Source organism: Daktulosphaira vitifoliae, unplaced genomic scaffold, assembly GCF_025091365.1.
Source record: "Daktulosphaira vitifoliae isolate Bord-2020 unplaced genomic scaffold, ASM2509136v1 Scaffold_5, whole genome shotgun sequence".
In the NCBI taxonomy this organism is placed as follows: domain Eukaryota; kingdom Metazoa; phylum Arthropoda; class Insecta; order Hemiptera; family Phylloxeridae; genus Daktulosphaira; species Daktulosphaira vitifoliae.
In genome coordinates, this window is record NW_026099576.1 from 17,761,999 (window position 1) to 17,827,750 (window position 65,752).

Consider the following 65,752-nt stretch of genomic DNA (forward strand, 5'->3'; position numbering starts at 1 on the left):
CTTTGTATAAATAATAATTATATTTTTCTACTCAAACTAAATTTTTAACGGTTTAATCTTAAAAATATACATCAAGATATTGAAAGTTTTATTATATCCTCAAAGAAGTAATGCAGGCGAAAAACTATAATTATTAACAATAAAAAAATAGGAAAATTCTAGGGGTTCTGGGAGGTTTGATTTATTTTATTTAAAGCATATATATGTACTCTTCCAAATATTGCATTAATAATTTCCCCAACTTACCTTACTTAAAATACTTACTAACTTAAAATTATAATAACTTTTGTGAAAAAAGTAATATTGAGAAAAAATTTACTTATCTGAAATCTTTAAATATTATATTTGTGTTTTACAATTATACTCCAAGTGAATAACAAAATATTTAAATTCTTTGCATAAAAAATAGATTAAGTAATTTATAGTTTTATTTTAAAATTAATTTAATTATTACTCTTTAGTGATTAGTAGTGTTTCCGTGAAATATTCGTTTATTTATGAGAGTTTACCTTATGTATTAATACATTTGTTGTGAATGTATATATACAGTGAGTTAATTAAATATTTGAATTTGGTTTAAAAAATATAATTTTTCTCTCGAATTTCCATCGTCTTACAAACCTTTAAGTGCGATCTAAGCTATTAGAAAAATATTTGAACGAGTGATAAAACTATACTTAAAGGTCTGTAAGACTATGGCTATTTGAGAAGCAAATTATTTTTTCTAGACAATGTTCGAATATTTACTAGACTCGCTGTATATNATAAGACTATGGCTTTTTGAGAAGCAAATTATTTTTTCTAGACAATGTTCGAATATTTACTAGACTCGCTGTATATGCGTGTAAGCGTATACAGTGAATTTATGTAAATACGTATAAGTCACATAGTCTCCAATATTATATTCCTCTGGTGAATCAGCATTGCTTATGATAATGTAAATGTATCATTAATGATTATAAAAATTAAGTCTGGAGCAGATAAGTTTTATAAAAACATTCAAATTATTGAATTTAATAAAGAGCACACAGTAACGCATACTTTACATTTAAAAACTTGTACTTTAAAATTAATTAAAATTGTGAAAAAATGTTTGTACAATATATAATTAAATAAAAGAATGTGTTTTGAGTAAAAACTTTATTTATGTTATTGTAATANTGGCGGTCGAATATTCTAGAATGTCCGGCCACCGCCGCCTCTAGAAGATTCGTCGCTCTACATAAGCGTGTGGCGGTCGAACATCTAGAGAGTTCCGACGCCGCCTCTAGAAGATTTCTCTGACTATTTAAGGGCAAGATCGTCGCTCCAGTCAGTCAGTCAATCACTTACGCATTCTGTCTTACACGCGCTTCGTTTCTCGCTGTTATTTATTAGTTCGTTGTAATACAGTTCGTCTCTCGCTGTTATTTGTTATTTGTTAGTTCGTTGTAATATAGTATAGTTGTTATTAAATCGTAAAAGTGTTTATTACTTCTATATATTACACCTCGCTACANATAAAAAATTAAACTTCTAGAATCTTTTTTTTAACGAATATGCGTTTTCCAAAAAATAAAATGAAAATAAATAATTAAAAATCAACAAAATCAGTTATAACGTATTTTAAGACTTTCACATGTTTTTTACTGTATGTAGTGTTTTTGTGGGCTATTTATTGAGAAAACAACATTGAAGTTATTATTTTTGAATTTCTTGTAAAATTTCCTTTACTTGAGTTTTACTTTTATAATTCTAAGTTAAGAGAAAAAAAAGTTATGAGACATAGATCAGTTATTTCTATTAAATTTGACTCTTCGACTCAACTTAATAGGCCCGGGGGCACGGGTTAACCTTAACGGATCGGTCCCAAATTTTGCACAGCTCATTTTTTTGACCATTAAAAAAAAATTAAGGGGTAGCGTAAAAAAAAAGACATTCGATTTTTGGTGGACATATTGCCCATGCACTCAGATTTGTTGGTCCATTGTGCGCTAAGTAGGGATTTATTAATACTATCATATAGAACTAGCTTTATAGCTTTCAGGTTAACTACAACACTACCCTCAGTTGGAGTTGAACATCCAAAGAATAATCATGAAATAATTTTTAATTTAATTTAAAATTTAACTTTACTTATAAAGAAACTACTTACTTAGTATTTAGTTACTTATAAAGAAACTAGAAAATAACAAAAAAATCATTTGTAAATTTCTAAGTGAACATTTATTAATGTGTTTACATTTTTAATTAATTTTAACTTTTTTTTTTCAGCATAATGATAAATATTTACCATTATTATGGTTTGGGCCATGAGGACCATGGTGACCATGGTAGCCGTGGTGCCCGTGGTCACCATGGTAGCCGAAGTAGCAGTGGTGGCAGTAGTTTACCGAATAAAACGAATAGGCGGTTTAAGGGGAGTAAGTAATTTTTTTTAATTTCCTTAATTTTTTATTATTATTATTTAAACATAAAGCAGCAATAATATTTTAATCCAAACCTTCATTTTATTATGATTTGTAATATTATAACATTTGTATAATATTTAACAGCACAAATAAATTTTTATTAGATATACGTATTTATTATATTTAATGATAGACATAATTGAGAGAATCTCTCGAAAAATTGTTTGAAATTAAAATCGTTTATTCGTTTCATAAAAATAATCGATTTTTACTGATTTTGAGTATATATACTTTTTGGTAACATTTCTTGAAGATTTTCTTAAAAAATTGTTTATAAAAACAACTAATTACTATATAATTTGAACTCCACGAACGTCTAATTATTTAATTAAAAAAAAATTAATATGGTGATTCTTTTAATACTAGTCACTCGATTTCTTTTAAAATAATAATTATGTTAAGAAATTATTTTTAATATATTTAAGTTTCATATTTTCTCGATTTTTACTTAATAATTATTTAATTACTTGATTTATTCATCCCTTATACCTTATAAGAATATCTACTTTATTTTTTTTAACCATAAAATATATTTTTAACAAATAACTATTTTAAGAGAAATCGAGTGGCTAGTATTAATAATCACTGTGTCGTTAGGTATACATGGTGATTTTTTTATCATAACCCACTCAATTACTTACAGAATAATAATAATTTAAACATTTTTTTTTTTTATTATCTTTAGTTATACAATATTCTTGAATTATTAATTATGTAATACTTTTTAATTCTTCCCTTATACCTTGTAAAGATGTCAACTTTGTTTTTTTAAATGGGAACACATATTTTGAATTTAATAAAATGTTTGAGTTTTTAATTTAATAGTCAATGACATTTGAATTTTTAATATAACTTTGTTTATAAGATATAAACATTTAGTTTCAAATTTTTGAGTTAATATACAAGTATAATACACAAGGGATTGCAAATATAGGTATCAAATTGGTTTTTTATAACATAGCTGTCTGTCACAGTCGTGGATTGTTTATTATCAATTATGATTATCAATAGATATACTTTTTGTATTGTCAGTTAGTGCATTTATAAACTCACAACAATGTACCTTACTACCATTGATAATAACAATAGTTAGGATGTTGATGACTTTTGCATTTTTTTTCCTTTTATTCTGTGCAATGCTATCCTAGCTAAAAATTTGTTTCATGCTCTCTTAATGCAGAATATTCTAATTTTATTTTGCATTTTTAGCTATAAATGCATTTTTTTTGTTTTATAACGACATTTTTCAACATTTTTAAGTCATTTTTTCATCTTTTAGGGCATTTTTTGTACTTTTTATACAATGTGGGGCATTTTTTACAAATTATAGATTTTAGGGCAAATGTTACACCCGAGTTTGGAAACAAATTTAATTTATTTAAAATCTACCTTTGGATTTGGACTATTAGTAAAAAATTTTTTTTTTGATATTATTATTGTGGGGTTTTTGTTGTGATTACATTTATCGCGTTCCGATAATATTTACTCTTTGAGTGTTGTATATTGATGAAACAAGTGTTCTTTCAGACATACGCCGATCATACACGCTTATCGAGTATTATATTTATAAATTGTATGGAATAAATCCGATAAACAAGATTAAATTGACATAGACATTAGACCTATTGATTGACGTGCTTATAATTGCAGTAAAAGGAACTATTGTGAGTCGTGTTTCGGCATTCACCGTCATCATTTAACCGATAAGTTTCAAATTTTATATTTTAACGGTTTTAAACATGCGGAAAGCAAAATCGTCTGTAAGTAGCCGCTTACACAGTTATGTTGATGAATACGGGAAAGATATTTTTTCTAGTGATGGTGAAGTGTTATTTTGTAAAGTGTGTAGTGTTAAAGTCTCATCATTGAAACGATTTACTGTAGAACAACACATAAATCGAGAAAAACATATTCGGAGAGTTAAACGACAAAAAGAAAGCGAAAAACCAAAAACTCAATTATTGCTGACTGATACAAGTATTACATCAAAAAAATCGTCATTTAATTTGGAACTATGTCAAACATTATTATTAGCTAATATTCCGCTTAATAAATTAAACAACGAACATTTTNAGCTAATATTCCGCTTAATAAATTAAACAACGAAAATTTTTAGAAAAATATATTAAAGTTGATATCCCAGATGAGTCAACTTTACGTAAGAATTATGTTGCATTATGTTACAATGATACAATGCAAAAAATTCGAGACTACGTTGGAAATAAAAAAATTTGGGTCAGCATGGACGAAACGATACGTGGTAAATGTCATTATTGGGACTTTGGAATTAGAAAATGCTGGAAAAATATGTTTGCTGCATACTGACGTTTTGGAAAAAGCAAATACAGTGGAACCTCGATTAACCGTGCTTCGATTATCCGTGTTCGCGATTAACCGTGCTCACTCTTCCGAAAATTTAAAAATAGTTATGGATTGTACATATTATGGCGATAACAATATCAAGATAAACAATATTGTAGATTATTACAAATTGTATTTATCGTATCACCTTCAGTTTACTATAAGCGTTCGCGACGTTACCTTATCTAATAATGAGTGTTAAACGAAAACGTATCGTTCTTTCTCTTGAGAAAAAAGTGTTGATTATTAACCGAGCTGTAGATCATGGTGAAAGTATACAAAAACTTGCAGACGAGTTTGGCGTGGGTCAACAGACAGTTCGTGACTTAATCAAACAAAAAAATGAAATTTTTAAGTTCATATCTTGTCCAGAATTATCAGCTACGAGAAAAACTATGAAAAAGTCATCATTATCAGATATGGAATCTGCTCTTTTTGAATGGTTTAAACAGAAGCGTATTGAAGGACTTCCAATTTCTGGGCCAATAGTTTGTGAAAAACCAAAATGGTTTCATGAAAATTTGAAAATAGAGGAAAGTTTTAATGCTTCACAAGGTTGGTTATTTAGATTCAAAACTCGTCATGGTATAAGACAGCTGGACATTCAAGGTGAATGTCTCAGTGGAGATTTGACTGCTGCAACACTGTTTAATGACGAATTCAATTCAATGCTTTCAAAATTGAACCTGTCCCCTGATCAAGTGTACAACGCAGATGAATCAGGTCTATTCTGGAAAATGTTACCCTCAAAAACACTTGCCGCGCAATCTGAAAAATCAGCTCCTGGACATAAATCTAGCAAAGAACGACTTACTATTATGACATGTTCAAATGCAACCGGTACACATAAGATCAAATTAACTGTAATTGGAAAAGCTAAAAAACCAAGATCTTTTAAAGGAACCGAAATGAAATATTTTCCATGTGATTATTACCACCACCCNAGAAATATTTTCCATGTGATTATTTATTACCACCTCAGAAATGTTTTGTTCAGTTGAGAACGCATGAACACCAATTTTACATTACCTAAATTTAAACTAGAATGATATTGATATTAAAGCAAAATTTGTAATAATTTTTTAAATGAGCGACAATAAATTAACGTAATATAAATAAAATAACTACAAAAACATTATTCAGAATTTGTTAAATTGTGTTACTTATTCTATGATGGATTTTCCCCAATACTCTTCTTAAGAGAACATTATAAATAAAATTTTTACTATTTAATACAAAAATCATTATATCTTGTATTGCATTTATATAAATCGAACCTTATAGTATATATTAACTAAAGAGTATAAATTCTTATTATTGTGTATTAATTACTTTATTTTGCAGATTGTAATAAATGTCAAAAAAGGGGCCATAAATGGCATGAATGCAGAACGCACCCCCATAAAAAACAGCAGCAGCAGCAGCAGCAGAAACATAAGCAACATAAGCAGCATCAACAGCAGCAGCAGCAGCATGAGAAATGCTACATTTCATAATTATTTATGTTAATTATTAATTTTTAAATAAATGTTTAATAAAATAACCGATTAGTTTTTATTGATTTTCACTATTAATTCTATGGTAAATATAAAGTAATATTATTAGACAAACATAAGTTGTATGAGTTTAGTACTTAAAAATATATATCGATAAACGCTTTTGAGAATTTGATCAGCAAATTGTGAAAATTAAAGTAGAGTTTAATCTCACGTTTATGTATATACTAACATAATTTAGGAATCATAAATGATTCACTTTAAGCCTGATATTAATTTTAATTTAATGTAAATAAAAAATTGATCTTGATAGTTACTTAAAATTAAGCATATAAAATTATGTATTATTATTAATTGTAGTCCCTAATATATTTAAAATTAGCATGGTTGTAATTTCAAATGTGAAATATTGTTTTTTAGCTTAGATGCAAAGCTACTATTTTTAAAATAGAAGTTATTGGAAAATCATAAACACGATTTATAACTATAGTAAAAGCGTAAACAACATATAAATTCAAGTTTAAATCATTCAATATTTAACCTTACTTTACCATCCTTTGGTAAAATAATTATTTTTATTATTTTATTGTTATAAATAGAAATGATTAAACATTTTTTTTTAATTAATAAATTATTTCTTCAAGATACACTGATTAAAAGTTGAGAAGTTATTCATAATATAATTTTTAAATTTATTATTTTTATTTAGTACAACAATCAAGTTTAAAATACATTTTGAAAAGTGATATTTTAAGTGGAAATGATTTTAAAAAATCTATCCAGGTACTTGGTAAATTCAAATAAATTATAAGGAAGTCTAAAAGACTTTAACAATATTTATATTTAATTATGATGGTGACTACCGATCACTTTTTTTTACAATGCTGCTAGCTACAATATAATAAAAATTATAATTTTTACTGCAAATGCTTAGAAAACATACATGTAGGTATATTAATCACGACNAATTGATCTTGATAGTTACTTAAAATTAAGCATATAAAATTATGTATTATTATTAATTGTAGTCCCTAATATATTTAAAATTAGCATGGTTGTAATTTCAAATGTGAAATATTGTTTTTTAGCTTAGATGCAAAGCTACTATTTTTAAAATAGAAGTTATTGGAAAATCATAAACACGATTTATAACTATAGTAAAAGCGTAAACAACATATAAATTCAAGTTTAAATCATTCAATATTTAACCTTACTTTACCATCCTTTGGTAAAATAATTATTTTTATTATTTTATTGTTATAAATAGAAATGATTAAACATTTTTTTTTAATTAATAAATTATTTCTTCAAGATACACTGATTAAAAGTTGAGAAGTTATTCATAATATAATTTTTAAATTTATTATTTTTATTTAGTACAACAATCAAGTTTAAAATACTTTTTGAAAAGTGATATTTTAAGTGGAAATGATTTTAAAAAATCTATCCAGGTACTTGGTAAATTCAAATAAATTATAAGAAAGTCTAAAAGACTTTAACAATATTTATATTTAATTATGACTACCGATCACTTTTTTTTACAATGCTGCTAGTTACAATATAATAAAAATTATAATCTTTACTGCAAATTCTTAGAAAACATACATGTAGGTATATTANAAATGATTCACTTTACGCCTGATATTAATTTTAATTTAATGTAAATAAAAAATTGATCTTGATAGTTATTTAAAATTAAGCATATAAAATTATGTATTATTATTATTTGTTGTCCCTAATATATTTAAAATTGGCATGGTTGTAATTTCAAATGTGAAATAGTTTTTTAGTTTAGATGCAAAGCTACTATTTTAACACGCTTATATTAGTTTCACCTGTATGTATGTATGTATGTATGTATGTTTGTAACTCTCCAAACGCCACGCGTTATNACGACTATACATCTGATGTCGATTTTACAACTGATAACTGATACTTGTTTTTCCCACTCTTACGCATAGACCATGCGGAGTAATTAAAAGTTGTTTACAATAATCAAAAGACATTTCATGGCAATGATAGCACTTTGTCAGTCGTAAGTATCTATTTCACTTTAAAATTGATGTATAGTTTTCCCATATTATAACCAATAAAAAAAAATTTGTTTATTGAAATCATACATTGGTTTTTTTTGTTTTAATAATTTTANCTGGTTTTTTTTTTGTTTTAATAATTTTAGGATACAATAATTTATTACTTTTTTTAAAAAATTATTAATTATTAACAATGAACTTTTGTCTAATTATATATTACACAATAAATTAATAACTTCAGTAAAATCATGTTACTTCAAAATATCTTGAAACAGAAAATGCATATTTCAGGTTTTTAGTTGAATATACATTTGTAAAAACTGTTTAATAGTAAATCAGATAAGCAGATGATAAAATTAATTTATATAATTCTATTTACTTTGTGCATTATCAAACTGGATTTATTAATAATACAAAATTACCTTGCGTAATTTTTTTCAAATATATACTAAATATACGTAATTAAAATAATAAACAATTAAAAATTATAGAAAAAACTTTTCTTTAATTTTTTAATTCCCACAAAGTTCATAAAAATTCAAATAGTTTTTGTCGCCCTATATTGTTGTCATATTGTCGTCTCCTCCAACGCTTGAGGAAGTTATTAACTTTTTTTTTATGAAAGTCATTTATTAAGTTTTTAAAAGACGTATCTTTTCTGTTTTGTCATTTGATTTCGGAATCAATTGTTTCATAAATGCACTATTTTTTAGGGTGAGAATGGAAATAAATAAATGTGTTATAAATCAGGAAAATAATTAGCAAGAAATTACTTTAACTCTCGTTGATGATGGCAATGTGTTCATAAACATTTATTTTCAGTATTCTTAATTAATAATTTAAATACAGATTTCAACGAATATTAATTATTTTAATAATAAACAAATTAATCTTCGATTTAATGTTTCTTTTTTAAAAGTTATAACAATACAATGTAAAATTTTAGATTACTACAACAAATTTTTTTTTTTTAAATAGGTTTAGTAAAATATTTAGTTCCAAACTCTTATCTGAATCAAAAGTTATACATTTTTTTGTATGTGTTATTAACCCTGGAACACAAGCGATATCTTATAGGCGCATTTTACTAGCGATGCGTCAATTTGACTCCTTTGATAGTTTTTATTGTTCACGGTGTGAGCATAGGGTGAGCTGCGATAAAAACGAGCTATGATCATTTTTAAAAGAGTCTTTATTCAAATCACGTAAAAAATGTACAGGGGTGCTGGAGGGAAGGGTCAGAAGGGAGAGCGATCGGCGCGCGCACGATGCGTCAGTCTGACTTACACTAGCGTTCTAGGGTTAAAAATGCTTAATACGTGGCAATATTTAGATACATTTCCACAAAAATGTTTTTTTCATACAATACAATATTAACTGTCGTATTAAAAGTTATTAAAACTAAAAATTATTTTTTTATAATCGGTATCCAATTTAAAACAACAAATTTATAATATTATACACTTATGCACTGTAAAATACAGTATATGTAAATACAAATATACAGCGTGATTCCTAAGCTACCACAAAATATTTTTAGTTTCGATTTTTAAAATATAAGAGCTAATCTTTTTTTTTCAAAATAATGATACTTTATTTAAGACTTTTCTATAAGGAAAATTACCTTTCTACTATCATACTTTATGCCTTAAACTGTTATCAAATTTTACTTTACATATGACAACACTATTTTTTTTAGCTACTATGAGAATCTGAGAAGGTATGTTATGTTACTATCAGATTTGAATAAACCCAACCTAACCCATAATTCTTTGTATTAAATTTCCAGTGAGTATGTATCGAAGTTAACATTTATTAATTTAAGACACGAACGCTATATATTCGTTCAGTTTTAAATTAAATTCGGGCAATTCGTGCTATGTATACATAAATCATTACTTTTTCATTCGCCTTGAACATAAAAGATGTAATATTATTTTGATACTTACAAGGGGAGGTCACGGTGTGGTACCCACCGATTTTCATAAAATGTATATAGATCTATTCTATATTGACTATTTAATNAACCTAGGGTCATGGTAGTTCAGGCTTAAGGGATAATAGTAAAAATTTAATTTTACTCACAGATTAGCTCAACAAAAAATCATTATTGTTGCATAAAAAAAAAAAACAGGAATCAGGTATAATATTTTAGTAATATTTCATGTGACGTAGTTAAGTAATCACTCTGTAGTCTTCATAAAGTAAGGTATATAATTTTAATCTTTTTTTTTTAAAAACGTTTATGGAAATATTTAAAAAAAATTATGATTAAGTTTTACAACCAGTATAAAAATATTTAACAGTATAAATCTTTCTAAATATCATTTATTTTTTTAATAGAAAAGCCAACGAAGAAGTTATTTATTACGATAAGTAATAAATACGTTGTCGAACAGATAAAAAAAGGGAGTTTAAGTTTCTCTAAAGAATAAAGCTCCGACATTTAAGTTGTCAAAAAGTTATAAAGAGGGAGTTAGTGTTTCTTTTTAGAGTATAGTTCTGACATTTACGTTGTCGAACAGTTATAAAAAGGGATTATAAGTGTACCTTTAAAACTATAGTTCTGAAATTGTAAATCAGTTATAAAAAGTTAATTTAAGTTTACCCATAGTAATATTTTTTTAATTAAATTATGTTCCTTATAAAATAAATTATCATGAAGATTGATAATAAATTAAATGAAGTTGCAGACTACATTCGTTCTGAATATCCTGATTTAGAATATTCAAAAGTAACTGTGAAACATAATTGTGTTATACATATTTGTAATATAATTTACAATAAACCAAATGATGCTAATAAAAAAAATAAAATTGTATATTATATTAATTATAAAAACTCATGTTTAAGAAAGATACTGAATAATAATTTGAATACTAGCTTAGAATTAGGTAATATTGTTCCCATAAATTATTCTAGTATTAGTTCTAAAATTATAAAGATTTTGGAAGATTGTAATTATTCGTCTACACATTTTAAAAATATTAACACTGATATTATTGACAATATTTTAAGAAAAATGAAAATTGATAAAAATACTAGAAGATCAATATATGATGAATGTATAAAACTTTTCAACATAACTGGTAGTTGTTTTAATGATATCAGATGTTCTGAATCTGAGTCAGGTGGATTATTATTGAACTATAATTTAGAATCGCATAAAAGTGATAAAATAGTAGATATTCACACTGATACTGAAATCATAATCATGATTAACGTTGATAGTAGTTGTAAATGTAATATAATGGGCCCTTCAGGTAAAAAAAAATCTAATAGAAGGATAAAAATAGATAGAATTGTTAAAATTAATAAAAAAAAATCGTGATATTAAAAAAATTCAGCGAAAACGTGAAGATTTTAGATTAAAAGAACGTAACAATGATAGAATTACAAACAAAATGTTATGACTAGATTCTAATATAAGAAAAATTGAAAATGTAATTAATTTAAAAAATATGAGAAAACAATTGAAAGATAACATGATTAAAGAAACTAACAGAAAAGCAGCTCGTTTAAATATGGATAAGCGTTTAAATAATCCAGATATAAAAAGAGCAAATATAGAAGCTGCTAAAATTAGCATGAAGAAACGTTTGAATAATCCAAATATAAAAAGAGCAAATATAAAAGCTGCTAAAGTTAGTATGAAGAAACGTTTGAAAAATCCAAATATAAAAAAAGTGTATAATGAAGCTGCTAAAGTTAGCATGAAAAAAATACAAAAAGAATTCGAACTACGAAAAGCCTATCAAAGTGCGAACAAAGATCGAATGTTAAAGAGAAGGGCTCCTTCAAATAGTAGCATACAGTTAAGTCGTAGAATGCGTTCCTGCCATATATCTTCATACAGGTTACGTGAAAAGCAAAGATTAAATGCGAAGAGGCAGAAATGGGAAACATTACTGTCCGAGTTTAATTTAAGAAAAACCCAAGGCTTATCAGAGACTTGTGTTTCTTGTCATCGTTTAAGATTACCTAGTAGTACGATAAATTGTCGAAATGAACTACTAAGACATCTTAATATGAATATTGTTCTAAATGATAACCAAAGTGTATTCGCATGTAATAGTTGTTATAATCACTTAAAAAAATCTAAAGTTCCACCATTATACACCGGAAATGGATTTGAATTAAATCATGTGTGGAACACATGATTTAATTCAGTTAAGGAGGGAGCTAAATTAAATTGAAAGATAAATGGTTTCATTGCGATTACCATTTATGAAAGTATTTAAACTGTTCGTTGCTTTCGTCACTTCATAAAATAGTCTGACATTTTCTTTTTTCATAATAAAGTACATTACATTAGCTTTAATTTAAAATATATATAAAAGTGTCAGACTTTCCGCAACACTTTCAAAAGTTAAGTTGAAAAAGTTAATTTTTTGTGAAAAAGTTGTCATTTTAAATCCCCCCCTGTGGGCAGATAAAGGGTCAGATTTACAAAAAAAATATACCAAATGATAAGTAAAGACATCAAGCATCTATATAAAAAAAAATTATATTGATATGTTCATTTTTGAAAAAGTTACGGCACATTTTAGTAAAAAAAATTGAAAAAATTTCGAAAATAAGAGATTTTTAAATTTGTAATTTCGAAATGGGGGAAACCATTTACGGGGAACGGGGGAATTTTTTTCAATTTTTAGGGGTAATGTCTTTGACTAGATACGAATTGTGATCTTTTGACGTATCGTTGAAAGAAATCCGTCCGGGGAGAGCTGAAAAAAAGTGGTAACAGACACGAAAAAAAAAACACATCATAGTAAAACCAATACCTTCTCAGCTTCGCATCGAAGCTAATAATTACGCATCTTATAAGCCAAAAAATTGTACAAAATTCTGTATAACTGTATGATAATTTTATTTTTTAAAAAATTCTAGTAAATATTATCTATTTCGCATTAGAACATTTTTATTCACAGGCGATGCAGTATAATATTATTATTGAAATAATCATTTATATCTTATATATATAAAACGTAATAATAATTATTATTCTAAATCTTTATTTTACTTAAGACAAATATTTTCTATACCACTCCAGGCTGGCGCTCAACCGCGTCTCTCTCGATTCAGCCGTCCAACTATTAATATGACAATCGGTTTTCTCCCCGCCATTGACACCGAGATAAGGCCGCCGCCGAGTATGGATTACAGATATTGATTTCTGTTCAGTTTCCGACGTTCACCATAACTGGTTAGTCATTTTTTTTGTGTGCTGTTTGGTGTTTTCATTTTCTTTCCTTGTTTTCTGATTGCGACGAGAGTGTACACTACAGATATCACCGACATCAAAAGGGTAGCCTATCCATCGTTAAATACTTATACGTACACTGATAGAATTAACGAAAATATTTAATAATATAATAATTATCAAATATTTTCTTCTGGTGTTGTTTCTTTTTACTGTCGCGCTGAATACTATATCGCGTGTGTGGTGCTCGCTGTCAATATATACACACACACATATATATTTATATATATAAATCTCGTGTGTCCTACCATTTGGATACGTATATCTTTTGAATTAAAAATTATTTAAACAAATTATCAATGATGATGATAAGGTGACAGATTTTCCTATCCTTCTTTAAAAAGAACGTTTAAAATAAAATATTTATTGTTTAATCAAAATTCCTTGTATTACAGTTATAAATATCGAACTTTATAGTATATGTTTAATATATAGTCGAAGTACTCAATCTTATTTATTAATTATATTCAATTTTGCAGCATGTAGCTTTAGTAAAAAAAGAGAGCACGTTGCTAAATATTGTAAACTACAGAAACAGCAAACAGAAAAATGCTGCAAATCATTAATTTATAATATGCAGCATTTTTCTGTAATATATATTTTTTTTAATAAACATTTTAAAAATAACAACTTTTTTGTTTTTTATATTTATTATTTTATTATTAATTCTCAGGTGTATTATAAAGTAATCATATTGGATAAACATAGGCTGCATGAGTTTAGTACTTAAAATATACATCAGTAAACACATATCATTTGTGATCAGCAAATCATAAAAATTCAAAGTAGAGTTAAATTTTACATTTATGTATACTTTAAGATAATTTAGGAATTTAAAAATATCATACTTTAAACTTGGTCACTACAAATTCTGAAATAAATTTTAATTCAATGTAAGAAAAGAAATTCTCTATTTAGTGGTGTGTCATTACTACAACTTATTTCAATAGTTGTTATTCAATAATGGTTAATATGTGAATTTTTATTATTATTTCTTGGACTCTAACTAGTTTCATAAAAATTTTTACTACCTAAAGTTTTATTTTGAATTTAATACTTCAAAACTAATCTTTAACTTGATATCAATGATAGCAATAAAATTAAGTTATAAGATATACAATTTCATTTAATATCTACATTCATATTAATTTTTATATAATTAAGGAATTGTACCACTTTTGCTTTATTTCCTATGTATTTTAGTATGATTAATTTTATTGACTATTGTGATTGGAAGACATCAAAGAAATTTTAAATCTTCTAATGAACTTAGATTTTTAATCTCAATTGAGCCTATACATTTTTTTTTTTGAGGTACCACTGGAGCAATCTATCTTAAAAGAACTTAAAATTATTCCCCATGTACAAAAGTGAAACCCAACCCAAACCTCTATAGCATGTTAAGTTTCAGAAATATAAGAATGATTTAACTGATCATTATTTTTATACAGGTATTTAATTTTATTAAAATGGATTACTTTGAAAATAGATTCTCAGCATACCTTAGAATCACTAATCAATTAAAACACAATATTAATATATTATTAAAATTTAAAAATCTAAATTTAAAAGGGATTTAAGGAAAGCAAATGAATATATTATACCACTAGATAATATATTTTAATATATTATACTGTGAAAAATTAATTGGTACATGAGATTATGAATTAAGCCTTTAATTAATATATAAAATTCAACCTAATTAAATTAGAGTATAATATAAACTACCTATCAGTGTATTGTTTTTCAAGAGCAATTCATTAATAATAAACAAAACTTAATCATGTTAATTTTAGACTAACTTACTTCTACTTATTGACAAATTTATAATTTCTTGATTTTAGAAAACTAATAATATTTCTGAAGCGGCTCATAAAAGGTTACAAGCTCAATTGAGTATGACAAATCCAGCTATTTGGAAATTTATAATAGAGTTGAAAAAAGTTCAGACCGAACACGTAACATTTATTATGAATTTCTTGTTGTTGGTAATGAGCCACCTTCTACTAAAAGAGTTTACGTAGAAGCCCGTAATAGAATATTGTACCTGGTTCAAGATTACCGCCGCAGAACGACAATGGACTATTTAAGAAGCTTAATTTAATTTAAGAAACAATTTTGTGATTGATCATTAAAATAAATTTAGTATTCAACGTTTTTATTAATTTTTCAAAATTTCCACTTCATCAAAACTAATAACAAAATGAGAGTAATCGTTAACTGCGAAACTTAGAAAGTATATTAATAATTATGTGAAAATAGGTACTCACACATTACAAAATTAGTAAAAATCTGGAATCCTGACTGATTTATTGGACAAAAATGAAGTACAGATGTTTTTAATAAACCATCTTAAACAAACTCATATACAACAAGTCAAATAGATAATCGTCCGCCGTTTCTTGCCGTGAGAATACTCCAGAACTTTGAGAAACATCATTTTATAGAATGCCAAGCGCCCTACCAACGCGAGCTGAAAAAACGCCTCTCGTTTGCGATTGGTTGCGCACTAAATTATCATTGTTTATATGCTAGTAGGTGGAGCCATTTACTTTGTTCAATAGCAAGTACAAAATACATTCACAAATTAATTACAATAAAAGTAAGTTATTATTAATAAACAACAAGATATAAATTAAAAAAAAAAAACAACTATACAACAGCTATAGAATATATTTNAATTTTCTTTTTTCATAATAAAGTACATTACATTAGCTTTAATTTAAAATATATATAAAAGTGTCAGACTTTCTGCAACACTTTCAAAAGTTAAGTTGAAAAAGTTAATTTTTTGTGAAAAAGTTGTCATTTTAAATCCCCCCCTGTGGGCAGATAATATATTATATTTAAGAGTAGCATACATTTTACCATTACCCAAAACTCTTTTAATAGTTGGTGCCGAGTCAGATCATTTTGAATCCTGAATCATTTAAATTTTGACAAATAAACATTTATATAAATAATTTCAATATAACATAAAAGTAAATAAAACAAATTCAACTAACAATGATTTCCAGGATTTTTTGTTTATTTTTATTTGTAATAGATATGGAATCAGTAGAAGTTTCAATATGTTGCTTGTTCTAGTATCTAAATAATTAGTAATTTAAATATGATAAGTATCAAAAATTAAAATAATAATAACAACTAAATTTACAATAATTTAAAATAGATATTTGATATAGATAAACTACAGAGATTCACTTTAATTGCACTACATATGTCTCTGGTTAGATTACATTATTAACTTTAAAAATAAAGGTGCATACAATTCACAGCCTAGATAATTAATAATTATACAATATTTAACCTACATTGCCAATCATGTAAATAACTTTTTTTCTGATGATTTCATACAAAAATCTTCAAAAAATTTAAAACAAAAATTTAAATAATAAGTAGACACAACATATTGCTTCATTTTATAGTTTTAACCGTTATCATAATTAAAAATAAAAAGTAAAAAAAGTTGTTGACGAGTTGATAGAAATATGACCTAAATTTTAATTTTAATATTAAAACATGAATTGATTACTATATTACAAAAAAATGCATATAAACTAATATTATTACTAATATTTATCATTTTTTTGTTTCTTACTACATTATTACCTTTAATGACTACATAAAATAGGCTATGATTTAAAATGTTCAGACAAATTACGACCAGTAGTACTATTTAAACCTCAAATTTCAGCCTTTCTTCATAAGTTAATTTCCAGTGATTTTTAATCTCAACAAAGTTAAAAAAACAACTCAATTGGGCTTAAACCAAACTTTTGCTAATTCATCTTCATCCATTTTAATTTATATTAAATAAATTAATTAAATGGATGTATTAGCATGAATATAAAACATAAATTTTTGATAAAATTATTACCAGAAAATGTTAAAATTGGTAACGTTTCAGAGGTTCCAAAGCTGGCGTACAGCATTTTCCCAACGTTCCACTAATTTTCCTTTTGCATGTAATTATTTTGACTTAATGGTATGAATTATACTTTCTAAGAGAAAAAAATAGTAATATTAATGTTCAAAAGCATGTATAATCCTGTTTTTTTTATTAATATATATTATTCATTTTTTAAAATTTAAATTTAAATAATATCCATCAATAAATAAAATAATGATAAAGTAACATTTATTAAAAACTTTAATATACAATTTTTTTTTAATTTTGAAAAAAATTGTTAAATTTATAAATATTATAATCTGTTTATATTTAAAATAGATTGGTTATTAAAAGGGTAGGTAATTCAAATATTAAATAGATACAATAACCTGTTTTTTTAATATTTATTTTAATCTATGTTTTATAGCATGTCCAGTGTATCCAAAGTCTGATCACAGTGAGATACCATAACTATTTTTTAAAAAGTTTTCTAGTTTGAAAAAATAATTCAATTATCAAATTTATTGATGGGTATTTGAAAAATTTATTATTATTATTAATGGAATGACATAATTTTTTGAAAAAAATATAAATTAATATAATAGTTTTCAGCTTATATCCTACCTCTTGTTCTTTTAGATATATTTTAATAATAATTGAAAGAATTTTCCAAAAATAAAAATAAATTCCCCTAAAACAAATATTTAATATAACATAAGTTTAATAAACAAAAATATTAAAATTAGTATAAAACTAATGGTCAATGATTAATTTATTTAGGAACTACAAGTTTTCATGCACATAAACTATTTTAACTTGCACCCCTACTTTTTTAATTTATAATCAATATTTAAAATAACATAGTGTATATTACCGAACTTAGTCTTGAAATAAATTATTTATTAAAAGTTTTGTAAGTGTATTTTGAGCATCATCAGATAAATTTTCATGGTTTACTTTTGTATCAGTCAAAATAAAACGAACAAATTTAGTTGAATGCAGCAAACTCATAATAGACTAAAAGTGATACATATTATTTTATAATTTGTCATATTTAAAAAATAAAATTTTATTAGTATAATAAAGTTAGTATTGATTTTCATGACTGAAGTAAAACTGCTGTATTACCATATTTTAAAAATTATAATACTTATATGATTACATCCCAAATTAACAAAGCAAACAAAATAGAAAACCATTAACTACAATTAGACCAATTATTATTGAGATGATAAATATTTTTGCAATTTAATGTGTTATTAATTAGAAAGTATTGACTGTCATTTAAGTCCAATTAATAATCATGAAATTAAATCTGGCAAAATGCAATACTAGGATTCTGAAACTAAAACAATGATGACGTTGAAAAATGTGTCTTAAGAAAGGGTAAATATTGTTGACAATAAGCTAAACAAGATTCTTGAGAGATGTGAGAAGTTAGAAGATAATGTTCACGAACTTGGTAGGAGTGGATGCACGACTAACTCCTATTTTTTTTTAAATTTTCAGCGTTTATTCTTAATGCTATAACTAGATTAAAGCAATTTTTTTATGACCTTCCCGTTTTTATGGCTATTTAAATGTAAAAAATGTTACAAAGGGTTTACGTGAAATACAATTATATCGTCTAAAACAGGGGTGACCAACGCGCGTCCAGCAAGATTTATCAAACATTTACAAAAAAAATTATTTTTGTAGCAATAAGTTATTTTGGGATGCCCGCTAGTGATGGGTTGGTAGGCCAGTTCCTTAGGTCCTTGTTTTTGTGTTTTAATTTTGTTGGTAAATTATTTTGCCAACCCTCCCTAGCGGTTCCCACTCTGGGGATCCGGTTAATGGGAAGAGATCACACCAAGTTGCGAATCAGCTCTTGATTAATTTCGGGATGATTCACAACGTGATGGTGTGAATTATTAAGACGGCGTGGGCCGCCCTTAAGTCGGTTGATGAAAAAAAAGATTTTCCATCCCCTTCCTTGTCAAATACATTTGACTGCCAATGGTTTTGTTTATGTAGAAAAGACCAAGGCCTACTCTGAGTCAAGAACGATAATACGACAACTGTAAGAGTCTCGTCTTGATCTTGTTTGCTCATTATTACTGTCCAAAATTTGCTAAAAAGGTATGAAAAAATTATGTACTTGGTTATTAAAACTGCACCAGAGAGACAAAAATAATATCTAACTTTATGGCATTATTCATGACATCTGAAGTTAACACTCAAAATGGTACCGCATACAATAATTTTTTTTAGCTTCGATGTGAAGCTAAGAAGGTATTAATTTTACCATGATGTGTTTATTTTTATGTCTATTGCCACTTTTTCTCAGTTCTTACTGGACCGATATTGATTAACAATATATCAAAAGATTCCAAATCGTATCTAGTTGAAGATATTACCCTTAAAAATTTTAAAAATTTCCCTCCTTCCCCGTAAATGGAGAAATTTCCAAAAAAATTATAATTTTTAAAATCGGTAAATTTCATCATTTTTTTCACTTTTTTTTCTTAAAACTACCATAACTTTTTTAAATACTAACCCAACCCAACCGCCAACCCAAATGTTCCGGAAATACTGCGTCCTTTAAACATATATAAAATTAAAGCTTATTTTATATACTATAAAATGAAAAAAAAAAAAAATTTGTCCCGACACCTTATCTTCGTTGTGCAAAGCGCTGCCGTAGTTAAAAAAAAATGCTATTTTAGTGTTAAAACAAGAATAGTGGGGTCGGGAACAAGTGATAACGGAAAAAAGTTCAACCCCATCGAGCAAAGTAAACCCAACAAATTTAAACCTCCATGTGATCCAGCAGAGACTGCAAAAGCAAAAACGAATCGGGAATAGATAGATTCGAAGGGAAAGTCGTTTCGGAAGGGTAGTAGGATTGGTAGCAAGTCGTTTGCAGAGATATCACTGCATTGGCCTTATTAAAGGCCCATAGGTGTTCGTTTTTTTTTAATTTAACACTATTATAGATAATTTTTGTTAGTGAATTTAATTTTTTTTTTAGTGATATATAATATTTAAAATAATTCCTATATATATATATAATTTTGAGTAGTTAAATATATAAATAATGAACATACAACTGTAATACATTGTGGATAATGACGGTCACGGTTCTTATCCAATATGGATAAGTACTGATGAAAAGGATGATGTGCAACACAATAAGCAATCCACCACCACAATAGAACCAACATTTAAATCCCACTAGCAAAAATTATAATCATGAAAAGTAACAAAGCCAATAATACACAATAAAAAAAAAAAATAAACGACATTGTCAATTAATATATATACATATATGTAAGTAATGTTTATAATATAAAATTAAAGTACAATAAATCACTGCACTATTAAAAATAAAAAAGAAAAGGGACCATTGCCCTCTCAACAATGGTGGCGCCCGGAAATTACTAGACTAGGGCCAAGTGCAACTAAAGGGAACGTTGCACGTTTAAACTCTTATATCGATCCCCATAGTCAAGCGGAGGCCGTATATTTGGTCAGAGTATCCGGTCGGGAAATAATCGACACGATCACTCGTCCCAAGTTAGGTCGCATCTAGCCAGTGTTGCCAGATAGAGGGAAAATATGGGACCGTAATCAATTGGAGGGAAAAAGGGAAGAAATTTTAAAATTGTACTAAAAAAGGGAAACTTAGGAATTTCAGTTAATAATCGATATTTTTACTTTTATAACAAAAATTATTTAAAAGTATACATNATTTATAAAAAAAATTATTTAAAAGTATACATGTTATTTTTTCACAAAAAAATAATCAATTTTTATATATAATTTTTTATATAGATAAATTAATTTGTATGATAACAAATCCTATTGATAATACTATCTAAGAATATCACAATCGGTCCTTGGATCGTTCCTTTTAGTTTCTTCTTTAAATGAGGTGATTCAAATATTATTTTTAAATGTATATATTAGTTGTTACTTTTACTTTTACTTAAAAGTCAAAATGTTCTTGATTCAGTAACATTAAGTTTCCTTTGGTTTTATTATTTATGTAATCTGTTATTTATTTAATGTTATATTGATTGTTTGAAATACTCTATTGTGTCTGCATTATGATTTTAAACTAGTAAATTGAAGTTATTACCTACTTTGTTGTTTTTTTGTTTATTTTATATAAGTAAGAGGAGTGAGGACTGTAGTCTTCAGTCTACCTATTTTTAAATTTTTTATTACTTTGAATATTTACATTCAGAGAGGCTATAATGGTATAATATGCAAAAAGTAGAGATTTATTTGAAAAACGTATTTTGAAACGATATGTGAATGAATTCTATAACATATTTTGTTTTTAAATGCTATTAATTATGGGAATGACAATTGATAAAATCAATATTATTTGAGGATTTCATATTAAAGGTCAAAATACAATAGTCAATATACAAAATTGAATTTACATTTATTTGAAATAAAAAATATAAGGATGGAATTTTTTTTAAAACCCGGGAAATTTTACAAGTTTGAGAGGGAATTAAGCTTATTTTGGTCTGGCAACACTGCATCTAGCGGAATAAATATGATTAGATGTGTAATTTTGTCGCTATCCAATAAAGACGTTAGGTGCATTTAATCTATACCCGCTTTTTTTATTAATATTACATTATCGAATGTTGGTAATTTTCGTAGAAAAAAAAAGAAATGTACACAGTTTCATAGCATAATGCACGCCACTCTATACAACAGATTCCGTTATATTAAAACCGAATTTAATATTTAATATGTATACATACACACATACACACACACAAATATATATCCTATTTATTATAATATTCGAAATGACTAAACTCACTTCGAAGGACGAAGCGACGTCAAGGGCTCGTTCGTTTGGAACTCCGACGTCGGCGGCAAACTACACACGACGGGTGAGAAAAATAATAGGATATATGTCAACTTTACCAGGCACCCTTTTTTTCAAAATTTTTTTTAAATGTAATTTTTCTGTGTATTAAGTTTTCTTTTCGTGTTATTTTATTGAACTAACTACAAAGACACACCAAATCACACCACATCGTGGTCATTTTTTTTTTTTTTGCTCAACTTAAATTAATTGGGTTTCATGTAATTACGTAATCACTCATACCCATTTTTTGTATTGTATACGAAAATTATTAACTAATAGCTCTATGAAAAACTCATTTTTTTTTGTATTGCGAATTTTGGGGGGAAAAAAATTGGAAAATTCTAATTTTTTCCAAATTATTTTTGGTTTTTTTGAAAGAGAAAATTACTTAAGAGTTATGTCATTGTAGTTTCACAATATTTTCATGAAAAAAAAAACGAAAATTATCAAAAAAACAATTTTGGAGCTATTTTTAGTCTTATGACGTATAAACTTAAAAATGCTATAACTTTTGAACCAAAAGTTTCCGCCAATTTTTTCAAACACTTTTGAAAATAGCATAAAAAGAACGTTTTGAAAAAAAAAGGGTGCCCGGTAAAGTAGACTTGTTCCAAAATAAGAATCAAGTCTTTATTTCCGTCGTATTTAAAAGCGATTGAATTATTTTACTGACGTCGTCCAACCCGACGTCGACGAATTCGAGTGATGGTACGACGGAAGCCCCGACCACTTCTTCAACCTGCACATTAACAAAAAACAATATTATTTTAATTATGCTAGTTTACAAATAAAACAAAATTTTCTGACCTATGACTTATGATAGTCATTTTTTATGTAAAATCGTCCACTGAGTCCGAAAATGAAGTCCAAAATACAAAAAGTAGAACAGTTTTTGAGTTATTGCGAAATTAGCGTTTTTCGTGTACCGCGAAAAAACGTTTTCATTATATTCTAAATATCTTTAATTGCATTCAACTGATGTTCATTTTTTTTACATAAAATTAAACAATATTAAATTACCTATAACTTTTATCTTAAACAATTTTTTATTTGACTTTTTTGTCGTTTGCTATCTACGAATTTACCACTGAATTTTTATCATTTTTTTCAAAATATCAGAAAAAATTCAGAGTTTTATGTAAAATACAACAATAAAAAATAAATTTATCAACAATAATTTCAATAGACGTTATTCTCTAATACATAACAAAGAAAATGATACATTATTTTGTAAAATTGATAAAAAAATGAAGAAGTTATGCGCGATTGAAAAATAAAACTAATTTCCTAATATCAGAGTTTTCTAATTCGATGCTTTAATTTTGTAAAATATAGAAAAATTACTGACAATATTACTTTTCAAAACAAAATTACGATTTTTTTAATAACTTAAGGTTATTTCCTTCAAAATGAAATTTTGAATTACGAACTAAAAAACTTTGCCTTGGCCTCAATGCTCATCACTAATTGGTAGCACTGAACATATTGTCATTTGAAATAAAACGGATAAATTTATTTTGGTCATAGAAGCGTTCTATATTCTATTAATATATTCATTTTTTCTATATTTAAATAATCCATATAACTATTTTACGTTTATTCTTAATAACGATAAAAATGAGTTCAAATAAACGTCAATATAAGTGTAAGAATAACCCCAATAAATTATGTTATGCGTGTGGCGAATATATTTTTGTTACACCCCCGAATTTTACTAGTACATTGCAATCTGCGTATCGTCTTCACTTTTATATTTCTCCAGAGAACTTAAGTGAATCGTGGACGCCAAATGTCTTATGTAACACGTGCAAAACTGGATTAACAATGTGGATGACAGGCGCAAAGTAAAAAAAAATATATATTTTTGAAATTTTTTAACATTATTTATGTATAAAATAACTAAAATCTTAAAAATTTTCATTTGCTTAAGACGATACTTATCATTTGATGTACCAACATTCGCATGCTGTAAATATGAAAGAATCGTATGAATCAATGGCTATATTACTTTCTCTAATCAACTAGAATCAACACAATTGGAAANATTTGGCGACAACCAATGTGTCACGAAGTTGATTGCTACTTCTCCTTGACTAAAATAAAGCAACATGGACGTCATAAAACAGTTGAATATGCACATGTAAACTCCATGTCAAAACCAGTTCCACATTCACTCTCAGTTAAATATCCTGTTTGCCCCAAAAGGAAAAAAGAATATAGTGAATCGCCAGAATCAAGTAATCATGCAGAGTGTAAGACTGACATTAGTTTTAAACTTGAAAAAATTCCGAAGCTTTTTACCCAAACTGAACTTAATTATTTAATAAGAGATTTAAAACTCTCAAAGGAAAAATCAGAGTTATTGGCGTCAAGATTGCAAGAACGAAATTTATTAAAATCACAAGTAAAAGTTACATTTTACAGAAGTCGTCAGAAATATTATGCTCAATATTATATAAAAAAAAACAATGTTTGTTATTGTAACGACATTTACGGTTTGTTTAAAGAATTTGGTGAGCCTTATGATCCAACCGAATGGCGTTTGTTTATTGATAGCAATAAACCAAGTCTGAAAGCAGTTTTACTGCACCAAGGAAACATCAAACCTTCAATTCCATTAGCGCATGCTGTAAATATGAAAGAATCGTATGAATCAATGGCTATATTACTTTCTCTAATCAACTAGAATCAACACAATTGGAAAATTTGTGCAGACCTTAAAGTCATTGCAATGGTAACTGGCTTGCAACAAGGATACACAAAATACATGTGTTTTTTGTGTACATGGGATAGTCGAGCACGTCAAGAACATTACACACGAAAATATTGGCCAGATCGAGTAAACTTAACAGTGGGCAAAGAAAATGTCAAATTCAATCCTCTTATTAATAAAAATAGAATAATCCTGCCACCTTTACATATTAAACTTGGACTTTTTAAAAATTTTGTTAAAGCTTTAAATAAAAATGGAAATTCATTTACTTATTTGAAAACTGTGTTTCCACATTTGTCTGATGCAAAAATCAAAGAAGGTATTTTCATAGGACCACAAATAAAAAAACTAATGAACGACTCCAATTTTGTGTTAACTTTATCAAAAGACGAGGCTTTAGCATGGAACTCATTTCGTTTGGTTGTAAATTCATTTTTAGGAAAATTCAAAAGTTTAAATTATAGAGAAATAGTAGACGATTTATTGATAAACTTTTCAAAAATAGGTAAACAGTACATTTTATAATTTGATTATTTTCTGAATAAAAGATACATGTATATTTTTTAATTTTATCGGAAATAGGGGTTAAAATGTCATTAAAAATAGAATTTTTTCATGCACACTTAGATTTTTTTCCTGAAAATCTTGGAAATGAAAGCGATGAGCATGGTGAACGTTTTCATCAACAAATAAATGATATAGAACGTCGTTACCAAGGGTTTTGGGATGAAGCAATGATGGGTGACTATTGTTGGTTTCTTATAAGAGAAAGCAATGAAACATACAAAAGAAATATTAAGACTAATACGTCCTATTTTTAGTTCAATAAAAATTATTCTTTGGTTATCATAAAACTAATTACAAAAAATATCATAGCGAAAATTATAATTGTTTTCCTATTTGTAAAACTTAATTATTTATTTTATTAATTATATATTAAATTTACTATATTTAAAATGATTTTCTAAATCCATGCTAAAACAATTTCAATTTTCTTAATTCTATAGAAAATTACTTTATATTTTTANAGTTTTGCACGTTGTTCAGCGTCTTGTCGTTGTGGTATTATTTATTATTGAAAAGGCTGCTCCGCTGTGTGGAAGAAGAAGAAAGCTGTTCCGCTGTGTTTTAGTGTTGTTCGTCGTTTTGAGCGTCTCGTCGCTGTTTTATATTGACGTTGTTCAGCGTCTCGTCGCTGTGTTGAAGAATAAAGCTGCTCCGCTGTGTTGAAGAAAACTGCTCCGCTGTGTTGAAGATAGCTGCTCCGCTGTGGTTGATCGTTATTCCATGGACGTTCATTATTAGTTTTTCCTGTGTGTGTTACGTTTTGCTCTACGTATTAACTCACGTGCGGTTTACTGTGCTTATACCAACTGCTCAGTTTGTATTAAAGACTTTCTTGTAAGTAAGTTATATGGATCTCGATTCCATTATGAGCAATTGTGCGCTTTGCTGAAATCGTTTGTATGGTTATACATCTATAGCAGCTCAGCTCAATTACCAGTATCGTTTCTCCCTTTTATTTATATATATATATATTGTTATTTTGCAATACTATCTTGTTTATGTTAACATTACATGTAATATATTTTATTGTGTATAAAAAAGGAAACAAGTGATTATTACTTTATTGCTTAGTAAGGATAAGTTCTAGTATCGTTGCCGCCAACCGCTAGCCAGGAGCGGCACGGTCAAACACAATGAAACATACAAAAGAAATATTAAGACTAATACGTCCTATTTTTAGTTCAATACAAATTATTCTTTGGTTATCATAAAACTAATTACAAAAAATATCATAGCGAAAATTATAATTGTTTTCATATTTGTAAAACTTAATTATTTATTTTATTAATTATATATTAAATTTACTATATTTAAAATGATTTTCTAAATCCATGCTAAAACAATTTCAATTTTCTTAATTCTATAGAAAATTACTTTATATTTTTAGAGAATTATCATTTTTTTTAAATACGAAAATTTATTACAACCCCATCAAACAGTAAAATTAACTCAATTTAAAAATATCCCAATAAAACTATATGAAATAACCTTAAGTTATTTAAAAAATCGTAATTTTGTTTTGAAAAGTAATATTGTCAGTAATTTTTCTATATTTTACAAAATTAAAGCATCGAATTAGAAAACTCTGATATTAGGAAATTAGTTTTATTTTTCAATCGCGCATAACTTCTTCATTTTTTTATCAATTTTACAAAATAATGTATCATTTTCTTTGTTATGTATTAGAGAATAACGTCTATTGAAATTATTGTTGATAAATTTATTTTTTATTGTTGTATTTTACATAAAACTCTATATATATCACATAGGTCAATTTTGTTGTAAACTAGTGTTATTATTACACGACGTAATGAACACTACTCATTTCGAGCGGACCGACGTCGACTATTTCGGGTGACCATTGGCGTAGTGAGGTACAGGGGGGGGGCAACCGCCACCACTTAGAAGAGCGGTCGTTTGCTGTTAAACTGTAAATCTGAGATTTTGTGAAGAGCCTCGTAGATTGATTGTTAAGTAATAAAGATATTTCTGTTTGTTATATATTGTTTTATTGACTACCTTACTACCTCCTTCTGCTCCTGTGACTCATATATATGTTAAAAACAAAGATCTAAACAATATATATATAATCTAGGATTTTCTTTGTCTGCCCCCCCTAATATACAATCCGGGCTACGCCCTTGCGGGTGACCCTTCGACTTCAACGACTTCGGCCTTCGAACGTATTATTAGTATTCAAAAATTTGTATTAAAGTTACTATATATATATATATATATAGAAAAAAAAAAGTTTCGTACCATATCGTTTGTATCACCAACCGCTTCGTTTCCACCAGCGATATTATAAAGATATATTACAAATAAACTTATAATAAATGAAAAATTGAATTCGTGTTAAAACAACGTAAATTTTCAATTATGATCAATGGATTGAGGTGATAACATAACGCGAGAGCATTGATGCGAATAATATCGGTAGAACGACCGAAACCGGGACGTGGAGCGAGACACTGATATTAAAGTCACATAGTTCAAAGACCAACTTACGCGTGTGACGAAATACATCAGCGGCCGTTTTACCACGAATTTTGTAAAAAAAAAAATGATTTGCATTGGCTAGGTATTCGCGTTTTAGGGGAAAAAAACGAAACAGATTTCTGTGAAATCGAACATGGATCCCGGTGAGTGTCTTAGGGTCCGGAAGTACAGCAAAATAAGTAAATAGCGCCACAAAAAGTAAACAAAAATCGTCGGCCGGATCTGTTTGAAATTGGTTCAAATACTGACTCTCGGAGATTATAAAGTAACGAAGTCCAAATTCCGACCTGGGAGTGGTAAAGAATTCCCCTGCGATTGGAAAAATCATTTAGTAGTATTTGCGGAGTCACTATGAAACAAATAATAATAAAACCAACTATAAACAATAATTTTTACGGGCAGCCGTCGTCTCGTCGGACTGACGAAAGAGGGCGACAAAAGAGCAAACGTTAGTATACTATAGATCTGTACACGTGTACCGTTTAAAAAGTAACATTGAAATGAAATTTTAATTTTCGCAGGGTGTTTTATATGCAACAGCCCACATCACCTTAAGCGGGACTGCCGAAATAAAGGTAAAATAACCTTCAATTATCTTTCATGTGTTCAATATATTTATTTTTATTTTAGAATCGTTAAAAAATAAAATAACAATTAAAAAACGTTTGAAAATCGCGAGGCAAGAAGTCGCGAAATTGCGACGACTTCTTGAAGCGGCACAGGAATCGGCACCACAGCAACAGGAGGGACCACCACCTCCTGACATAGAAATGCCGGAGCAAGGTATGAGATGCATAGGTGTAACACAATTAGAGGTATAACTGTTTTGGTAATTGTAATATACTAAACGTTGCTTTTTCAAATGTTTAATGAGCAGTTCTGCCTCTAACTCCAATCCAATAAATCCGTAATAAACATACGATAAGTGTTATGTATTTAAAAGTACTTATTTTAAATAAAAACTAGTTATGTTATAAGTGTAAAAACTTTATTTTAAAAAATCATAACAGCATGTTTTTTACTAAATCTAAACATTTCAATGAGAGTAAGAACAATGCTACAAGCTGTTTAACAGTGCAGCCACTAATATATAACATGTGGGTACCATTGGTATCTAGATGGCATCACTGCCAGGGTCTGGAGATAGATAGTAGTATCAAGTATTATAAGAAGGGAAAATTAAGTCAAATCGTGAGTCGGCTAAGACGTGTCTCTATGTATATTCTTTATTTTATATTAGTGATGGGAAATATCGAATAGAAACTATCGAACTATTCGAATAGTTTTAAAAACTATTCGATAGTCTATTCGAATAGTTTATGCCAAAAATAAACTATTCGGTTGTATAAACAAAATTTGAATAGTTATTCGATAGTTTAAAATATTCGAAAATGCCCATCACTATTTTATATGTGTATTCTGTTTTATATAATATTTTTGTGTTGTCTGAATATTTTATATAGTTTTCGTGTGTAATTAAATATATGTGTTATTTTTGTTTGTTAACATTTAATAGTTTTTGTGTATTAATTTTTATATATAAATTAAATAATAGTATTGCGTCTTCGCTCTGTTCCTGTTTGCATTTCCCACATAACATCCTCCTTCTCTTAAAAATTTTTTTTTTTAAATATATTACAAAAACATCAACTGAGAAAAACATTAATTTGACACGACTTACGTCGCAAAAATGTGGTCGACACTGGTTTTGAGGGTAGAGACCCGTGGGCCGTTTATTAAATGAGCGACAACAGATTATGTTAACAAAAATAAAACAAACCGAAAAGATAAACACAGTAATAATAATCTTCGCATAATATCGCGGCACTTTCGCTGGCGTCGACGACGCGATGTAATCCTTGGACGCCAAAATGGGTAGCAGCGTTGTAGGCGATGGTGCGCGGGTGCGGTTCGGTTGGTCGACGTTGTCGCTTTCACAACGGGAGGAAGACTCTCGCACCATTTGCGGCGGGTCGTCGTCGGCCGTGCGGCATTTGCTGGACTTTGCACCGTAGCGTATAACACGCGGTGTTGGTCAGTCAAATACTCATAGTAGGGCGACGGCTGATAAAGGTGGCACGAGTCGCGGGGCACCGTGTATAACGAAGGGACGCGGGCCGTGTCAAATTCAAATTTAATATTATTTTTTTTTCAATTAAAAACATTAAATAAAGAACATATTTAATATACATAAATAAATAAATATAAACATTAAAATAATAATCTTACATAAATACAACTCAAACTTTGTATCTAGCTGGTAATCTTATTATTCTTTTTGGTCTATTCCTCCTTTCTTTCTGCTTTTTGTTTTCTGTTTCTACACTATTACTTTCCTCAGGTTCAGATTTTTTTTAAGTTAAATGAATTTCTCCTGTACTGACTACCTCTATCATCCCTTATAATATAAGATCTGGGTTCAGCTTCTTTTACTGTAACTCCTTTCACCCACTCTTTGCCTTTTTGCATTGATACATTTTGTCCTATCACAAAACTATCTCTCTCTTTAGTATTTCTATCATAATACATTTTATACTTCAATTTATTTTCACATAATTTATCATAGATATCACTTGGCACTTTAGGAACTAATTTATTTGTATGAATTGGTAATGCAGTCTTTAATAATCTACCCATTAGTAGTTGACAAGGTGCTAAACCTATTGACGGTATTGGTGTTACACTATATTCTAATAATTGATTCTCAAGACTAGATTTATCCATTTTCTTAAGTAACATTTTACCTATTTGTACAGTTCTTTCAGCTAGCCCATTACTTCTAGGGTAATGCGGACTACTGTAGCGCATTTCTATATTGTTAAGTTTTGCAAACTGTCTAAACTCAAAAGATCCAAATGGTACATTATCACATATTATCACTTGAGGAATTCCATGAGTTGAAAAAATAANCACTTTAGGAATTCCATGAGTTGAAAAAATAATTTTTAAAATACTAATAAAATGCAAAGCAGTTTTATTTTTTAATTGTTTAATCTCTATCCATTTAGAATAATAGTCCATTAAAGCAAGATAATCATTTCCTCCAAAAGTTAAAATATCTACCTCTACTTGTTCAAATGGTAAATCAGGTATATTTTGACCTATTAATGGCTCTTTTATATTAGACACTCTATATTTTTCACATATCTTACATTTTACAATAAAGTTTTCAATTTCATTAGACATGGCTGGCCAATAAAATACTTCTTTGGCTCTTAATTTAGATTTTACTATGCCTTTATGATCAATGTGTAATGCCTTTAACACTTTACCTCTTAAAACAGAAGGAACTACTATACGGTCTTTAAAAAATATGATACCTGAATCACTTAATATGTCATTTCTTAAATTCCAATAGTGCCTTATTTTTACAGACACATGCTCTTTACTATTGGGCCACTCTTTACTAAGTTCAAGTACTTGTTTTAAAACTGAGTCTTTTGCTGTTTCCTCATATAACTCACTTTTAGTTAAACTATTTTCACTATTAACAAAATGTATAGTACCTTTTATGTCAATCTCATTATATGTCTCGCTACTATGATTTCTAGATAACAAGTCCGCTACATACATATATTTACCAGGCAAATAAGTCAATTCTAAATCATACAACATTAACTTAAGTCTCATTTTTTGTATTCTATTTGATGTAATTTGACATAAATTTTTTTTACATATAGATACCAGAGGAGAATGATCTGTCTGTATAATTACCTTATAACCATAAATAAAATTGTGAAACTTTTTACAAACAAAAACTAACATTTCCTTTTCTATTTGAGGATAATTTTTTTCCGTATCATTAAGACTTTTTGAAGCAAATGCAACTGGTGTATTTTGTTGTAATAAACAACAACCTACTCCTGTACTTGAAGCATCTGTTTGTATAATAATAGGAAGATTAGGATTAAAATTTGATAAAACTGGGGCATTAGTAATTAGTGTCTTTAATTCATTTAATGCATTAGAATGATGTTGAGTCCACAACCATATTATATTTTTTTTTAACAACTCCCTTAAAGTTGATGTTACTTTAGACATGTTTGGTATGAATTCTCTTAGATAATTACACATACCTAGTATGCGTTGCAACTCTATTTTATTTTTTGGCTCCTTTAAATTTTTTATAGCTTCTATTTGACTTTCATCTGGCTTAACTCCCTCATTATTAAATTTCATTCCTAAATACTTTATTTCCTTTTGTCTATACTGTACTTTTTCTGGATTAAACTTAACATTCAATTCTTTTGCTTTGTTTATTACTTCTTCTAGCGCCTCATCATGTTCTTTTTCATTACTACCAACTATTAATATATCATCTATATATATAATTACATTTTTAATATGTCCAAAATATTTTGTTAAAGTCTTAAAAAATACTTCTGGGGCGCATGATATTCCAAAAGGTAATCTTTTAAATGCATAATACCCATATGGTGAGCTAAAAGTACACAATTCAATTGACTCCTCACTTAGCGGTATCTGATAAAAACTTTCTCTAAGATCTATAACTGTAAAAATTGTTTTATTTACCCATTTTGTTCTTATTCATCTACTGTAGAAATTAAAAAATAATCTCTTTTAATATACTTATTTAAATCAGTTGGATCCAAACATATTCTTAAATTACCATTCGCTTTTTCTACAATAACAATATTACTGGCAAATGACTTAGGATATTCAACTGGNAGCAAATGACTTTATTCCCTTATCACACAATGATTTCAGAGTATGATCTAACTTTTTAAGAATAGATTGAGGTACTCTACGTGGTGGCTTAATTGTACATTGGTAATCTGCCATTAACCTAATAGTATATTCCTCACCAAACTTACCCAAGCCCTGAAACACACTCTCATTTTCTTTTATAAATTGCTCTTTGTCTGAATATTTTTCTTTTAACTGAACGTCACTTACTCTTTTAATTAAATCTAATTCCATACAGTCAATTAACCCTAATAATGGTTCAACTTTACACTCAAGCTCTAAATCATTAATAACAACAAATTTTAATGCACAATTTTTATTATTAACAATACATTCTAACGTTATCTCGACAACTACTTCAATAATAAAGCCTCCATAAGCTTGTATTTTCACCTCATATTTTAGGATATTATAATTCTTATTTAACTTTTTTAAAATACTCAAAGGTAAAACATTCATATCAGAACCTGTATCAAGCTTAAACTTAATAACATTATTAACTAGAATTATATTTTCTGACCAAGATTCTCTAACAAAACTCTGACATATATTAACTTTATTAATAAAAAATAATTGGTCACTACTATTATTATATTCATTAGTAATAGCCCTAACCTGTCTATTATCATTTACATTATTATTAAAATTACTCTTATCTTTAACAATTCTTGCCTTACATCTTACAGTAAAATGACCAAATTTTAAACATATCTTACATTTTTGATTGAAAGCTGGACAACTCCTAGGACCATGATGTCGACCACATTTCTTACAATCATACATTAAAACACTATATAAAATAAAAGAATGTAATATTGCAGTTTTAATTTTATTTGACTTATTTTCCAAGTCATTAGCTGACAAATATAATTCATATTTTCTTTTAAAATTCTTAAAATTTTCCATTAAGTTACCTTGTAGCTCCAGCGGTCCTGGGGCTGGTACAAGCATTCCTCTCGACTGCGCCATGTTATGTATTCAAAAGTACTTATTTTAAATAAAAACTAGTTATGTTATAACTGTAAAATCTTTATTTTAAAAAATCATAACGGCGTGTTTTTTTACTAAATCTTAACATCTTAATGAGAGTAAGAACGATGCAACAAGCTGTTTAACAGTGCAGCCACTAATATATAACAAGTGTACAATTTTTTTGTTTCAGAATCCAATAGTGGGCGATAATATATTTTTCTGTTTTGTTTACTATTAAATTAAATAATTTGAAATGCAATCCGTGTTTATTTATTTGTTCCCACCATATGTATATAAAAGCATAATTGCGTAAGACAAAATTATGAAATGTTAATTCTCTTTTTGGTCGATACAAACTGATAAAGTAAGTGAATCTTTGTGTATGATAACATTAGCGTGCATCAAGTTAAAACCGATATAACAATATTACATACTTGAAATCATATTATATAAAAAAATTCATGCAGAAAGGGGTTAATAGGTTTTTGGTTACGTATGGAGAGAATGGCTTTAAATGCCATGGCGGTGAGAGATGTTATTGGCGAGCTGGATCAAGATTCTAACAATCACAGTATTATAGATATTAGCAGCGACTCGCTTTTTAAATTATTCGAACCCTGTTCCTCGTTAGCTGTTACAACCACGTTATCGATAGTAACTACTATGATAAAGTCGATAAAGCAGGGAAAAAGTTCGATAGAACAGTATATGAAAAAGTATATTACGTATAAAAATGCTTCTGCGCAATTTTTTGCGAAGAAGAAAATAGTAAAACATCATGACTGAGCTCCAGTCGAGGGTTAGGGGCAACGGCGGTCTAATTTTACGGTCATTGCAAACTAGAGGAAACCAATACAACTCTGACATGGATGCAACGCATTTGTTGTTACGTACTTCCTTGCTGAACGAAAATTACAACTTTCATTCATCATTTGATGAGTATTAATTCGTGTACTCTTAGTGGATACTTAACGACTTTGACGCCCAGACATATATTTGCTTGTTCCTAAATGCACACAAATATTATGAGTTATGATGCACCTTAAGACTTAGAAGCTAGTGTTTGTAACCAGGGCACCTCCACGTAGTGACGGAGGGCAACAGAAGTATCTAGGAAAGTTCCTGGGTTAACGACGTGTATGCCGTCATGGCAGTACAAGTGGTGAATACTTTACGATGCAGGGATTCGGAGTCCCAGTATCGGCGTCTGGTCAGGGTGAAAAAGCAGGTTCGCAGGCGTCGTTGTCATGCGACAGCAGCTCTTCAGTAGTGTACAACTTGGCTACTGGAGAGTATAATGTTACAGGATGTAAATTGTCTGATAACACAACAAGAACAATAAAGAAAAGTAGTCAAAAATCAATTAAAAGAACTGCGGGACTTTTAAGCGAGGAATTAGAGAAATGAAGGCTCTATATGAAAAATTATCCAGTCAGAGGCCAGAGAAGCTCGTTTGCAGTAAATACAGCAACGAAATGCTGAGTCCAGAAGATTAAATAGAGCTATTATGACGGGCTTCAGGCATACAATTAACACATTTTATGATGAGATATGTGAAATTTGCACTAAACGATACTTTCAACATCAAATTTCTAAGTGGATTGTAGATACTAAAACAGGCAAAAGCCTGACAAATTAAAACAAAAGAATTGCTTGCAATCGTTGCATGACACATTTGACTTCAAAGAAAAATGTTGCACCATCCAAGTCTTATTGGAATAATCTGGACCCAGGCTCTACTCTATTCCAGAAGTGATTGCGGAATTATCACAGGCCGAGCAGAGATTGATATCATGCATTATACCATTTGTTAAAATTATATAACTTAGCAGTGTATATGGGCAATATAGTTTTCGAAGTCAAGCAGTATTGTTCAGCCAGTAAGTTTTTGAAATTACTGAAAATCTTACCAAGATCCACAAATAATGCTAGAATAGTTTTCGTCACTGAGCGTCTTGAAAATATTAACCTTACATGACAGTTTTCAGTATCTAGGAAAAAAAGTATATGACGCAATCCATTGGTTAGTTGCTAACAATCCACTTTATAAGAACGTAACTATCGATCGATAGGAGTGTTGAAGAGAAGAAGCACCACTAGAAGTTGCTGAGAAGACTAATGAAGAACCTACCGAGGGGGAACTAGTGTTTACACGAGCATCAGCGATTTTGCGAAAATTGTACGTGCTTCATGGCATCAAAGAAACGATGCCATATATTCACATCAGGATATGCAGGCATACAATCCTGGTGCGATGGCTTTGACCAACATCCTAATATTCATACATCACAACACTGGTCGACTAACACCCTAAATGATAACAGGTGACCAAATCTACAGCGAAATAAGATTTCATACGGAGAGATTCATCGACATATCCTATTGAAGATTATGGTGCGAAATTTCAATGCGGTCAAAGATGATTTGATCGCATTTGGCATAAGATTTGAGATCACCTTTGATGATGAACCCAGAATATATTATGGAAATTGGAATGATAAGTATAATGTAGCAAACCCTTCATCAAAGTTTGGAAGATTTCTTCGTGGTATATTATAGCGCCGGCATATAGATAATAGGTGGACAATCATTTCGAGTGATTTATTACTACAATGGCAAATATTATTTCAGCAATTCACACTCGTGTGGTCAAAAGGGATCCAGTGCGAACGACAGCAACGGTAAAGCTTGCATCATCAAATGTGATAATTACAAGTTTGCGAGGATCTATATAAACGTGCAACAGACAGCAAAAATGTACACAGTATTCTAATGATTACGTTAATGTCGAAATCATTAATATAGATAATGGCCCTGAAGAAACAGAAACACAACAGAGTATTGCGACGTTAACGACGACAGCGTATGAAACGATAATTTCACAACAAGAATGAACTAGTCAGATAATTCCACTGTAGACATCAGTGACGGCACCGATTGATGCAACCCAATGTGAAAGATGAAAAAGGATTCACGGAATCTCAATGAGATCACCCTTAAAACAAAGGACAATATCGTTAATGTGGAACATGAACTGAAAGAAGAATTTGCCTGGTACTTCTTTTATTTCCTTATGGAAAGTACAGATTTAAAGAACATAGACCCATAAATATTTCAGCATTAGATTACTTTCAGTTTAGAATTTTGGGAAGTGATACCAGATTTCAACGCAAAGACTGTCTCTTTTATACCTTATCCTTCTTTGAATATTATTGTATCAAAAGCACTATATAAGCATGTGGTAAGAAAATCGTTAATCGAAAAGGAGCAGGCGTAGAGTCATCCATCATATGTGAAAAATTTGAGGTTCTGCAGCTTATTGGATATCAGCTTTGAACGAGCTATATTAGCTCAAATCAGATATTTAGGAGGCTACAACCTACTTTGTAACATTTAACTCAAATGATGTCAACAGATTACATCAACGAAAAGCTTTGTTAATAGTTGATGGTAAACCTGATGTTGATCCTATTACGCTCGACATTCATGAGACTCAAAGACTTATGGAAAAATACCCAGTAATTTTGAGTCGACATTTCTTGGTTAAAGTAAATGCTCTAATGAAATTTATCAAAAACAATGACGTATTAGGCGGCTACGTGAAAGACACAATTGGTAGCGTATTGAGTTCCACAATAGTGGCAGCCCTCGACTTTATGTGGCGATTTGGATTGAAAATCATCCAGAGTTTGACTCAAAAGAAGGAAAACTTCTTGATCGTAACTGTTGCTGTAGAATGCCTACAGAATACAGAATACAGAATAAGAGCTTCACGATATATTTAAAAAATGTCAAACGTATGCCGATGAATTTGACATTTCTTACATACTTGTACAGAAAATAATACCTCAGTAAGATACCGATTTAACTTTTCACGTCAAGAATGTAACACAAAATTTTTTTTTATGCCTGTTTCAGCATGTACAACAACAACGACCTCACATCACTGCCCCCAACTCCCTTCGCCAACGACGGCCCCTTCCCCTGCACCCGCAGCGCGACGGTACTCACCGTCCGAACAGAGGCCCGCGAGAAGCAGTACAGGGAATACATGCTGAAGTGTTATTGAGGAATAGTCGTCGGCGAGACGACACCCGCCGAAACCCGTCGAACCAACAACATAAAAAACACGTCGACAAACACAACAACGGACACGCCTACAGCACCAACGGAAGAACAATAGAAGAACCGCTGACGGAGGAACCTATGGAGCTGGAGGATGCAATTGATTTGTTCCTTTCCTGGCACCATCCCAAGGAGGAATAACAAGCAAACCCCTCTACCACCCTTGTTCGCAATATGCGATCGACAACCACCCAAGCCAACAAAAGCATAATCCCGTGCAAACAAACACCACTTCAAACAAACAACGGAAGTATTTGCGGCCTTCACCATTATAGGCGGTATCCGTTTCCGATTTGTAATCGCGCCGCCTGTTATTCAAATCACCAAATAGAACACCGCGGCTTGGCGGGGGGGTGGGTTTATTTGACACGGGACATCTTTATCAACCGTCGCCCTACTACGTGTATATGGTGGTAGTTTGACTGACTAACACCGCCTGCAATACGCCACGGTACAAAGTCCAGCAAATGACAAATTTCATCTACGAATAATATACGTCGAGTTATCTTCGTGACACTACACGGTTCAGATCCGCGACACATATTGTTTTTTTGGTTTTACGGACTCACGCTCTATTAATATTAGTTTGTATATTTTAATATATTGTAATCGTCTCTGTTCATTGGATTTATTATTCATTTTTAATCAAATATTTTAATTGTGTGATAATCGTGATCATAATAAACGGCTAAACGCCATTTCTCTTTTACAAAACCAGATGTCGATTATTTAATTATCTAACGACTCTAGTCGCAACAAGTGTATTGCAATTCAACAAAAGTGGACACGCAACTAGCTATTGTAGCAATATCTTTGAAAAATATAAAAAACGTCCATTACAACAATACCCCGACTACGATTTTGCGAACATGAGCCTTACAGAGTTTGCAATGTTGTTTGAACCATTTTATACGAAAAAAGGTAAGCGAGACCGAAGAATGTATGTTAATCATAATACTTATAAAGAACATCCAAACAAACGTAGCCAATTTATCACCTTGTTAAATAAAAGCAAAATTGTTGTGAGAAAAATGTTCCCGCAGTTGAGAGGAGGGTACCATACTTTATACAGTAAATCCATATCAAATCATCCAAAGTCGTTGCGCAACCACTTTATTTTTTTTTTTTGAAATTGTACACACAAGTGTCTAGTATATAAGAAAAAATCAAAAAAAAAATTAAAAAAGTTTTACGAAAATTTATTTTATGACTTATCAAAAGTTTTAAATTATGAAATACTTGTCATTCGTAAAAATATCTTTATGATAACAGTATTTATACTTAAGACTTGAACCTTTCATCATTTTTTTTTATGTGATACTCTAACCATAATTACTAACAATTTTTTAAATTTTAAGTTAGAAAATTTTTTTTCCTAAATATTAACGTACACTCACAGTAATATTTAATTGTGTTTTGAAACATTTTACTCTTACAGTTTTTTATTGGAACATATTTAAAAATGCTCGAATTTCTAAAAAATCAATTTTTAAGCCTTTTTATTTTAATTTTTCTATGGTGGAACAAAATATTTTAATATGATTTTTTCACACGATATAGTACTATCTATGTATGTAGTATCTACAATAAAAATTTCAAGTTTGATATTTGACCGCAAATTACGAAAAATTAACATCCAAAATGACGTTTTTTTTTTTTTAAGTTTATGAAAAATCTTTTTTTTTTTTTTAATACTAAAAACTTTCTGCATTTCCATTACTTGGTGTTTTTGTGTCTTCATAGGTTTATATAAATAAATTCCTCAATATATTGAGTACATGAAAAATGTATTAAAATATATAGCAATACCAAAAACGTCTACTACTGTGTAATTTAAATGAACTATACGTAAAATTTAAGATAGTTAATCCAAACTTGAAAATTGGTAAATCAAAATTTTGTTCTTTAAAACCTAAGTGGTGTATATTAGATGGGTCATCGGTCACACATACCGTTGCGTTTGTGATCATCATCAAAATGTGAAACTCAAGACAGAAGGAGCTTCTTTAAAATATTAATACAAAAATTACTTGATTTATTTGGTATGTAATATTGATAACTATAATTGCATGATGGGAGAGTGTGATATTTGTTTAATTAGAAGTGACTGTTAAAAAAAAATCACTCATATGAGTTAGACTATTGCTCAGAAAACATCATTTTAAGACAATGTCATATTTTGACGAAATTGAGATTATCGGGCCAATCTTTTCGTTTTTTCTTTTTTTATATTCTGATAAAACGGCTAATGTATTAGAAGGAGTGTGACCAACTTACATTCAAGATTGGCCATTTTAATTTTCGTCATTAAACATAACTATTATTTTGAAAAAAGGGCTTATCATTACATTGGCTAGATATCAATAAAATTATTAATTGAAAAAATGGCCAATGTGTAGTTAGGACTAATGGTATTGTGGTACAAACTGACTTCGGCCTTTTTCACATTGTTTACTGACAGATAACGTTATTTGATTATATTGATAATAAATTATTATATTTTTGATTTTTCATACTTTCTGGTCACTACTAAAATCTAAGTGTTACCATTTACTGTGTTTCTACGTAATAAGCTAATAATTATAAATGAAAATGTGATCAAATGCAAATCAAAACTATGAATTCAAGAACTAGACGGTTAATGCAAATGTGTCAAACTAGTAAGTTTATTCTATAACTATTGATAAGTATAAGTTAATTTTTTTTATGTAATGATAACGTAATAAATTTACCAGGTTCCACGTCTACAAATTCAAGTAAAAACGGAGAAGAATGTTATAGTACTGACTCAGATTCAATCACTGATATCAATGATTATTCATCAGATGAGAATGTCCCATGTAAAAATAAAATCGATAGTTATTCATTTAACTCGGATTCTGACAACTCAATTAGTGTTGAAATTAACGAAATTGATAATATTAACACAGAAATACAAAGTGATGCTTATTCTGAAAAATGTACTGTCAATATTGAACAAAATTGCACTTCTGAAGAACGTCATAATAACTTTACTTCTGAGCAAGAGATTAACAATATTGAAACAAATTATTCTGTAATACAGAGTTGTTCTGCTAGTACTAATATATCACAAAAGAAAAGGGGGACGTCAAAAACAAGAGGGTCCTAAAACTAGAAAACGTTTAAGTAATCCAAAAACATGGGTAAGAAATATTGAAAAATCAAAAAAAAACAAAAGGTGAAGAATATCTTAATACAAAGGGACAATTAGTTGCTAAAAAACCTTTACAACCACCATGTTCTTGTAGACTAAAATGCTCAGAAAAATTTACTCATGAGCAAAGAGAAAACATTTTTAAAAATTTCTATAACCTTCCAAAAGATAGTCAAATGCAGTTCATAGCTTCATCGGTTATTGAAACAAATAAAAAATTGGAAAGGCTCAGAAATGATAAAGAAATGATGAGTAGAAGAAATTTTTAATTATAATATAATAATTATACTAATAATGGGATATTTAACACAGAAAGATGGTAAAAATCAAGTAGACGAACTACAGCAACAGTTATCTAACCTGAATGTAGATGGACAGATAAAAATAGAAAAAAATGTCAGTAAATAAATAATTAATAAAAAACTAAATAATAACTAAGTATGCAAATAGTTCTTAATTTATTTTTAGTTTATTTTAATAATAACAAATTTGTTTATGCTTAACTTGATTGTCAAGTGTACAAGCTGGTGGTGCCCAAAACATTCAGGACTAGAAAAAATTATAAATTTTCTAAATCCAAAAACTGAAGAAGAAAAAAAATTTTTTCGTTTGGCCATTAATAGGAGGAAGTACTGGGTCAAAGACAATGAAGAATGTAGATTTCAATCATGATATTTTTCTTGGCAATTTTGAACAATCTAGATATTTACATCACTATTTAATAAGATATTATGCAAGATATTCAATTTTAGTTAAATCAATAATTTTCTCAGAAACTTGAAAATTATAAATATTTGTAAATTATTCAATTCAAAAAACCTTATTATCACATAATATGGGGTTAAATAACTTTTTTTTACCCCTTTGTCAAAAACTTTTAACTTAGCTAGTTTAAATAGGAAACCCTATGCTTGACTTATTAATATGGTAGAAAAAAAATTACAAAAAATACTATTAGTACAATTTTTTATCCGATCAACTGATTGTATTTAACAATTGTTTGAATTTCAAATAAAAATTTATCATTGATTTGGTTTTATTCATAGACTATTACTCTATGGTTTTATTATACTGTTGATATTGCCACCACCATAACAACAAAAATCTGTTTCAAAAGCACATAAATTACAATAATAAGTTTAGTAATACGATACCAACTTACTAATGATTTTTTATTGTCAAAACAAATTTTTTTCCTATCATATTAACAGATTAAAAATAGGGGTTCCCATTTATAAAAATTATAATTTTTTTAATAGTATCTGAGAAAATGAATTTCTTACACAAAATTGATCATCCTATATTAAATTAATAACTAAAACGAAAAATTGCTTACATAATAATTACAATTTCTTAAATTAGATAAAATGTTGTGTCCACGATAGAAAGTCTGGTAGTGACAAACATACAATTCCCCCAAAATGTATAGTGGAATACAAGAAATTGGCTCATATCGATTCCACATTCGAAGAAATGGTTATGGAATTAGGTATGAGTCAAACAAACGTTAATGAACCAAAAACCTATCGAAGAAAATATTCTTTGTCTGAATCTTCAAATGGCTCAAAGCACCCACGCTTTGTATATCTTTGTAGTATTAAAAACCTAATATTATTTTATTTTCAAAAATTTTAATTCTCAATAGTTTTTCAGAAAAGGAGTGTCATATCCTTCACTGATGTCCTCGTAAACATATACATTTATGAATAATAAATGACGCGTTAGTAAAAAATTGCAAATTATTTTAAAAAAATATTACTCACTAATAGTTGCAGTAATGAAATAAAACAACTCAATAATTCATATAATAAACTTCAGTAAAACGTTTTTTGTAAACATCTAATTAATGAAAGTTAAGCTTTATTAATAGAAGTAACCAGATGTGACTTTATGAATAGCTCATATGTATATTATACTTGGAACTTCAACATAAAATTTTGAAGAAAAACGTTCCATAATTTTTATAATATTAATAATAACGTATTATAATTATCATTTTTATCAAGTTTTTATTATTTTCATGTATAGTTTAACCAACATACTTGTTATTGCTGACGATTAGTACACAACACTCGTAATACAAAGGACTGTTAATAAATTCATGTAAAAGTCTAAGCACGATAATATTTAGAAGGTTAATTTTAGGTTATAATTGTATACGGTAGCATTTTTCAATTTACACGTGCAAAAACTTCCCTTTTTCCTTTTCCCGCTAAACAGGTAAAACCAAACCTTTTAATAATAAAGAAAAAGATAAGGACTGGATATTTTTATGAATCCTGGAAACAATGAATATTCAGTGTTTCAATACTTATTTACCAACTTAAATATTAAAAAACTTTTCAATCATTTTTCAATAAAAATAAATTATTTATAATTAACCCTTCCTAGAGATGTTGGAGTTAACTTATCCTTTTAAAACCTCCTATCGGCTATAAAAACTCAGTAAAGTTTCATCGCTATCAACGTGTACATTATTTTTATTGCAGTACGTTGGTATGTTAGTTAATTAACTATTTTAATAACTATCTTTACTACTTACACAATATCAAGAATCAGCTTATCAATAAAAGAGTACTAATTTCAAAATAAAGAGTAAATCAATTATCTAATTAGTTGTTATTTCATGTTAGAATTAATTTGACATTTATCACTGTTTTTAAGCTAAAATGATAGATTTAAATTCAAAAATTATTTTTTTGTATGTTAAATATTCTTAGATTTTCACTATATGACTACCAAAACCATATTAAATTTTATTTTGATAAATTAAACCATAAAAATTCAAATCACAGTTATTGCTTTTAAAACGATACCATTTTCAATTTTTTAATGCTGTACAAGATACAAATTAAACTTAATACTTAATCAGTCAATTATACGTATAATATTATTTACATTTCAATATTATTTTGTATTAAAATAAAAAAATAAAATTGTAAAATTAAAAATTACAATTTTAAAGAGAATTTAATCAACTATACAGAAATTTGTGTACTTAGAAATAATTAACAACTATCAAATACTAAATTTTTTGTGGGCCTCAAAAAAATGACACTATTGCTCCTTTGTCTATTAAGGTAAGAGTTGGGTCAGTATAATACACAAAAGTATAAGTATTATATGTACATTAGGGTGGCCCTCAAAAATCGAATGTGTTTTTTTTTTTTACGCTACCCCTTAATTTTTTTTTAATGGTCAAAAAAATGAGCTGTGCAAAATTTGGGACCGATCCGTTAAGGTTAACCCGTGCCTATTAAGTTGAGTCGAAGAGTCAAATTTAATAGAAATAACTGATCTATGTCTCATAACTTTTTTTTCTCTTAACTTAGAATAATAAAAGTAAAACTCAAGTAAAGGAAATTTTACAAGAAATTCAAAAATAACTACAATGTTGTTTTCTCAATAAATAGCCCACAAAAACACTACATACAGTAAAAACATGTGAAAGTCTTAAAATACGTTATAACTGATTTTGTTGATTTTTAATTATTTATTTTCATTTTATTTTTTGGAAAACGCATATTCGTTTAAAAAAAGATTCTAGAAGTTTAATTTTTTATGCCAAGTACGATAATTATATTAGATTTATTATTTTATGGACAGTTAATTAATGATTAATTACAAACCTAACAGTTTAATTTAATTGTTATTAACAATTTTTAATTTATTTTTTTTTAAATAATAATAACTTTAAAAAAAATATTTTAACAATAATTAAATTATATTATTATAATACATTTTTTGATAATGTTACTCCAGAAATGATACAGTCTGTCACGGTTGGTATGATAAATAGGCTAGAGAAATGCATTTTAAATAATGGTGCACATTTTGAAAACTTTTTGTAAAAAAACTAATGTTTTTCAACTTGAATGTTATTTTTATTAAATTTAATTTAAAATTATGTTAATTAATGATCTTAAATTTTAAATAAATTTAATTTAACTGAAAAGCGTAAATAATTTTCATGGAAAGAGTTACACACCTCCAAATTATAGTTATCATGAAATGATAGCGTTTTCTTCTGTCCTTTTCTCAATACGTATATTAATGTTTAATACCGTAAAATAATACATAAAAATTCAAATTTTCACTAACTTCAAAACGCTACAGTATATTTACTACAGAATATTAATAAGATATTTTTTTACTAAAATTTTTCTTAAATTCTACTCTACAAAATAGCTATCTTAGATTTTTTTTTTACATTTTATTTAAAATTTAAAAATAATTAATTTTTTTAATAAAATGTAAAAAAATTAATTATTGAGATATAGCTATAGACCTAACGTNTAATTAATTTTTTTAATAAAATGTAAAAAAATTAATTATTGAGAAATAGCTATAGACCTAACGTATAACTATTATTTAAAAAAAAATCAGCTAAAAATATTAACTGGATCAAAAGTTATTTAAGTTGTCAGTGAGTGGTGGGCCACCCTGTATATATAAACAAAAGTAAAACATATAGCAAACATAAAAAGAAAAAACCTTATTGTCTATCTTATTTGTATTTTTTTGTTAAATAAAAGAATTTTATTTAAATTAAGATAGTTTTTTTATTTTTTGAGTTAGTAGCACAATCTAGCTTTAGTAGCTAGTCGTTCAGTATTTGTTGCTAAGCTTTTGTAGCTTGAACGTTTACTGTTAGGCTTTTGTTGTAACAAAATATTACGGTTAATACTCATTAATATTATTATAGTTTTTGTAACCCGATTTTTAAATTTCTTTAATAGACAAGAGTAATTTTCGTTCTTAATTAAAAATGGCTTAGAAAATTAAAATAAATAAAATTGCACAATTCATTTCTTCTGAATATCCCAATATTAATTATAATAATTTATCAAGGAGCCATAGTTAAGGAAATTTGCATCGGTTTTTTTTTTTAACATTAATAACATTAAGAACACTAATACAACTTAAGTTAATTCTTTAAAAAATGAGAATTCTACTTTGCACAAAATCATTACATTTATAAGATTTAATGGACAAGAAAGTATTACATCAGATTTATGTGACTTGAGCGCATAATAAGCAATTGTAAGAACATTTATTACTATGTTCTTACCAATTATATTACACACGCTTTATTTCCATTTATTTAAATCGTAATACATATTAATTAGCATAGAGGGAGAAGCTGATGTGACTATTCTACTCGTCTGCAGCCCAAAGCTACTGACGTCGAACTAACAAAGGGCAGTTGTGTATGAGTGGCCGTTATAGACATAGTTTTCAATACTATTACTTTCGTCTTATTTATATTATTTATAACTTAACTTGTTTTATTCAACGACCCGTCTATCACCAATTATCATCATAGCCAACCAACTCCGTCTCACTTGGATATACCTGCTAACCAACTGTACTAGGATTCAGGTCAGACGAATTGTACGTTACATATAACTTAGATGTACTGACACATCTAAAATATAACTTTACTTTGACGTTGACATAAAACAATAGTACACGATTGCCTGTGTCTCCTTCAGGTAATTAAAACTCATTTAAGGAGATAAGGACGATATTTGGGCAGACGTCGGGTAGCTTCCGATTCTTGGTTTTGACCAAGATCCTCAAGTATTAAACAATCCCCTAACACAACATAACGTCAATGTGTTACACAATGGCTAATTTAATTATTCAAGAAAAGCTTTTGAAAAATACAATAGATCAGTTCTGAGAAATGTATGTAAAGAATTAAAAATATCTGCTGATAAAAAAAATTATATTAAAACTCTTGAAAATTGTAGGGATATATTTAATGTTAGCTGTTTACAAAATTCTGTGGATCGAGTAATATTGAGTAATATTGCATCGAGTAATATTGAAATGTCTGATAGCAATGTTACGATGTTGAGTACAATACAACCCACCCCATTTAAACCTGATAAAACAACTATGTATTTACGTACTTCAATAATGGACATTTCACTAACACAATATCCTAAGAAGTATTATACTAGTAATGAATACGTTACAGAAAATAGTTCTGATTTAGTTGTCTCTGAAACTGAAAGTACACTGATATCTGCCCAAGTAAACAAGTCTTGCTGTAAAATATCTTTCAATAGGAAATTGAATTTGTAAAAATGAAGAAACTAATCACCTTAGCACTCAAGTAAAAGACTAGGGTAATAATAATGTTACACACATTTATAAGTGTCCGATGGTAATATTGGGTTAGTTAACTATTATTTAAAAAAAAAATCAGCTAAAAATATTAACCGGTCAAAAGTTATTTAAGTTGTCAGTGAGTGCTGGGCCACTCAGTATACACAACATTAAAAATATCATATAACCATTGGTACCATCAATCAAAACGTTCATACAAATAATTAGAAGATGTGCCAACAATCAGACAAAAATCAAGGAAGCTGTATTGGAAGACAGCCAAAGACCTAAATCATCAGGATTTGAAAATAAAAAGTGCTGGAGCGATGAATGTACTATACCAATTAAAAAACAAAAACTTGGTCGCTGATCCCAATCAAGGAGTTATGAATCGATTTATTGATTTAACATGATGAATATTTTTTACAAAATATATTAGTATTATTGCTTAATTTCGTTTATCATCTGGTATGCTACTACAAAATTTCTTATGAAGTACGGCGATTATACTATTGTATTATCTGCATATGGAGTAAAATTTTTTTGTTATATTTAAATATTTCCACAAATCATAAAAGGTTACAACTCATGATAATGTCATTTTATAGACACGACTCCATATAGTTTACTTATCGAAAGAAGTTTATTGAAGAATAATATTTAGTAATGTTAAACTGACGATTAAAAAGTCAATTAAATTACAATTAGAACAATATAATTTAACCTTTATAATATTTAACCTTTTAATAAAATATTATTGAATTTCCAAAAATGTATTAAGTAAAACTTTTTTAACAAAGAAGTAATTAATTTAAATTATGATTTAATTTGTTAAAAAATATATATATATATATAAGCTGCATACCTATAAACTCAATATTTAATATAATAAAATAATAACTAAAAATAAAAGTATTTTTCGGTTATGAATCATATAAATTCGACAAGCTCCAATAAAATAATTTCTTCAACAGAACTACCATATTTTACTATTTATTCACTCATTTTATACTTTTTTATATTATTTTTTTTTTCTTTGAAATTATTGTATGTCATAAAGGAATGTATATTTCAACAGCGATAAAGTTTGTCATATAAAATTTCAATATTTGACAAATTGATCCACAAAATTAATAACGTATTATAGATATTTCTATTTTGTAATTTTATAATTGTATTTTTTTTCAAATGCGCGTACCTGCGGCATCACTTTCCGTTGATGCTAGCTAGATACAGCCCGCCATTTTTTTCTGTGCAACTTTATAAAACGCGTACCAGCGACAAGACTTTTTGTACAAGTAGGCCAGGTACTGCCCGTCTTTTTATCATGTAAATAATAAACACATTTTTGTTACACCAAATACAAATATTAAATTGTGTGCAATAAATTTATTAAAAAGTTAAGAGAATAACAAGTTCAATAAGCTGTAAAATGAAACAAAATAATCCAGAATTAAAATGCTTGTATAAAATTAAACGAAAACCTTTTAATACTTATTTTTAGTCATTTAAGAAAACATTAAAGCATTTTCAATAATATTTTTAAATTTAAATATTATTTATTAATTGGTTTGTATAAAATTAAATTACTTGATTGTTAGTTTTAAAATATTTGTTTGTCACTTTAACAATATTATTATAATAATTCATTTATTTTCAACTATTTTCAAGTCAATTAAGCACACTTAAATATTATACTAAAATTGCGATGAGGCAAAAAATAAATACTTAGAATACAGAATCAAAGATTTTCCTAAAAATTTATTTGAAATTTGTTCTTTATTTTCTTCATATAAGATATAAATTTAGACATTTCAAATAACAAAAATAATTAGTTTTTGTATATTTATTGTAGACTATGTAGCGTTACGCTACAGCTTTAGCATTGTTTGACAGTTGCAAGAAAGCCCGCTGGACAGTGCTTTTTGACAACCTTTATTCAAAAGAATATAAATTAATGTATTTTTTTAATTTTTTATTATATTTATCGTAATGTTGTTAATTATTTTATGTTACATTCAGTCCTAACCGGAACTCGAAAATGAAATAGGAAATTAGAATACGCATTTGTGCTTTGGAGGGTATTAAAAAAATAAATTATCAGTGGGCAATCGTTCTACACTACTCAGAGGTGGTGACACGGGTAGTATTAAGTATACCGTCACTACTTGTACAATTATTCTAATAATTCTAATATGACACAAATAAAACCATACAGTAAAATATTTAAAAATAAATAAGAAATTCCTTTTCACAAAGGGAGACTACATCGGTGGTGTCCTTGATATTCATTGAACTTCTACAATATAAGTGAGATAAAAATCATAGTTAGATATATGTAAATTGTATAAGAATTACTATGACAATTCCTAATTTTAAAATAAACAAATACAAATATACAATTTGAACACAAAAATATCAAATTTTTTACCTATGACAACTATTGGAACATAGATTATAAGTCGCCGGGACAAATATTTTTTTTTAAAAATCATAGTAATTTTTGAGAGGATTTCCACTATTTAAGGAATACGAAGGCAAAATTTTCAATTTATGAGAATAATATCTTTAACTAGATACTTATTTTTTATGCATCGTAGAGAAAAATCGATCAATTGAGAGCTGAGAAAAAGTTGTGACAGAAACAAAGAAAAAAATAAACACATCATGGTAATATTAATATCTTAACAAATTCGTATCGAAGCTAAAATTGAACAGTGATAGAATAAAATTATATACCTTAACTGAAAAAATAATTGATTATACAAGTTTGTAAAAGATCTAGACATTTCTGTCAACTAAAAAACAACTAAAGACTGATGACAACGGATAAACCATCGATTTATATTTCAAATATAACCAATGAGAAACATTTTCTACTTGAGCTAATTGATAATATTCTACAAACTTAAAAATATATTAAAAGAAAAACTTATAACACGTTTAGCGTCACGCTACAACTTTATTGTCGTTTACAAGAAAGTCCGATGGACAGCGTAGCACAGTAACTATAAATCAGAAGATTATAATTTTATTTAACTAGTTGTTACATATCAGTAAAAACAGGAATTTACAATTTAAAAGATATAAATATAAAACATAATTATTTACTATAAACTATTTACAAAAAACAATCAATCAACAATTAAACTACACAACTCACTCATGTAGTAGCGTTTCGTAATAAGTACACCCTCGTTGCTTTCATAAAAAAAATATACCTAGTTTTTTTTGTAACTTTTCTCACTATTAAATGTTAGTCTAGTGTTCGCAAAAATTAAGAAAATTAAATATGTAATTCAGATCAATTATTAAATGAAGCAAAATGATTGAATGAATAAAATGAAAAATTGACATACATTTTGAAAAAGAGCTGAAACTGAAGGGTCGTTTTTCTAAATTAAATACGATGCGAGTATTCAGATACCGCTTATTTAGCTTATTTAGCTGGTCCTAAATTAATACTAGAAAACAGATAGAATGGTAAGAACCAATCTTAGTATTGAGCCTTACAACCACAGTAGCTGACGACGTAATAGATGAAGTAATAAACAATTAATATTTCCGACAAATGTAACAATATGAAATTAATTTAGAAGAGCGTATATAGTAACAAGTTAACACAAATTTAATTCATAATATAAGCAATGTGTAAGAAAAACATAATCCTTAGATACATATAAACAATACATTATTAAGAGTGAAAAATAATAAAAATAAATTTATAAAAAAATTGTTATTATTTAAAGAATAACAAATAAAACAATGTATGCAACTTGATACTACGATGGTAATAAACAACAATATTCGTGTGAATAGATTAAAAATTATTCAAAGTATTATACTACTGTTACTCACCGAAAGAAACTAATGATTAACAGATGGACAATGGTGTTCAGTCAGAGGTAGCTAATGAGGTCCATATGGCCAGAGGATTGCTTACTCTTCTACGACCGATAGAGCTCAGTAAAACGACGTTATATTATTACGTGACGACGAGAACACGACTCAATTACAGTGCACACACCACGTTTATGCTTAAAAGGAGGTATATTGAACAAAATTATTTACATATAAACATTGACTAATGGGCAGGGACAGCGAACAACTCGCCAGATTCGTTAATGCTACACGTCGATCTACAAGACCACGTTCAACGTAGTAGAGACACTAATCCAAATAATGGCGGTCGACCGATGGAGTTCCCAGCACATTATGGGACCGGTCCAATCACAGTGCTTGTGCCGATATAATTGTGGTGGTAGGGGTAACAGTGTTCAATAGAAAACACGTCGTAGTTCACTGCGGTAATTACCATGATGTGTGGAAATCCCACTCAACTCGTCGGCTACAACATAAACATGTTTCTTTGTGTTTCACGGACGTCGGTATAATACTTAGAGGGGTGTACCCGTCATGGCTACAGACTACGTAACGAACACAACGTTTTATTCAAATTAGAGATGGGAATTATGGTACACCTAAGTGATCCGATTCATTCGATACAGGTCAACTAAAAGATCCGGTTCAAAGACCCGTTCGCGATCTAAAAGATATTTTGAGTCAATTGAATGGAACATTCAGTATAGTTTTGATTCTTTTGCGGTTCTTGATTCGCGAATCGCATGTATGATTCGCGATTAGGGATGTGTCGTATAAAAAAATGACATATGAATATGTTATTATGTTATCATTGATATTTGGTAAGCGATAAAATCGGTACCGTGTGATTTATACGGGAAAAAATTAGTTTTTGGGGTATCCGGATCACTACGGTTCGGCGATCTGAATCATTTCGTTCACTATTTTGACCCGTTCAATGCGATCCGTTCGTTCACGAACGACACACCTATAATTCAAATTATAATGCAGAGATTTCTCCGAACTCCTTTAAAACAATGTAAATACCGTCGCCGGGTATTTCTAATGTTTTGTACCTAAAGCCAACCCGGCTTTATACTTGTATACAATAATTGTATACTTGTACAAGTTATTAATAAAAAAAGCCAGTGTATTAATTAATCCTACGCCTGAATAAAATGCCAAGTACTTGACAAATACACAAGTGTGCACTAGTGAACTATAAGTGTAAACTCGTCAAGCTTTTAATTTCTTTGACATGTGTCGCATTTACCGACAATCTGCGGGAAACTGAATAAGTGACCAATAATTGTAATAGTATAGTGTTCCGACGGCTTGATAAGTATACACAAATGTCGAATATTTAGCAAGTACACTAGTCATAACCCGGCTTAACACCTGAGGTAAACGCATATGTGAAATGTATATTTTCTAACATGAACAATATATGAATAAATGAGAAATGTCCAGTTTAAGCTGTATGTGCCATTCTAACAGTATAACTTCATTTTTTTACAAAAAGTTGCCAGAATTTCATGATATTAGATAAAAAAATAAACGTTAAAAATGTTTACATATCTGAAAATATTTACCAAAAATGAAGTCAGTTGAATTTGAAAATGAAGTTTCCTCCTCACAATATTTTTTACTAGTATTTTTATTTTTTTATTTTTATCTCATTAAAAGTTCCGAATTTTCAATATAACCTTGGAAGTTACAAGAGATGACTTATTTTATTTGTGAACTATTTTTTGATTTAAAAATATATGATATTTAAGTAATGAAATATGTTATTTATTTTATATCTAATAAATAAGTTATTATTAAAATGTTTACAAATAATTTATTTTTATTTCTCATAAAAACAATTATAAGCATCGTATTCCCCTCTCGCCTCAGCCACATCGGTCATTCACAATACCCTCTAACATAGTTTCTTTTACCCGTATTACTTTTTTTTTTTTTTTGGCCACCCTAAATATGTGACCAAGTCAGCGATCGATCCCCATGTGTTGGTTTCAAACACATAGGACATTAATATAATTGAATTTTAACTATTCAGAATTATTTTAAATCTAGTTTTCTGATCTTGCACGTTACTTTATAACAAATATTCAATATTTGAGAATAAAGACAACGATAACAATTGATATCACATGGATGTGGTCATGTCGTATTATTCGGCCCGAAAGTTATGTGGCTTGATTTGAACAAAATCGCATAATTATTAGAAACTATTTAGAACTATTAATGGATTCAATATTATGGTGTCTCATTCGCTTCTTATTATAATAATTGTCTTAGACAGAGAAACTAAGTAAGCTACTAAAAAAATGTACAGGTTATTACAACTACCCAAGATGTTTTCCAGAATGACTAACATAGCGTTTCTTGGTTCTAGTCGTCTAGTCGAAGACATTAGCTTCAAAAATTAAAAAAATTTCTCTCGCTCCCCGTAAATGAGGGAAATAAACGAAAAATTATAAATATATAAACCGCTAATTTTTGACACTTTTTCAATTTTTTTTATTTAAAATTTTTTTAAAAATGACCTAATGAATTCAATTTTTTTTTATAGATACATGAAGTATTTACCTATCTTTATGTATATTTTTTTTTTTTATAAATCTCACCTTTTACCTGCCCACAGGGAGGATTTAAAATGATAACTTTTTCAACTTAACATTTGAAAGTGTTCTGGAAACACTGTATTTTTAAAATATATGTCAAATTTAACCTTATGTAATGCACTTTAAATTATAAAAAAAAAATTGTTCCGACGACTTATCTTCTATGTGCAAATAGCTGTCGTAGTTAAAAAACATGCTATTTTTGTGTTCAAATTTATTTATTTTTGTTTATTTTAAAATACCTTATAAGGATTTTCCATAGTAATGAGTTCACTAATAAATATAACATTTACATAAATCTAACTTATGTTAAATATAAATTTATACTTATTTTAATAATCTTGACTCTTCAAGGTTAAGAAAACATTTTTTGAAAACTTTAAAATTTGTATAAAAAGTAGAACTTTTTCAATTTAACTTTTAAAAATCTGAGTCTTTTAAATATATATTAAAAAACCCCGCACGGGGGGCTCGCGGCACTGTGATGACGTGATATAGTTAGATCAAGTTTATCAAAAAAAATTCTTCAATGCAAATCTTTAGATAGTGTTTCATTTTAAAAAATTGGTGGATTATTCTAAATCATGATCTGCTATTTCCTATCTGTATCTGTTGGTCTTCAGCGAAACTGGTTTTGCCTTACAAATAGTTGGTATGGAGGCGAATGATGGAAGAAAAAAAACAATTAATCAAATAAATTTTTATTTATTTTCAATTTTTTTTTTTTACCTTTTTTATTTACGACTTCAGCAACCTCTTAGGTAAATGAGGATCTTCAATCTCAGGAAGTAAATACTCCATGTAGAACCTATTAAAATATTAGTGGCTGTGTTACGCGTATTTTACAAAATACACACAACGTGTTGGTTAAATTTAAATATATCTAAATATACTGATTACTACACAATAGTTAGAAATTCGAACTTTCAGTGAACGTTAAAGTGCACAAAGCAAGAAATTCACTAACAAATAAGTATAAATTCATATCTGGTCCGTATAAAATTTGTGAAAGATATTACCAAGAAATAATACACATAAACGAAAGTATATACACACATTTGTTTACACCGATTATCAAACTCGAATGATATAGGAATCGTAAAATAAACGCCATTTCACATTTATCTTATATCATTTTTCTCCCATTTCGTTGAAGATCAATTTCCAAAGAATCATTATTTATGACAAACCTTAAATTAAATTATTATGAGTATTTCGATTTTTACATTTAGATTGCTTATAAATATTTAATGTTAGTCATTTGTAGACTAAATATTTATTTTATTTTATTAACGGTCCTATAAACTATATACTGTATATCACTGTTATTAAGAGTTTTATACAAAGATAACATTTATTTGTGGAAAATAACAGCAACTGTTATTTTGAAAGAAACAATTAGTTTGTAACAGTTATCAAGAATGATAAAATGTTGCCATCGCTATTTGGATTCCTTACTGTTATATTTGACGTGCTCGTGCGGATATGTGTGTTATCTACATCATTTAATTTATTACCCATAGAGTTTCGTAGGGCAATACCGACTGTCTAAAAATAGTTACTAAGTAATACACGCTTGACGTTATACTTGTATAAATGATATTTGATTATTTACTTTTATCTAATAACACACCATACTATTATTGCATAGTACGAGACAAATTTTGTTATTTTGAAATATTTAAGTGTGGCTAAAAAATGGGGAATCGTAAAAAAATATATCTTATGAGGTATGTAAAAATAATTTATACACTCTCTACGTTTTGATAAAAAATTGTGAAGGTATAAGTTTTACTGTGATATATTTTTTGTTTGTGACTGTCCACATCTGTATCTATTGGACTGTTATTGTTCAACGATACGTCTAAAGATCAAAACATACATCTTGTTAAAGTGTTCAGTACTAAAATTTTACCAAATTCTCGTTAAATCGGAAATTATTACGTGTTCATCAAACTGTTATCAATTTAAAACTAACGTAACTTATGTGATAAGCTTTTAATTTCTACACATTTGTAAATTACTTAATCACCAAATATATAAATTTCTTGCATTATTTATAAAAATAAATTTTAAACTACAATCAGTAAAAAAAAATTAACATACCAAAAAAAAGCTTGTCGGACATGAACGATTGTGACATATAACTCATACTTATTAATACGCTTTTATTAGTTTCACATGTATGTTGTATGTTGTATGTTGTTTGTATGTAACTTTCCAAACGCCACGCGTTATCGCATATTCCGTTGTCTAGACTAGACTGTTATACGCATTCACCCCTCCCCACGCCTCGCTAATAATACGACGGTACACTATTCCTATAAAAATTTATTTTTAGTTATCGTACCCGTACACGCGTGCTTGTCATCAATATTATATATATGTAAACAAATTTTTATTTTGACTGACCAATAACGCCCGCGTCTAATGCGCCTTACGTATATATATATATATTCCTACCGCCGTTTATACCTCGGGTATAACGTTAGTCCGACCCGCCCGGCCATAAAACACAGCTATACTTAGTGCATGATACTTTTACGTAGTTAAGTCGCATTATTTGTATAAATATATATATTCTAATTACTATTAAAATTAATATATTAACACGATTTATTCTAATTAAGAGATATAAAGTATTCATTCCGATTACGAGGGATGATTTCCGTATCGTCATTTTTCGTCACTACCTCCACGTTCCGGGAGTGAGTAATTTACGCGCCTGCTGCTTTCCTTGGATGTGGTAGCCGTTTCTCAGACTCCCTCCCCAGAATCGAACCCTGATTTCCCGTTACCCGTAACAACCATGATATTGATAGTAACTACTATCATAACATGAAACTAAAAAGTAAAAAATAAATATAGTTTAAAAAACTAAAAAAACACGCTTTTAAAGTACATCGAACTAAAAAGTTAAAAATAATTTTTAAAATAATTATGAACAAAAAATACTAGTATTATTGTGATAAAAGCGTGGGTGCTTTGTGCCATATTTTTCGTATATTGAGCGCCCGACGCTTTTATCACAATAATACTAGTATTTTTTGTTCATAATTATTTTAAAAATTATTTTTAACTTTTTAGTTCGATGTACTTTAAAAGCGTGTTTTTTTAGTTTTTTAAACTATATTTTATTTAGTATATTAGGTGCTTAGAGAGCAAGGAGTATAAGTGACATTTCCAAAAAGAAAATGACTTAGGTTATTTAATATATAAAAAGTAGTTACACTTAAATATACGACCTCAACATTTAATAATAAACGTGTATTTTAAGGCAAATAGCAATTGATAAAATTATAAAAACTATTTTAGTATGGAATAAAATGTGGCAAATTTTAGAGAAAATACATGGATTATCTATTACGAGAGATAATTGACTTTAGTTTTGACAAAGGAGGACTTCCCATAATAACAGACTTATAAAACATAAACATACCATGTAATTGTACTGTGTGATTAATGTAATTTTGTAGATTGAATATATATTATTCAAATTAAAGTGTTTTTATAATTTTATAACTTCAAAATAATCCATGTGGATATCATACGATATAACGTGTTTACTGTAAATATTCAATTTGCCATACTCATGGAAAATAAATAATTTATTTTATTTATAGCCAATTAAAATTTGTAAAATCAAGACGCATTTACTGTGGAGATGGTGATTAGTAGAGCTCGGATGTTTATGACTTTGCATATTTTTTTCGCGCAATATGAATTAAACCCAAGTATGTTATAGTTAAACTTTAAACTGTAATGCAATACATAACTTATAACAATGGCAAAGTTAACATGGTCAAATTATTTTAATTATTTTAACTCCTCAATTACTAAAAGTTATTTTATAATAACCACTCAGTCTGATAAAATCAAAACATTTTGTTTTTACACTCGTCCAGTTAGTATCTCAATTAATAATAGTGTTTAAATCAAAACAGTTCTAATATTATAGATTAGCAAATAGTATTTATATTACAATAAGAAATCACAACAAATAATAAATTTTATATTACAATAACAAAAGAAAAATTTCTTGAAGTTTGTTTTGATAAGGTGTAGAATATTTAGTGTAAGGTATCCACTTAACACATACTAAGAATGGAGAAAAATATATATTTCTACACAAGATGATGCTATAAACTGAGTATTCAGAACCATAAGTGAAGTTACACACCAAGTCATAAATATATTATGATATAATATACAATGCAAAGATAATATTATCTATGTATGATCATAGACAAATTTTTTTAATAAAAATCATTTAAATAATGAGTATTTATTAGGTATAAAACCTTGTTCATTAAAAATATACAAAATTTGCAAAAACTGAGTTTGCTAATTTATGATACGACGCTAAGTATGTACATTAATAATTAATAATTATACCACATTGTTATTATCTATACATATAAATAAGAGCATTAGTATGCTTGAAATAGTTATTTCAATAGTATTAATTGTTAAAATGAAAAAATAACAATGATTATAATTATGATAACATTTAATTATAATAATTAAATTAAGTACAAATTAAATTTAAATAATTTGTGACATTATATAAATAATTAATTTTTTTATCATTATACTGGATTTTAAGGACTTGTGCAATGAAGGATTAGGCTAAAATAATTATAATTTTTTGAAAAGGCGTTAATAATAAATTTATATATCAATAGTTTGGCGGCGAAATGTCCTAGACCCTCAAATACTTACGAGGACACGCCTATGATTACTAACAATACACAATTACATAATCAAAACGATAATAATATTAATGATTTAATACAATCGCCTACTACCGACAGTAACATCATTAAAACATCACCAGAAATTGATATTAATAAATTACATTGTACACAGTTGCGTCAATATTGGAAAATATAAGAAATAATTTTACAATAAATCGAATAACATAAAAATAAATGTGCAAACAATTGATTATTTTTGCTCATTATTCATACACATTTTTAAGACCAATGAAATTATGTCATTCATTAAAGCAAACAAGTTACATCATAAATAAGAGCACAGGTGTTTTTTTCTTTCTACGTTTTATAGTTTTCTATTATAAATAAAAAAATTTTCATTTGGTGTACTCAATTGTATTTTAGTTAAATTAAAGTGGTAGCTTTAAACTTAAAAAGTGATAAATAGGCTTACTATTTTAACAATGAAAACTAAATTAATTATCTCGGTTTTCATTAATAAAGCATATATATTAATATGCTTTATTATTTTAACAGTGTTTAGTATTTCTTGTGAAAAAAAATTACCCATAACTGAAAGTATTTTGTATGAACATTTCTATAATAATAATGGTGATAATATATTAATTAATAAAATGGTCGATAAATGTGGAAAACTCACAGAAGATGGACGTCAGTGTTATAATATAGGACTGCAAAAACGATTTTTAAAGTTTTTGTTTGTATTATTGTATTTTAATATCTCATTTATTTCAAATGAAAGTACCAATACTAACATTTTTTCAAGTATAAAGAAAGCAGTAAGTATCATGGATAAATACATTAAAAATTATGAAATTACATTTGCTTGCTTTAATGATATTCAACATTCATTAGAAAACTTTAATGATTTTTCTAATAATGAAGAATGTAAGAGTATTTTTAAACAAATTGGATTAATAATCGGAACTGAGTTAAATAAACTACCAAACAACAAAAATTTTAATATTGATGCAACAGATCCCTTCGAAAAAATACATTGGGATTATCTAAAAAATATTTTTTTTATTACCGAAATTGCCAAGTATTATTTTCCTATACACAACATTGTACCTAAGGAGGAAGATAGGAAGAAAATTACGAAAATACTTATTAAACAAATACAAAATGAGTATCCCGTATTTCAATTGAATTGTTGTATTCCTATTACAAAATAATACGTCAATTATCTTTTCTTTTTGCATTGTATAATATTCAAATATATTTATAATTATAATAATGTTTAAATTATCAAATATACTGTTCACTAGACAAAATAAATATGTATGTTTATGTGCATAATACAATTAACTATAAACATTTTCTGAGGTATTACATTTATAGAATTTGAATTATAGTTGTGTATGTTTCATATGATCATTTAATAAAAAAAATATATACTAATAATTTAATTCTTTTTTGGTTTGATTATATCTTTATAATTATTAAAACAACATCTTGAAACTTGGTTTATTTAGTAATATTTTAAGATATGGTATTTTTTCGTAATTTTTAAGTTTGCATGAAAGTATATTATTGTCTACAAATTATTCAAACTATTAATGTTTTTATAAAGTTCAAGTATATAGATTTATTAAAAAATATAATAGTGCATTATTTGTAATCAATATAATATCAAAATCCATTCAAATTACATTTTTATTAGGTCCAATTTCTTTTCTTCCTTTTTTTTTAAACGGCAAGATATCCCTACCAATAGCATAGAAAAAATACCTAAAAATATTGATATATTATAAAAATTATTATAATTATTTTGGCAGTCTTAAAATTTATGTTTTGTGCTTCATAAAAAACTAAAAATAAATTAATATAAAATATAAATTTATATATAAAAATAAATTAATCGTTTTAACTGACCATTTCCCATGAAACTTTTTTTAATATTGCACCAATAGTTTTTTTTGTAATTTTTTCACTGCTTCTTTTTGACATAATTCTAAATCTTACTTGGGGATTTTATTACATTAAATTGTAACGCACAAATATTATGTCAAAATAAGTCCACTTCATTTATTTTTTAATAAATGTTCTTTTCATATTCGTATTTAATTTTTTTATTCCATGTGTTATCCTCTTCATCTAACTTGTGCCGTAAGCCGGCTTGGCCGTCCACACGAATGTACACATACAATTTGAAAATAATATTTAACGTCAAAACGCGTTTTTTGGTTCTTCCCGAGTCCTCCTGTCGGAATATCACTAGTTAGCACAATACCTCAAATTAGTGAGCCGCTAACGAAATAGCCTTAAGACTCGTCAGCACTATTAAATGTAGAAGACTGAGGGATTACTATTCGTTAGTCCAGAGTTGGTGAGTTGCGGCTCAGCCCCTAAATAAAGTACTAGTTACCCAGGAAACATCCGATGAGAATGGCTGTGTAGTTAGAACTTCAATGGAACTTGTTAGTAGGGGGTGCACAGATAAACGGATAAGATGAATATTGTGTCAAATTAATGATAAATCATTAAAAGCATCTAATGCTTTTTTTATTTCACAGAATTATTTAAAGTATTCTTATTTAGGACATTTTCAATAGTTTTACCGTGGCTCTATATTATAACTGTACTATTTATTTGAAGTAGATAATTTCAAAAAGCACTTTCAATTTTTTACACAGCCCATCTCTGTACATCTTTTTTACGTGTTTTGTGAAAACAAAATTTGAAGCCTCTCTAGATAATAAGTAGCTTTGATTTTTAACTCAATAATTGCTGAATTCAGACTGGTTGTGTAAATGTAAAATTCTATATAATATGAACGTTATACTATAGTGATTTAAGTATCTAAAAAAATCCGGCGTTCAATGTAAGTTATTTATCATTACTATAATTACAAATGCGGGCCGCAACTCAACTCATGACAAAAAGTCATTGGGTCGGAATTCACCAGTCTCTGATATCATAAATAACACGTTGGCCGCAACTCATCCTCAGCCCGTTAGTCAACAGCACAACTACTTTTTATATTTATCGATTAAAGGACGGGCCAGCCTAAAAAGTAATAAGTGTGCAGTTATTAGGACCAACTAAAAGGCTCTGAGCTTAACTCCAGTCGCATACACAAAATTGATAATGATAATAATGTAGTTAAGGAAAAAAATATATAAATTACAAGTTTTCAGCGCTAAAACAAACAATCGTATTTTTGAATCGTTACAAACATAACACGTACACAAAAATAGTAGAATTGTAACAGATATAATTTTAATGACGTCTGTAAGAATATAAAAATGAACTCTTATTGTCGTATCAAGGCGTATGTAGTGAAAACATCAATCGCCGTTTCAAAACATTTGTCCCCTTGATATAAAATCTAATCCCTACTCATACTGATCAGCAAAATCCTGTCGTTTTTAAAATTTTATGTTTATATTTTCTGTGAATATTGGTGACATAATTATTATATTTTATAATTTTAAGGATTTACTACACTTGATCCCATTTACTATGATACTCTCTTAATCATAAAGAGTAATTATACACGTGTTTTTATAAAATCATAAAAATTGTTTAATGTATCTTTTATTCTATAAAGCGTACTAGAGACAATAAGCTTTGTTTTGATATAATTTTTATAACATTTCAATAAAAAACGTAATTACAGAAAGGGTTTGAAAAAAACCACCTACGCATGTAAAAAAATTTTCGTGGCGAGTGGTCTCATGTCTTGTGCCCTGTGCACTTAAAAATCCTAAGTTTTCTTTAAATACAATGATTTAGTTTTATTACAAAAGTTGTTAGTATATTTACCTGACAATATTATATAAAATTAAATGAAATCATAGACGAAATGCTTGTATATTATAAACTATGATGATAAACATAAATAGCCTTCTATATAGTGCACTAAACATAGTATACATATGAGGTACTGGTAAAGGTTATAGGTAAAAATACTTTAAATATGTTAACCTTTTGAAATGGGAGATATTACCGATTTACATAAGTGTAATCGCCTTTGCGCGAAAAGCATTGCATTTTTTTTTAAACTGTGCAAATGTCTTGGATCTCATAAATTGTAGGGACTGTCGTAACAATTTCAACCTATACCAAATTAAAGCTCTTAAATTAAAGTGTACTACTATATTAAAAAAAAAAAACCAGCACAGTGTGGTTGTGCGCAGTAGGGTCACGGCATGGGTGGGGAAATTAAAGTTGATATCTGACGGTTATTAACAACACTATAAAAAATAATGCTTCTATGAAAAATCTATTAAATTTTGAAATAATTTGTATATTTGTAATTTTATATTTGCTACGTTTTAAAATTTTACTTAAATTTTAGAAGCTTGTTAAATTATTTGTTTTATCCACAATACGCATAGAAATTATTGTGATCGTTTAGGATATACTTTTCTGCTAAACAAACGAATTCACAGACATTAAGCCTAATCCAATATGTTAAAATACTGTTTCGTCCTAAATATTACGCATAATAAACAGAAGTCAAATTACCATTTACATTAAAAAAAATGTTGATCTATTAGATTACAAGCCCAGTGTTGAAAATTATATTTATTACTTGGCTACAAATTATATACTATAGATTATATAACAATAATAATAATACTATACATTAATTATATAAACACCATCCGTTATAAATAATAATATTAAATCCACAATATGCAGTGATCGATTTTAAGCTAATATTAATACCTTAAGAAATGTCTTTTTAATGAAATCGAAGTAACAGGATGGTTGTTTCATTTTGAGCATTCATTATAACGACATATTGTCTTTAGCCTTTGATGGACAAAGGCTAAAAGAGCAATACCTAAATTACATAAAATCAAGTATATTAAATAATTTATCAGAACTGATGGGATTACCTTTCATAAAACTACAAGATTTAATTGAAACTTTTGATTTTTTGGATGAACCAACGAGGAAATTTATGAGTTTGTCAATTATATCAAAGTTACATTCATTTAGGTAAAGCAGGCTCGTGATAGTGACTAGTTTCTACAACCTAAATTTCCTCCTGAAATGTGGAATGTGTATACTTTAGTATTAAATAACAAAAGACTAATAATGTTGAGCAAAATTATTGGCAACTTATCATGCAAATATTTGGAAGTTTTTAGACAATATAAAAAATATACAACAAGGAACGGAGAATATTGTCTTTTAAAATGAGAGGCGTTATAAAGCACTACATCATTGAGGAAAATAATTTTTAGGATTTTTTTCTAAATTGTTAATTCTATCAAATGCCTTATAGTATTGGGTTTTAAAGACCATTTATATTTTTAGTATTTTCATCAAGTGCAAATTTAGTTTCATATTATTTTAAAAATAAAAAATTCAATCATCATTTAATATATTAAAAAATATTATTTTGACAAATTTTATACAATTCTATTGTGGTTGTAAAAGATTAATTATATACTAATATGAAAATTAAAATACAGTAGTTAAAGTTTTTAAATTACTCATAAGTTTAAATAAAATATTGTTTGATTTAAATAAAAAACTACAATAATATGTTATTAAATAATTTCTGGTTTCATCTCTCAGAAATAAAAATCCTACAATTAGAAATAATTTATGGCCCATTGGAACAGATTGTTGTCTTAAGAGGACGTCATACAGAGAATGAAAAACGGTTTTAAATATGTTTTGCGCGGGACTACTTTATTTGATCTGTATTTTTCTTTAATTTAAGATATATATAAAAGTGTCAGACCTACCGGAACATTTTCAAAAGTTAATTTTTTTTGAAAAAGTTGTCATTTTAAATCCCCCCTTGTGGGCAGGTTAAGGGTTAAATTTATAAAAAAAAATATACCAAATGAAAGGTAATGATATTATGCATCTATATAAAAAAGAATTATATTGATATGTTCATTTTTGAAAAAGTTATGGCACTTTTAAGTAAAAAAAATTGAAAAAATTTCGAAAATTAGCGATTTTTAAATTTGTAATTTTTTTGGAGGTTTCCCCCTTTTACGGGGAACGAGGGAATTTTTTTCAATTTTTAAGGGTAATGTCTTCGACTAGATACGATTTGTGATCTTTTGACGTATCATTGAAAGAAATCGGTTCGGTGAGAGCTGAGAAAAAGTGGTAACAGACACAAAAAAAAAAAAAACACATCTTAGTAAAACCAATACCTTCTCAGCTTCGCATCGAAGCTAAAATAGTTACAAAAAAATCTTGTTATAATTTTAAAATATATCAAGCATCCATTTAAAAGTCAAAAGAACCTAAATATACTAAAATATTCAATACAAAATTTACAATTTAAATTCCTCGTGGTATGAAACAATTTGTGTATTTGAAGCCTATTTTTACGTATACACAAAATAGGATTTTAGCAAATTTTTGAGTATCTGCCCTATAAATGAAAGCATTTAGCTAATTTATTTTACTGTATTAATATATGCGTGACAACTTTGTAATCAGACACAATTAAATGAGCAATCTTATATTAAGAAGTATAAATTATAAACTACCTCTTTTTTGAGTAAGTATTTAATTTTTTATACGCAGTATAGAACCTGTTAAAAGATGTGTTACTAAATTGTAATTAATATTGCGTTAGTGAATTATTCATTAGAATTATGTATAAAAAAATAGTATTCTTTTTTTATAATCAATCTATTAGTTATTATTGTAAGCGTGCCTGTAGTGTCTGGTCACAAATAATCCTCTAGGAAGTCGTGCTGGAATTTAAAAATTAGGAACAGTCAGTGGCGTATTTTGAATGATTTCTCGGGTGGTGTCCAACTTTTAATGAACCTCAAAAACGAAAATTGTAGAAATGTTTACTGACTTAAAAAAAACTTACTATTTCTCTAATTACTATTTTAGGAATTGACAAATAATTTGAAATTTGAAATTTTGGTACTGTTGTATCTTAAAAGAAACAACTCTAGTAACTTAACTCAAAGTAATAAATGTTTAATAATAATTCAAATGTATTTATTATAGATATAATTAAACAATGCAAAACATACAAAATAAATATACACTAAAAACACAATAAAACAATACATAAAATGAAAACTTAATGTCATAAACGTACCGCGCGAAAAGAAATTACCTAAAGTTTCAAATTTTTGAGTTAATANAATTACCTAAAGTTTCAAATTTTTGAGTTAATATACATGTATAATACACATGATGATATGATTACAAATACAGGTCACTAAATGGTTTATATGATATCAATGTCACAGTAACGGATTGTTTATTATCAATTATGACTATCATAGATATACTTTCTGTATTGTCAGTTAGTGTATTTATAAAC

At 27.8% G+C, this 65,752-nt stretch overlaps 3 protein-coding genes and 1 long non-coding RNA gene across 4 annotated transcripts; 2 read left to right on the forward strand and 2 right to left on the reverse strand.

Annotated features, from left to right (window-relative positions):
* The first annotated feature begins 4,809 nt into the window (after positions 1 to 4,809).
* Positions 4,810 to 6,307, forward strand: LOC126908216 (jerky protein homolog-like). Its single transcript, XM_050690128.1, has 2 exons — positions 4,810 to 5,807; positions 6,156 to 6,307. Exons 1-2 carry the CDS (start codon positions 5,003 to 5,005, stop codon positions 6,305 to 6,307), a joined length of 957 nt encoding a protein of 318 aa, XP_050546085.1. The 5' UTR covers positions 4,810 to 5,002.
* A 10,307-nt stretch (positions 6,308 to 16,614) lies between these two features.
* LOC126906553 (uncharacterized) lies at positions 16,615 to 18,186 on the reverse strand. Its single transcript, XR_007704278.1, has 3 exons — positions 18,120 to 18,186; positions 17,484 to 17,607; positions 16,615 to 16,693 (listed from the first exon to the last, which is right to left on the reverse strand). It is a non-coding gene; the product is annotated as an uncharacterized LOC126906553 (long non-coding RNA).
* A 12,310-nt stretch (positions 18,187 to 30,496) lies between these two features.
* Positions 30,497 to 33,829, reverse strand: LOC126908217 (uncharacterized). Its single transcript, XM_050690129.1, has 6 exons — positions 33,775 to 33,829; positions 33,476 to 33,717; positions 33,301 to 33,400; positions 32,839 to 33,138; positions 31,217 to 32,472; positions 30,497 to 30,994 (listed from the first exon to the last, which is right to left on the reverse strand). Exons 1-6 carry the CDS (start codon positions 33,827 to 33,829, stop codon positions 30,497 to 30,499), a joined length of 2,451 nt encoding a protein of 816 aa, XP_050546086.1.
* A 6,305-nt stretch (positions 33,830 to 40,134) lies between these two features.
* Positions 40,135 to 41,524, forward strand: LOC126906547 (uncharacterized). Its single transcript, XM_050687128.1, has 2 exons — positions 40,135 to 40,617; positions 40,693 to 41,524. Exons 1-2 carry the CDS (start codon positions 40,560 to 40,562, stop codon positions 41,085 to 41,087), a joined length of 453 nt encoding a protein of 150 aa, XP_050543085.1. The 5' UTR covers positions 40,135 to 40,559; the 3' UTR covers positions 41,088 to 41,524.
* Positions 41,525 to 65,752: the final 24,228 nt, after the last annotated feature.

Excerpts from the sequence above, each read along its gene's own strand:
- LOC126906547 (XM_050687128.1), top strand. The coding sequence starts at position 40,560 with ATGCAAATCAAAACTATGAATTCAAGAACTAGACGGTTAATGCAAATG. Across the intron at positions 40,618-40,692 it reads AATGCAAATGTGTCAAACTA|GTTCCACGTCTACAAATTCA; the intron begins GTAAGTTTATTC and ends TAAATTTACCAG.